Raw genomic sequence first — 60,948 nt, forward strand, 5'->3', positions numbered from 1 at the left:
TTTTCGTGTACTGTAATCTATGGATTATGGTTTGTTGGAGTTTTAAATGGACGTCTGTTAAGACCTTATTTATGGATGCAGTTGTCCCTGACAACGACAACGATCCATTTTCAAGGTTAAACGAGCTCCGAAAAAGGTAAACCACATATTTTATCGATTTTTGTGTGCTATAGTACATGTATTTTTTTTATCAGGAATTTTGACGTCATTTATGCCAAAAATTTTCATGGGCGTCTGTTAAGACCTTAGGTGGTAAACCAGATATTTTACCGATTTTCGTATACTATAGTTCACTATCTTTTTTGCTAATCCAAAATTTTGATGTTATTTTTGATGAAATATTTCATGGATGTTTGCTAAGACCTTAGATATGGACCAGTTTGCCGAGACGATCAAAATGACACATTTTCAAGGTCAAACGAACCTCGAAGAAAATAAAATCCTTATGTTTGTCGATTTTCGTGTGCTATAGTCCATGGATTTTTGGTGATCCATAATTTCGACGTCATTTTGTCAAAAATTTTCATGGACGTCCGTTAAAACCTTAGATATGGACCCAGTTGGCTCTGACGTTCAAAACAGCCCATTTTAAAGGTCAAACGAGCCATTGAGCAGGCAAAGTCTCTATTTTTTCTGATTTTCATGTGCTCTAATTTACGATTTTTTTAGTGATAAGAATTTCGATATCATTTTTGCCAAATTTTTTCAAGGGCGATATGGACCAAGTTGGCCCATACATCCAAAACGTCCCATTTTCAAGGTCAAACGAGCCCCAAAGCAAGTAAATCCTCATTTTTTCTGATTTCATGTACTATATTTCATAAATTTTTGGTGATTTAAAATTCTGATGTCATTTTCACTAAAATTTTACATGGACGTCCGTTAAGACCTTAGTTACGGAACCAATTGGCTTTAATGGCTCAAACGACCCATTTTCAAGGTCAAGCGATCCCCGAGCAGGTAAACCCCCCATTATGCCGATTTTGTGTATTATAGTTCATCGACATTTGGTGATGTGAAATTCCGACATTATTGTTGCAAAAAATTTTCATGGACGTCCGTAAAATCCTAACTATGGACAAGTTGGCCTTGACGGCCTAAACAACCTATTTTCAAAGTCAAACGAGTCTCAAAGCAGGTAAATCCCACATTTTACCGATTTTTGTATGCTATAGTTGCGATGTCATTTTTGCTGAAATATTTCATGGACATACATTAAGACCTTAGCTATGGACCCAGTTGGCCCTGACAGTCAAAACGATCCATTTTCAAGATCAAACGAGCCTCGGAGTAGAATAACCCCTCATTTTCTGATTTTTGTGTGCTATAGTTCACCATCTTTTTTGGTGATCTAATATTCCGATTTCATGGACGTCCTTTAAGAACTTAGCTATGAGCCCAGTTGATCAGACGACCAAAACAATCCACTTTCAAAGTCAAACGAGCCTTGGAGTAGGTAAACACCCCGCCATTTTGTCGATTTTCGTGTGCTATAGTCCATAAACTTTTAGTTATCTAAAATTCTGACGTCATTTTTTCTAAAATTTACATGGACATATTTGGAGACCTTAGATGTGGACCCAGTTGACCCTAACGCCGAAACGATCCATTTTAAAGCTCATCTGATTTGCGAAGCAAATGAACCTCCCATTTTATTGATTTTCATGTGTTATAGTTCATTATTTTTGGTGATCTAGAATTTCGACGTTATTTTTGCCAAAATTTTCACAGACTTCCGTTAAGAACTTAGCTATGGAACCAGTTGGCCCTAAGCTTTGACGATTTTTCGTATGCTATAGTCCATGGAATTTTTGTGATCCAGAATCCGACTTCATTTTTGCTGAAAGTTTTCATGGACGTCTATTAAGACCTTAACTATAAACCTAGTTGGCCCAGACTGTCGAAACGACCCATTTTCAAGGTCAAATGAGCCCCGGAGCAGGTAAACTCTCCATTTTTATTGATTTTCTTGCTATGGTCCATGGATTTTTGGTGATCCGGGACTGTGATGTCATTTTTGCCAAAATTTTTCATGGACGTTTGTTAAGACCTTAGGTATTGACTAAGTTTGTCCTAACGGTCCAATTTCAAGGTCAAACGAGCCCAGAGCAGGTAAACCCCACCGTCTTTTTTGGTGATCCAGAATTTCGACGATATTTTTGTCAAAAATTTTTATGGACATCCGTTGACCTTATCAAAGGACTTATTTGGCCCAGACGACTTAAACAACCCATTTTCAAGGTCAAACGAGCCCCGGAGCAGGTAAATCCCCCGTTTTTGCTAGTTCTTGATGCTATAGTTAATGAATTTTTGTTGATCCGGAATTCCGACGTCATTTTTGCTAAAATGAAGACATTTTTTAAAATACTTAAATATGTTACTCAAACGACCATGTATGACTACTACCTACTTTTTTGAGTCTTTAAAAATATAAATAGCAGTAATTTCATACGAAAAGAGATAAAGAAAAACACAATTAACATTAAAAACTCTACAACGTGACAGAGATTGATAAAATAAAATAAAATATACATTTATAAATCACCTATGGTTAGTTGGATCTTGACTCGGTAAAGAGAATACTTTTATAATAATACCTTTTTTTTAAAATACCAGAGAGCTTGATTTTCACATGAAGGGAATATGATTTTCAACTGTTATGAATATGTATGTTAAACAGTAATTACAGATTCAAAATTTAAATTTTATCATTAAATTTATTATATTTTAAAACTCATGAGTTAATTATAATTTTAGTAAACTTTACATACAAATTTATAGATACTCCATATTTAAAATATCGAATTTAAATGACCATCTCCGTGTATTATTTCCTCTATGTTTTAGGGAATCTACCTATTATAAATTTGAATCAATCAAATCGACAATATTAGAATAATAATAATAATAATAATATTTTTATCCTTCATCTACATTTGTGTTCATTATTAAAATAAAAAATAGTACTAGGAAGGTGGAATCGAACAGATTCCTAGGGAATATGCACCTTGAAGTTTGGTTAGCTTTGTCAAACAATTAAGCAAGACTTTTCATTAAATGCTTTTTTTTTAATTAATTAGGGATAGAGGAAATATTTTGCCTGACTAATAAGATAATAAGATTGGTTTAGTTTAACTTATGAAGAGAGATATGAGTAATTAATACTCTATTTTATATTAGTTGATAAAATACTTTTTTACATGAAATCAATAGTAGAAGGATAGATTTACCAACTCATTCGTAAAATCTTCCAATTCGGAACTTTACAAATGTGAACACGTTTAAAAAAAAAATTAAGCGAAAAGGGTCTGATATACCTCTCAACTTTGTCATTTAGAGCTGATATATTCCTTATTATGAAAGTGGTTCATATATATCCCTACTTGTAAACAAATGGCTCACATATATCTTTTTCCTCTAACGGAAATGAAAAAAAAATTAATCTAAATTTTTATTATTTTTTTTCTAAAAAATATAATCCCATATGAGTAAATTTAATCCTCGTCAAACATATTTTTTTTGACTTTTTTTTTGTTTCAATGACTAATTTATAATTATTATTTTGATAATCAAATTTATTTATGTTTCACTAATATTCTTGTAAAACTTATCGTTGAATGACCAAATTTTTTCTTCGAATACGAAATTAAACTACAATATACACAAAAAAAATAGTTTATTTTTTTCCCTTTAAACTAAAGAATGAAAGAAAAAAAGCAAAATAAGAACAAGAAATTCAAATAATTATAATAAAAGAAGTCAAAAAATAATTTATGTATGAAAAAAATTAAAATATACCTTGAACTTTGATAGAAGAATCATATATTCCCCTAAATAATTTTTAAAAAAAAATTTAGAAGTAAATATAAATTTAAAACTAATTTTTTAACTTCTGTCAAAATGAAGGGTATATGTGAGTTATTTTTTAACGGCAGGGGTATATGTGAGCTGTTTGTATAACGGTAAGGACATATATGAGTCACTTTAATAACAAGGGTATATCAGCTCCAAATGACAAAATTAAGGGGTATATCAGACCCTTTTCTTAAAAATTAATTGCAAGGATAACATGCAAAAAATCGATTAATATTTTTATTAGAAAACTACATAATATATATATAAATAGATATTCAAAATTCTATAGATTGCGTTTTATAAAATTAGAAATCATAAACTCAAACTGACTCTTTGATTAGATCTGTTTGGTAATTGTAAGATTACAAACGAAAATTAAGGACACATTTATGTCATAGCGTAGTATGAAAATGATATATTTGAATTGAAAAAGTATATTTGAATCATAACTTGTACTAATAAAGAGTATTTATTAGATTAAAATATGACTAAGAGATATAGTTTAAATTATTTTCAATAATACACGAATATATTTGACTTTTTTTTATAATCTAATTAAGTTAGGTGTAAATCGAAGGATATATATATATATATATATATATATATATATATATATATATATATATATATGATGTCAACGATCTACTTCCGATATGCAGACAATCGAAGCTAACATAAAATAGTTCTAATCATGAAGTCATGATGGTGCACCTTGTTGAATCGAAAATGCATATAATATAAAGTTTTCGTCGTATTTTACGGAATCGTACAAAAATAAGATAAAGAAAAAAAGATAAATACATCCTCAATTATCGTAAATAATATGGAGATATTTCAATTATATTTTTGGAATACTGGTATTTCTACTCTTTACCTTCAAAAACTAGAGTATATATGTCTTTCGTTCTAATATAATACTAAATACAAACACATATATGTCCTTTATTAAAAATGGTATATATATGCTCTAGTTTTTGGACAGCAAATGAAATAAGATTTATAGACACATTTTAGACGATGATTTTATTTATATATTTCACTCAACAACTCCACCATAACAGCAGAAAACCAGAGAGGTAAGTTCATACTCTCTATTTCTCATCCTTTATTCTTTTGTTCAAAGTTTAGATTTTAAAAAAAAAATTAGATTAGTGAACTTTATAAGATATTAGGGTTTTTTTTTTCTTTTTTCTCTGGTGTATTTTTGGTATATACTTTTTAAGTGAAAATGGTTTTGACATTTTGTGCTTTTTATCTTTTTTGGGTCCCTACATCTTTTGATTTAGCTTGAGTGGTCTACAATGGGTGTTTTTTCCTTTGTTACTCCAAAAAAAATGATCTTTAATGGAAAAGAAATGAACACCAATAGCTTAATTGCGATTAAATATGTATTTTTAGAGAAAATTAACACATTTTATAAATGTAAAGTGTATAGTAACATTGAATCTAATGACTGGTAAAGATAATAAGCTCTTCTCTATTAACTTATTGCTGCTAAAAGCAATTTTTGTTATAATATGTATGTATATATTTCAATTTTTGATATGTTGTATAGGGTATTTGGTTCAAGTATACAGTTGAATTTACTCTGTAGATCTGCCTCAGTTGAATCAGAATCTTTTCAAGAACCAATGCCTCACTATAATATTGGTGTTGGATGTGTGGCAAGTGAACATTTAAATATTTCTATATCTTTGAATCCTCTGCAGGGACAATGCTTGCTTTAAAGGGCTGTTTTCGTTCCCTGACGTCAAGACGTCCACCTGGTTTCGAGAACCATGACTTACTAGCTTCTGAGACTTCATGTGAGTTAAAGAATGCATCTTTTGCCTTGAACTTCTCGCGTATACTTCTATACTAGTAGTCGTAGCATTGCTTCTGTAGTTTCTTGTACTTCGATTATCATATTATTTTGTTGTTATTACTGTGTACGTACAAATGTTTTGTTGTCATGTTTTTCTGTAGTGTTTTTGCCATGCTTTTTCACTTTCGTTATGTTTTCTTGAGCTGAGAGTCTATCGAAAACAACCACTTGATTATGTTCAAGCATAGTAGTGTGTGTGTGTATGTGTCAATGACTTTTTTTCGTTTGTTAAGCTGTGTAATTAAGAATCTTAAGAGTGCTTTGGTCTTGTGTTGCAGTTTCTGTTAATGAAGTGGATGCATTGTATGTTCTGTATGAAAAACTTAGCAGCTCCATAATTGATGATGGTCTTATTCATAAGGTAAGAGTTCAATCATTAGCTAGACTTTTGCGTTAAATTCACAGGAGGTCACTGGTTCGAGCTGTGGAAACAGTAATGCAAGATAAGGTTGTGTTTACAGTAGACCGTTGTGAGATAGATTTGATTCTATTTTCTTCTATGCAGGAAGAGTTTCTCCTCGCACTCTTCAACTGTAGCCTTAAGCAGAATCTTTTCGCACAGAGAGTACGTGTTTCCATCCTCTTTGATATAACTTATTGAACATTTGTTTGCCAGTGATTGATGAAATTTGACTATCTGTACCACACAACTTGCAAACTCAATGCCGTTACTCCATCAGCAGTTCCAACAGTTGCTATATTGATCTTTCTCGTTCTCCAAACATGAATCTGTTCCTTCTGTTGCAGTTGTTTGATTTGTTTGATATTAAGCATAACGGAGTTATTGAGTTTGGAGAATTTGTTCGGTCATTAAGCATATTCCATCCAAGGACTCCTCAAGCAGACAAAATTGAATGTAAGAAATATGTTCGAGATTTCTTTTATAAGCCGTATATTCTTGTGCTTAAAAGTAGAGGAACATGTTAGACATTTAAGTATAGCTGATACTAACTTCAGGCATGATTTTGTTTCAGTTGCATTTAAATTGTACGACTTGAGGCACACTGGATTCATAGAACGCGATGAGGTGAGTAACCTCTATAGAAATATGTTAGTAGGTATTTGAGCGTTGTCTAGTTTCCCCCATTCTTCGATTATTCACCTGTTGTTTCCTTTATCTCAGTTACGCCTTGTTTGTTGTTGTTACTGTTACTTTTTTAACATGACTTCTTCGTTACTACATTTCTTTTCCATATCTACTCAAGTTTGATATGTTTTACTTGAGTCGAGAGTCTATCAGAAACAATCTCTCTACCTTTGACAAGGTAAGGGTGAGGCTGTGTACACACCACACGCACACACCCTGCCTAGACCCCACCTGTAGGATCACACTGGGTTTGTTTTTGTTGTTTTTAACTCAGAAATCCTCGAGGACTAGTGGTGCACGGTTAATAGTACAGAATGCTCTTGACACAAAGTGTTGATTACAGTCATTGTTATACTTCTGCATTACTATTAATACTGTTGAACTTGTAGTTGAAGGAAATGGTATTTGCTATACTGAAGGAATCAAAATTGATACTTCCAGATGATGCTATCGAGGCAATTGTTGATAAGGTGCAGAAGAGTGTGATCACTTTACTCTCTTGTTAGTCATGCATTCTGTATAGTTTTCGATATCTGATGTCGATGATATAATAAACAGACATTCGTAGAGGCTGATACGAAAGGAGATGGAAGGATCGATCTAGAAGAGTGGAAGGAATTGGTCATAAGATATCCTTCTATCATCAAGAACATGACTCTACCATTCCTAAAGTAAGTTGGAAATTCTGTTTATCTAAGATTGAAGAAATAATGGTCGAAAACACATCGTTTCTTCGCGAGTGTCACTCCTTTTTTTCTACCTAAACTATCACCATCTATGTATTAAAACACACCTCGAAGCTGATTAGACCAACTACTATCATTAATAGTTGGTCTAACTCTAATCAGCTTCGAGGTGTGTTTTAATACAGAGATCGTAATAGTTCTAGTACTAACGAGAACAACTGACAGTTGGGGTGTGAAACTCGCGAAAAGTTCATTGACAAGATTTTATAACTAGATGTTGTTGTTGACATTTCAGGGAAATAACTCAAATGTTTCCAAGCTTTGTGCTGACAACTGAAGCTCAAGATTCACAACTAGTGTTTGAGTAACTGATATACCATAAACTGTAGTTCGTATAAAAACATGTTTCTTTTTATGATTCTTTAATTTTAATTTTTGACGCGACATGTTTAAGAGCAGGGACGGAGCCAACAAACTGTTAGATGGTTCATCTAAACTTCCTTCGGCGAAAAATATTACTATTTATACATATTTAAAATTATATGTATATATTACAGATGTCGAATCTCATTCGGTTAGTTTGTGTGTTTACCTTATCAAAAATCATAACTCTGTCATTTTTTAAGAGTTAAAGACTACAATACATTTGAATATTAATATATCTTTAATTTAAGATCGAATTTTTTTCAAAAAATATTCTTTATTTTCTTAATTACGGTACGTGTACAGATCCTAAGTTGGAGACGTATTTTTTTTTGAGTCTCATATATACAAGGAATTGATGAAACATGAGCCAAGTAAAAGAAAAGATATTATTTTTGGAAAAATTATGTAATTAACATAATCTCTAAAAATTTCTATCATTCGAATTAATAACAAAAATCCCTTTTCCATTCTCCAACATTATAGGATGCATTACTACTTTATTTGTATACGATGAATCTAATACAAATGTTATTATTAATACATAACCCTATCTAATTTAATTATAATTTATAATTATGTATCTGATACATAACTCATCTATCATTCGCTATGTATTGGGCGAAGGAACAAGTCATTGACGGGTTTCTAAAAAATCCGAAATTATTATAATTTAGAAAACTTTCGAGATAGTGGACTAATAAATGGTGACAGATAATATACTACAGTTGCACATGGGGTTTATAAGATATTCTAATGAACAGTGAGTTGTAGACATGTTCTCATACACTTTCCAACTATATACTAAAAAGAAAGAAGACATAATAAGCCACCACATTGCTTCTTCTTAACAGGATTACAGTGAACCAAAATTAATCAATCAAAGCATAAATAATGTAATTAGAATCTTTAAACAATATGATTGTAGTGCTGCTAGTTACAAAAGAATAAAAGAACGAATAAAATGTCGCTATAGATTTCAGCTAAATGAGCTATTATTCATCAACTATCCCTTTTTCTTCGCGATGGAAAACATTCCACTCGCTTCAGAACTTCAAGTTAGAAAAATATAAATATTCCGAGCATTCTATGATCCTAGTAATATACGCGGAATCCTTACTCTGAAAGAAAAGACTGATGGTCTACACGTTGGTGATTAGCAGAGAAGATGAATCGAACCAACAGGTGGAATGATGGGACCATTAAAAAACATGCAGTTAAAAGGAGCATACTGAACTCTATCACTTTGATTCCTTCGATCCTTCATAGCCGTAGGGGTTTTTACTGGCCCAGTTCCACTGATCCCGGCACATATCTTCAATGCCATATTTAGCCCTGAAAAATAAGCCGGTAGATCAGTATATGTCATAGAGAAATGAGAGGCAGGAAAGTTCTTAAGTCGTTAGATTGGTTAGCAGCAATCAGACAATTGAAAAAGTGATACATTTGTAATTATCACTTACCTCCAATTCAATTCTCGTTCTGCTTTCTCTGTTGCTGCGTATACAATTTCAGCGTCCCCAGGTCTTCGACCAGACATCACCAGTGGAATTTTCTAGTAAAGCAGAACAAGAAGTAGTCAGTGCACCAGGAATACTAATTAGTGTTACAATTACAATTAGTCTGTTCCATTGTTAGCAAAGTCTTTTCGCAGAAAGTGACAGGTCAGAAATGTACAGTGAGGAGATTAAACAGAGCCGGAATTATGTGTGAACCAAAGGGAGCCTTTCAGATTATAAGAGACATATCAGATGAGAAGAACTGGAAAGCAACTCTAGAGGCTCTTTTCGTATGTGCAGGCATACATCTCTCAGATCAGAAAATCAAACAACAAGCATTCCACTAAAGAGGCTTAACTTAAAAAACTATTCAATATGCACCACGCCAATCTATTTCATTATAATTCAATCTCAGATAAGAATCAGGCTCACTGTTATTAAAATTAGCAATAAAAAAAATAATAGGTACTTCTATTTGGATAACAAGCAAAGGCTCTTGCTCAAATGTGTCATATGTCTCTCTTTCCATTTATAAAAGTCTTTTCCACAGAGACGCCCAAGGATGAATGTAAAAGTACACTACCTTTCCTGATGCCTTCTCAAATGCTGCCACCACTTCCAAGACTGATGATCCTTTCCCAGTTCCCAGGTTGTAAACTTCACAACCTGAAATGTTAAAGCAAACATAGGTAGAGTCAACATCAAGCAGAGAGAACTTTTACCCCTACACTTAGATAGGTCATGATCACTTTATCATCCAACAAGAATAGAAGTGTCTTTAAAGACATCCAAATGATATAGCTCCAGAAATGCAAAGACAAGCCACACTAGAACTAACATGATCTAGTTAAACAGAAACATCCTAGAAGAAGAATTTGATCACATCATGATCAAAACTTGATGCTTACAACAACAACATCATACCCCATGTAATACCAAAACTTGATATTTCTAACATAATAATATTTGTCTGGGGATATTAGTGACACTGTCATGTTTAACCACGTCTAGAGAACACAAGGACGAAAGGCGACATAGAAAAGTACAACTTTGTGCTTTCACCAATGTAAGAACAAGAATCCAACAGCAGAATTGAAAAATATACATCAGGGAAAACAGTCTTCAAGAACGAAAAGTTCGAGAGCTTTGTGGTAATGGATTCCGAAGCTGCTGGGAAAATTAGCACCAGATAACTTAAACAGAGAAGTAACAATCATAAGAAGTAACAAATACTCACCGGTCGAAGGATCGAACAGCTTCCGCAAGGCAGCAATATGGCCATCCGCTAAATCAACAACATGAATGTAATCACGTACCTGAAAATATCAGTAAATGATCACTCACATGTTCAGGCAAAAGACAACCACGTTTTCTTCCTATTAGTTTAACTACAGAACTCTTGGTGCACCTTGATTTGATGTTTTTTTCCGACAAGCTAACTAATGGTTGAGTAAGAAAGAAAGTTTACATCCTTTTTCTATTTTTGTTGCAAGGTACGTGGGTGAGAAAGAGCAGGAAAATTGTAAGATGACAATGAGTCCACATTCATTTGGATTCATAGTTTCATGTAGCTAGTCAAAGATTTCTAAATTTAAGTGAGCTAATTTTGTCGTAATCTAGAACACTGATAACAAACAACTCTGACAGTCAAAAAATACTTGTCTCATAATAGTCTTATCAAAAGTTAAAACATTAATAATTATCACCAAGTGTTGGCTAATGAAAGTTTGGCCATACCGCAGTGCCATCCTTTGTTGGATAATCAGTTCCATAAACTGTCAGTGCTGGTCTCCTGCCAACAGCAACTTGTTGAACAAAGGGCATGAGGTTGTTTGGAATTCCACGTGGATCATCACCAATACAGCCACTTGGATGTGCACCAATAGGATTGAAGTACCGCAACAATATGACTTTCCATTGAGAGTCAGAATGGTAGACATCTCGGCAAATATCTTCAGCAAAGAGCTGAAAATTGAATCTATTTAGCTTTTAAGAATAAACACACAGCATACATGTAACCAGAATTCTGGTTATTCAGGAAAGACAGAACACAAACACCCCCCACGCCCCACCCTCCGTTAAAAGAAAAAGACAAGGGAAGGTATAAGACTTGGCTGCTCAACAGCCTCAACATAGAGGGGGCAGTCAATGAGATACCCTTTTTAGATTTTAGAATCATAGATATCCGCTTCATTAAACCAGCCGAACACTGAAATGACCAGACGAGACAACTCAAAAAAGATACCTTTGTTCTTCCATAAGGATTTGCAGCACTTATGGGAGACTCCTCAGTACAAGGAACCTCTTTTGGCCAACCATAGACAGTAGACGATGAAGAGAACACAAGCTGAATAGTTGAAGACATAAAACCAGTAAATATAACAAGTTGCAACAAAGAAAAAAAAATGCATTATTAAGATAAGCAAAAGGGTATAGAAGAAATACATTTTTGCATCCACGCGTTGCCATGACTTCCAGCAGGGTTATTGTACCTGTAATATTGTTGTTATAGTACATCAAAGGTTTCTGGACACTTTCACCCACTGCTTTTAGTCCAGCAAAATGTATAACAGCATCAAACCTGCATTACATATGTAATAGATGCTGAACTAAAGAAAGAAAGCAAAGCAAGGAAGCCGATACCCAAATATAAACACACAACTATCATGTTGGAAAATGCCAGACAAGACCAAATTTTCCGATAAACAAGTACACAATTCATCATGATTATCAAGTTTTCAGCATACTGCACTGTGTACAAAAACAACACGAGCTAGAATAACAACACAACAGTAATCAATAAAGAAGAAGGTTGTACAGAACTTACTTGTTAGACTCGAAAAGCTTTTCAACTGCAGGCTTATCACGCAGATCAATCTGACGTTCAAAACAACAAAAACCATAGAAATCAGGAACAGAATGAAACAGCAATCAAAAGCTTGACACTACGAAACACTCTACAAACATATCACAGAGCAGAAAAGTACCAAATCCTACCACATATCTGAATTCAAAAGTTCACATCGAAAGAAAAAAAATCACGATAGACCCAAATCAACACCCATTATAAGAACACAGATGCAACAATTTCCAACCCAATCTTTACATCCAGACACACCAAATAAAATCATCGATTCAAAAGAGAAAAAGAACCCACATTGTAAAACAATAGGTTAGACCCAAATCGACCCGCAAGTTCCTGAACCCTTTTGATTGCAATTGCAGATGAATTATCCAAATTATCAACCACCACTGTCTTATAACCACCCAACAGCAACTGTAACACCGTGTGACTCCCAATATACCCAGCTCCACCCGTCACCAATATATTCTTCGACATTGATCCAAATCAGAACAAAAAAAACCCAAAAATTAAAGAAAAAAAAGGTTCGATTTGAGGTTAGAGAATGAAAATCTGATATTTTCGGACTTGTAACAGAGTCCAAAGTCTACTTTATATAATGATGATTTGTGTGAGAGAGAAAAAAAAAAAAGATTGTCAGCTCTTCTCTGTCATTGGGTGTAAAGAAACCAAATCAACGAATAGTTTTAAGGAAGAAAAAAATGGCCATGTGGGAAGGAAGTTTCATCACGTCGGCAGTCTGTCAAGAAAAAAAAGTTTTGCATCGGCGGCTGTTTATACTACAGTGACTCCTCTCCCATTATTACAGTAGGTAATGGAAATGAAAACACACACCATTACGGGTAGTTTCCGTTTCGATACGGGCTAGAGTTATGCACGTATTAGTTATAATTACGTGTGTTGCATATTTAATTACTATAAGTTTTTTATATAACTTTAAAAGAAAAAAAATTACTGTATTGCATGTTATTTAACATAAATATTTGTAAAAATAATTTAAATACAATTATAACATGTATATAGAGTTATTTATAAAATTAAGTAATCAAAAAAGAGGAGTGTAATATTAAATTAAAGTTTAACATCAAATGGATAATCCGACAATCATATCAAATAGTTTTAAGAGATTGTAAAATTTCAAATGAATTCTGAGCTGTGAAAGATTTCGCATAATGTTTGAACCATGAAAAATTAATAAAGTAGACCTAATATATAGTAATTCTTGAATGAGGTGCTTACATGTATTTTTTTTCCCTTCGCGTTGATTAGGGTTGCGTATTGATCGGTTTGATTCGGTTCTGAAGTTTATCGAGTTGGCTTATTGACTATTGATTTGTAGAGATGTTAAACTGTTATAGAACCATTAAGATATTGACTTATCGGTTATTGGTTTATCAGTTTTTTATCGTTATCGGTTTAACCGTTAAAATTTGACACAAAAGAAAAAACATTGAAAATCACTTAGAAAGAAGGTGACAAACCAAATAAACCATGCATTTGAGTTAACGAGTTATATCTTGCTCAAAAGCAAACACTTTTACATTGTAGAATAATCAAGTGTTTGAGACAACCAAAAATAAAAGTAGGAAATCAAACTCTAAGTCGAGGATTTTATATACAAAATGATATAAATATAATTATTTAATTTACTATCGGATTATCAGTTAACTCATTAAGAAAAAACTTTAAATCGTTAAAAAACGATAACTCGATAATAAAAAAATTAAAATCGTTATCAAAACCTAAACCAGTAACCCAATATTATAAACTAATAACTTTTTTATATGTCAAAACTCACCTTATTCCTCCAAGTTGGTAACAAATGGGAAAATAGAATACACAACGAAGATTTGAGGCTATCAATCCTCATCTAATAGCTTAAACTTATCCAGAGATAGCTAATTTGAATTCAAAGATAAGAGTTAGTAAATTATGCACCCATAGACTAATCATGTTGCGAGTTGAAATTCATCTATTTAAATTAAAATAGTAAGCGATCGTAAAAACATAAAAATATTTTTACAAAAAGTCTGTATTAAATTCTATAAAAAACAATTATCGGCAGTTGAAGAGACAAAAAATTACAAGCTACTAGTTTGAATTTACACTTAATAATACACAATTATCATTAAATTTTATTTTGATAACACAATTAAAATTTGGGAAAAGATCTATCTAAGCAAAGTGTAGTTAAAACTTACAAAATTCAAAACTCAATACTCATTCAACGATTCATTGCAATCTCAACACAGGTAGGTTAGGTCATCTTAAACAACACAAGTGTTCTTTCGATTTCATTGTATTATATCATGAAATCTCTTTTCCGTCTCAATTATGTAGTTCAACATAACAATCTAATAACTTAAATTAAACATTTTTTTAAGCAAGCCGTGTATTCAAAAATGAAAACCTAAATCTCTCTTTCAGGCAAACTCAAAATTCAAGACTAATATGTGATTATTAATCTAATTCTCCACTTCAAAAATTCTCTTTCGAGCAATCCATAAAGATCAAAATTTAGATCAGAGCGTGCAATCTCAAATCATAAATTCCAGGGAAAAGGGTTTGATATACCCCTCAATTTTGTCATTTAGAGCTGATATACCCCTTGTTATGAAAGTGACTCATATATACCCCTACTTGTAAACGAATGGCTCACATATACCCTTTTCCTCTAACGGAAATGAAAAAATAATAATTTTCAATCTAAATTTTTATTATTTTCTTCTAAAAAATATAATCTCATATGAGTAAATTTAAATTTAATCTTCGTCAAACATATTTTTTTTGATTTTTTTTTTGTTTCAATGACTAATTTATAATTATTATTTTGATAATCAAATTTATTTATGTTTCACTAATATTCTTGTAAAACTTATTGTAGATGACCAAATTTTTTTTCGAATACGAAATTAAATTACAATACACACAAAAAAATAGTTTGATTTTTTTTTCTTTAAACTAAGGAATGAAAGAAAAAAATAAAATAAGAATAAGAAACTCAAATAATTATAATAAAAGAAGTCAAAAAAATTTTATGTATGAAAAAAATTAAAATATACCTTGAACTTTTATAGAAGAATCATATATACCACTAAATAATTTTTTAAAAAATATTATAAGTAATAAATATAAATTTAAAACTAATTATTTAAAATTCCGTTAAATGAAGGATATATGTGAGCCATTTTGTAACGGCAGGGATATATGTGAGCCGTTTGTATAACGGTAAGGGTATATATGAGCCACTTTTATAACGAGGGGTGTATCAGCTCCAAATGACAAAGTTGAAGGGTATATCAGACCCTTTTCCCTAAATTCAAACATGAAAATTATACTAAATCCATTTATGAATATCGAGCATGGAATCAAATACAAAAGCAATAGAATGAGAAATCAAAGAAACAAAGGAATGTCTTGTTCAAGCTTAAAACTTCAATCTCAAATTAGCAATTGCACCCACAATTCGATTGGATAAGAAATTTTACTATTTAAAACACAACCTTCAAAGTCTCAACCCAAAAATGAACTCTATAAATTTTTTTCTCTAAGCTTAACTCTCAGATAATATTATATAATTCAATAATATTCAATAATGGATCCTTGGATAATATTTTTCCTCAACTCTTTATGAGAATTTGTGTTTGAAATCCGTAAAAATTTATTTATTTAATATATATATATATATATATATATATCATCATCATCATATGTAAGCTAATTGATCAAAACATATGATAATTATTTTGATATTTTATCTTTATCGTTTAATTTATCATTATCATAATTTAATTTTCACAAAACATCTTAATTATTTCATTTAATTTATCATTATCATAATTTAACTTTCACAAAACATCTTAATTATTTCGTTCGCAATGCAATGTTCTTAGTAATCGTTCATGTACCTCTAATATGGGGAGAAAGTTCTTTTCTTTTTATATTAATTTTAAAATAAGGTAAACATTGTGTTTAAAAGTTATCCAAAATCAAAATATAAGTAATTGTTATAAATTCATTGAATGAGTGGATAGTTCATAAGGTTGGTACATGAACAACCATTCATATTCACTAGGTTACATCAACCTTTTTGGATAAGAATGTATCTATTTATTATGATACTTAATATGGTGACCTTTGGAGTGATTTCTCACTCTATAAATAGGGTTGTTCATTCACTATAGTAATATAGATACATATGAGATTTGCATACACTTGAATAAGAAGAAAGTCTTATCTTCCATCTTACTCCTCTTGTCTTCATCTCTTTATATTTATATTGCCATGAGCTTGATTTTATAACAGTAATTTTCTTTTTGATTTGTTGTTTTTATTGGACTTAAATATATTTATTTAATATTTATCTAGGATAATAGATTTAAATGGCCAGCGAGGTTCTTCTCAAGTCGTGTGGAAAGCGCCGGTGGCATCGGAAGCGATGATTTAGCTAGTGTTCGACTATAAATTTTTTTAATTTTAAAATATTTTACCTCTTTTTATTTTTTGATGATAAATAATATAAATTTTAATTAGTATTTTAAAATGTTATCTTTTGAGCATAATGCATATTGATACAAAAAAAAAAAGTTAAGTAATACTTACTATTTCATACAATATGTTTATACATTTTGAATATCAAAATAATACTATTGAATTATATAATTAAATTTTATTTTAAAACATAATCAAATTATTTTGATATGAAATATATTTTGAAACAGTGAAGTGATAAAATAATACTTTATATATCAATATACCATAAAAGAATGTGATGAAGTGAATGAGGTTGCTCCTTCCTTAACTAGAATCGCCCATTCGAGCTATGAATATGAAAAATCATTAAAACTCTATACAACATAAATTCAGATACAATCAAAATTTAATACAAATATCAAACTACGAATAAATACCAAAAATAAAATACAATATATAATACTTCCTCTATGGCCATATCTTTACAATATAATCAAAGCATATGCTTAAAAAGGAACTTGTTTCTTTTAATTTAATAACAATTAGAAGATGGTGACAATGCCAAATTGGATTTATTCGTAAACAAAATTAAAGAAATAATTATTATACTTTCAACAAAGAATCAAATGTTGAAAGCTCTTGTTTTCTTGAGATCCCCAAAATATTTTCAATATAATATGGACTTTGGGTTAATGCACGTTACGTTTAGCATTCCTTTCATTTTAATTGATTATTTAATTAGTTATTTCTTCCATTTCTCTATAGTTTTTTTTAGAGTCAAACAATATGAATATTGATTAACATTTTAAGATATAATTTTTTAGCATATTAATATGGAAAAACTTGTTATTTATACTATTTTTCGTATAATTTTTTAATATCTAAAATTTTATTTTAAACTATCAAACTAATGTAATACGATTAATCTCTGAAAATTAGTCAAACTGACTCTCGAAAAGTGCGATATGACAATTAAAAAACAACGAACGAATTACTATTTGAACAATCAAATGAAAACTTTTTTATCACATATATTTTTTTTAAAAATATTTTGAATTACCAATTAATGTGACCTATAATATTTATTATGTAATTTTTTTATTAAAAAAAAAAGTCTATATTCAATATCATATTAAAATATTTTTTTATTCTTAGATCTCATAATAAGTATTAAATACTCTTTTATTTTTAATCAGAGATCTCGATGCGACAATGTTATTGTGTGGGCCCCAAGTGTTCATTTTAAGTTATTCCAACTTGTTGATTTTTTTCCCCAATAATTGGAGTGGTTGGGGTTAAGACACATTTGTTCACCAAGTGTCACCCTAGCTAGTAGTTATAATAAACACTAAAGCATCTCCTTTATTTATTACTTTATTCTAAAATTTGAATTAATAAAAAAAATGCAAGAGTCATCATTCTTTAGAAAGTTCCAAATTTTAAAATTATGCTACCAATTTGTCTTTGTTATAATAATTAACTGTCATATTGGCATCAAACATTTAATCATACATCTTGATTCCTCCTTTTTGCCTGTCACACAGAGAATTGACCACCTCAACTCCCTACCGACAGGGAAATAAAAGATCTCCGTCTATTTTTTATTTACTTCTTCAGTATTGACTTGACATATCTCGTGCAGAGTCGGAGCTATAGTCTAATAAGGATGATTAGTATTTTTTATCGAAAAATTATATCGAATATATATACAAATACAATCTAATATCTTGATATATTATAAATTGAACACTCTTCACATTATTAAGTCAGATAGTCTAGCGAATTGCTCAAAAAAATGTTGTGTATCCGCTCCGCTAAAAGAAAATTATTGACTCTTTAAAAATTTAAATACTCTTAGTGAAATTCTTTATTCCAATACTAATATCATAAATTATATTTCTTCAATATTGACTTGACATATTCCGTGAGTTGTATAACTCGGTCTTTACTTGAAAAATAATTTTTCACTTTTAATATAACAAAACAAAATTAGAGAAGACAATTATTATTTTTTCACATATTTTACCATTAGCATTAAGTTACTTATTCCTTAAATAATTTTTCATGATCGAACACCAATCATCAATTAATAGGAGTACTATGATAAAATAGCATGTCACTGTCAAATATTATTTTCTTAATGGATGTATTTAATTTAAATATGAAAAGTAAAAATAAACGACGGAAGATGTGATGTATAATAATCTCGAAATGAAATACATGATTAATTTGTTTTGTGTTTGGGTTTAATTAAAGATATTAGATAATTCTTGAATTATTTACCCATCATTTATATCGATAAGTTGTCCCATGTATATAATGAAGTATTTTATCCAAAATATTTAATTTCAAAATAACTTATTTCTGATCAAATGACCTTTAAATGATAAATTATATCTTAATTTTTTTTTAAAAAAAATTGAACGAATAAACATTGACGATATTTTTAGTTTAGTGGACGGTAGAGTTGATACAACTCAAGAAGTAGTGGCAATAACAACATTTTCTTCTTTTCCCACAGATTTTTTGACAAAAAGAAGGTGAAAGTTGAAAATATGAGTACAAGTCAAAAGTTCCATAACTTTATCATTCAAATCAAAATTATAAATTCACTCCTAAACTTATTTCGAAAAGGTTATTATAATAATTTAACCATGTAACTGATTTTTCGAAAAAAGTTTATTAATGAAGTTATGTCTTTTCCCTTCCAAATTAATGCCACCAAAGGGTTGAGCTAGTGAAAAGTACAGGTTCAGCAGAACCAAAGCCCAATAACTTTAGTCTAAACTCAAAACTCGTAAACTTTAAATCTTATACACACCTTGTAGCACAACTTCAAAATTTTGAACTTGAAAAAACTAATTTTGTAAATTTTGTTTGAAGTAACTCAAAATGTACCAACTTCAAAAGGTCATATGCAAGTGAAGTTCAGTACTTACATAAATAATGGCCAAAGAGTTGGTAGTTGGTAGTATCTTATCATTTCTTCACAGATCAATCAATAAAAGATGGACAAAAGAGAAGTGAATTTTGGGTCACTTCTGAGCCTCCCCTTGTGATGCAAGTTCTCTTTCTCCCTTTACAACCATTTTCTAGTAAATGAGTTCCAGATCTTTTGGCAGACTTCTCCTGAAACTTAGAGATTAGCCTCTGGTGACGATAACACGTATGAAAAACAGAAATGAACATCTGTTTGATCCATCAGACGTCGATAACAAATAGCCAAATACAGTGAAAATGGATCAGTAAGGTGGATATTTACTCTGGTAAAATGCACAGTTATCATCTTTCTGAAACATTTTCTGTTGTTAAGGGTTCAGAACTGAGAAGCCTTTCGGCTTCATCGTTTGCCTCTGCTTGGATTTTCCATTTCTGCAAATAATGAACGAATATAACATTATCAATGCCAAGACTACGTGGTGATTAAACGTAACGTACAGGATTAAAAAACAGTATTTGGAAGTAAACAACACATACTTCCTCAAGATTTTCAAGCTCCATTATTTGTTGTATTTGTTCAGCAATACTTTCCTGCATGGAGTAAAGAAGATGAAAAACAGCGCGCAGGATGCTACATTGCACCTTCACAGAGCAATGTAGCGTTGTATAACTACATTGCTGTAGTTCTCAAATAATATCAAAACTATAATAAAAATTATCCTTACTGCATTGCCTGCTGCTTCAGCAGCAAGAACATCTGAATCCATCTCTACTTCAATTTCTATAATGGACGATATCTGCAATACACAAGGCATATTTATTAATAAAATTGAAATGCTTGTTCATTGTTCAATGGTTTTTGAGCTTCAGTGATCCAACTGAGCATTTCTGGAAAGATAACATACTCTTGCATAGCTTTCAATCAGCTCGATCGTTCTCCCAAGGGAGTTTTCTAAGCTTTCACGCACCCTTTTCACTCTACTTCTCCGGGCCCTTGAATCAAAGAGAAAAGCCATGTTATGTGTGCGACAATGAAGCATACACATTTTTGTCTAAACAGAAGTTGATAATATAAACAAGAACAGGTATAGGAGTTTGAAGAGAGCTTTACCGATAAGCAGGTTCTCCAACAGCAAAGATTTTGTTTTCCAGTTGGCACATGCGTGCCAACATCCAAACCTACAAAATGAATAAATAAGATTTCATTTCAAAATACATGGTCAAGGCAATAAATCATACAAAGGATTGATGCCGGAATACTTCCAGATATTAAATAATGAAGCAAATCTATGCCATTAATATTGCCTTTCTACAGAAATCATGTTTTAACACTCAATAGTAGATAATAGCCAAGTCAAAAGATTTACTGTGTGAAACAAAATAAGATTCACGACATACAAACATTCCACAAGCATGAATTCCAGGTGCATGAGAATTATGACAGCAAAATGAGAGAACTTTATAAGGTACATATCAATGGTTTTTGCAGACTATAGATTGATAGACATAAAGACGATGAGAAATATCCAACAAGCGCTAAGAGCGATAAACAATTGAGTTTGCCTAGAAAAAGCATTAAGAAAGATCCCCTTCAAGGCAAGCAAACAATACAACTTGTTTACCTACGCTTGAACTATGACTCGAAAGAAAATGAAGTAAGAAAATCAAAAGGCTTCAAACAATTTTCCAAAGAGCACTGGAGCATCAGTAATAGAAATGCTTTCATCCCATGTTGAACTCAAACATATTAGGTGTAATTCATTTACAATCTTCATCTTGTCTCATATATGCCGACAGCCAGAGGCGGAAGATGTTACTCAGGAAAAAAATCCAAAAACCATAAAATATAGAATGTTGCTGGAATGATTTGAACTCACAAATTTTGTTTTGTGAATTGACACTGAGAGTCTTCTATACTGCACCAGCTATTCCTTTGTGACGGGGTGCATAGTAAAAATGCATATTTTTGTGGTTTTAGCCAAAATGTCTTTTCTAGCTTCTAGAAGATATAAACCTTAGTCCCTTGTACTAAGTAGAACGTTCTAGCCATCAACAGATCAAGGATGCAGAGAAAGCATGTAGCAGTCAGCCCAAGTATGCAAGCATGAAACAACGCGACTTAAGCAGACATATCTGAGTTCTTATTATTTTTCTTTGCGGCTGCCTTTCATCTTTTCAGGACCCAGGCAGGAATGAGACTGACAGCCTGTTGGACCTAAAACCTAAATGACACTAGAGCACGTGTCTTAACAAAGTTGCACTTGAGGAGTATACCTCATTCTCAGCAGATTCTTTCAACTCCTTTATCCGTGATTGGAGCACATCATACTGAGATAAGAGTTGCTGCCTGATGCCAATGGTATCAACTAATCTCTGAGGAAGCTATCACCAAAAAGAAGAGAAAAGTAAGACTTTGCCTTATTTCTGCGTACCTTGTAAAGGATATATAAGTCTACAAAGGATCATCATCCTAATGAAAAGGATAACCTGGGTATATAGAGGAATAAACTCCAGCAAATTGAATATAAACATTTTATAAAGAGAAACATAACCTATGATTTTACTTCTGTGACTTAATGCTCAATAAGGAAAAAGAAAGGCAATATAAAATGTGAATGGGTAGGGAGATAGTTTCTGTTTTCTCCTTTTTCCTTTGCAGGCACTCCAGATGACATTTGTTGAAATCTTTAAAAGCTTGTGAATACAACTTTTAGATATCATCCTTCATTAATGTAAGTGCTTGCAAGAAATATCACATTATGTTACCTTGCTGAATTGAGGAAAAACCAGGCTGTTTAACGTGGCCCCAAGAGCGATTGAGGAAACTGCAGCAACTGTTATTATCTGAGGCAAGTTGGGATCTATCATTCCAGACGCAGCATCTCCAGTGGCAAATACAGCAAGAAGCGGAACAAGGATGGAAGGATTTAACAACGATGGGTTTTTATCTTTTTTGGGTGCTCTTAGTAAGGGTGATTCACGGCCATCTTTGTGGTTAGTCAAGCACAAAGGCTCTCCTGGGTAGACGTTTGGAGCTTTTGGATTGAACTTTAATGGACCCACCTCTCGGTAAACATTTGGTGGTGCTGCTAGAGCAATGGTCACTCTCTCACCTTCTTGTGCAGGAAGATCAACTGTTTCAGTAGCAAATCTGTGTGTTCGTGCCATTCCAGATGGAGTCTCCACCTACAGAAAGTGCTAGGATTGATTTACAGAAGCCTCTTCTAACAAATATGAAAATATTGAAGAATTGTCTCAAAATAATAGGAGCAAGAACTCCACTACAGGAAAAAAAATATATAGTCCAAAGGATCCAGGTAAAGAAGGAGGGCACACTAGAAAATACTACTAATATGTATGGCTTTAAAAAGAAATGTACCACAATCGAATGAACAGCAGCTGGAATGTTTTGCTTTATCGGCAGGAATCTTAGTCCCCTTCTCCATGCAGGAATATCCATGCTGCGTTCGGCAGGAGGAGAACCTTAGAAAAAGTGAATGTCCCAGGATCAACACCATACATTAACACAATTCTCATGACAAACATCGGAACAAGGGTAAATTTTATTAATATGTTTGACCTCTGTAGTGAGAAAAACAGCATCTGAACAGCTGTCTCATGTCTGAGTGTTGCTTGTGTTTTTCTTTTAGTTTTTGTTTCTTTTTTGGTGAAATGATTGAAATAATTGGTACAGAATCGAGGATTTAACAAAGTAAAACCACTTCAATCAAAAGACTACTGGATCACACAGTAGTTAAAGAAAACCAACCTAAAATCTTCCGACTCTATACTAACAATATTGCCTGAAACGAGCTCATACTGGTAACGGCATTTTGAACAGGATACAACCTGCAGAAGTGGGTTTTCTTATGTCATGTAGCAGAAATAAAATACAAGAAGCACATTGAAGTTAAAAGTGGAGACCCTATCATAAAGTTGAGGTCGTTTAGTATTCCATAAGACTGATGGAATATTTTTGTTTATACATAACCCACACGGTAACATGATCAGCTATGTGTAGTAAAAGTTGTATGTGAGAGGAGAATCTGAAAAACTTATCATCACTACTTAAATTGCCTTTTCTTAAACCACCTCAAGCTATGTAGCTCGGACTCTTCAAAAATATCAATGGATGCGCGTTGGATTCTCCAAAAGTAGTGTATTTTGGAGAATTCGACAGCGTTGCGGAATCGAAAGTCAAGAGTCCACGCAACTTAGACCTCAAGACATCATCTCTTTATCTTGGCCAGTAAAAGGAAAATAAGTGTAGTCCTTTAACAAGAACACTTTATCTTGGCAAGATAAGTGTAGTCCTTTAACAGGAGCACTTTCTTTCAGCCATTGCGTGTTCACACTGTACAGAAAAGAAGATATAAAACAGAAATAAACAGGCCAACCAACAGCAAGCCATTTGTGCATACCTGGATACCATCTTGTGGCTGAGCAACAGTAACAGCAATCTCACAACTTGGACATCGGACAACTTTGCCAAAGAGAACCTGCCCAAACACCAAGCTGCATGTTACTTTATGTGCAATCGAACAACAATAAGAAAGCTAACTAAAGCATCCAGGTTCAGATTATTTCTAAAAAAGAATCTTCACGAGTCTTCTTATACCATCACACATTTCGGTATGTAAACTGATGATGACAAAGTTACCACTATTAGATATTGAGTATATCGGTGAGATTGCAGCAAGTTCCTTTTCCCTAACGGAAGAAGATGTGCAATTTGGGTATAGCCTATATTCGACTTAAGTGCTGAGATTTCTAGTGGACTTTGTTACTAAATGGGCTTGAATTTGCTCCGACTGCATTGATGTCATACCACAGACCTTAAAGGACAAAATCATTTACACCCCAAACCGAATATAGGATTGTCTAGTGCGGAAGACATTTGAATACATGACACTTCCATGTAAATTAAGAACTGAAATTGGAACATAATTTACCAGAACATTGAGATAAATAAAGAGAAACTGCGCATGTACTTTTCCTTCAGCCAGTCGGTCATACATGAGTTTGTATGTTACCACAAGTACAAATGAAGAAAAAGAATGTATTAATTCAAACTCATATCTTGATTAAGTAAACAAATTTAACACGATAGAATGATGATTCATATAGTACACTGTCTAGGGTAGAGTTGAAAGTTAAATGATCCATACTGTTCTTGTATATCATATTAATACCTATCAACAAACTTACAAATACATAGTCCATTAGTGGCAGTTTGCTTGTCCAAAATTCCAATAGTGTTTTACAAGTTCTGAAAGTAATTACACTACAGATTCTAAATAAACTACGTATACTCAGTAATAAATTTAATTCACTGCAGAAAATTCTTCATATTGGCATTGGTGCTCATATAGAGAGAAGTATACAACTCTAATACATAAGATACTTAGAGCAGACTAATACAAAAGCAAGTTGAGGTGAGTGAAGAAATACTGACCTCTTCATTAGGAGAAATGCTCACTCGACAAACATTGGCAATGATTTTAAGGGCATCCGAAACCCTCAGCAGTGTTGCAAGTCCTCGAACTAACAAGGTATATGTGTTAACATCTGGCCTTGACCACCTCCATCTATCATAGGATGGGCCTCTGTCTAAAACAGTCGTCCCTTAAATATGGGCAAGTCAAGTAGATCAAAATTGGGGGATATCAATGAAATCTCGTCACAATATACAAGAGAATAATAGTGAGAGCAGTACTGCATATCATAAAAACTCAGGATGACAGGTTCCACATCTTTTATTAATCTCAAATTCATCATATCTGAAAGCTTAAATATATTACCCAAGTAGGTTGCTCAAAGCAGTGAGGCCACTCCTATAGGGGGTGGGTGAGGTGATGGAGGGATACATAGTTTGAAGAGCTGGTTTGCTAAAGAAAAATTCACATTATAGTTTAAAATTTAAATTACTTAATCAGCTTTAAGTCTTGAAAGTTGAAAAGTTATAAGTATATGAACTGATCAACTGAATGGTGTCAAACAACTGGAGTACCTTTTAATGAGAGTAAAAAAGCTTTTATCAAATTCACATTTTAATCAAGCAACACACAAGTTGATTATTTCTTTTTCCTTTGATACCACCAAAAAGGCAATGATCAAACATGTATTGTGGATTCACTTCCTTAAGAATAATTGTTTTCCTTTTGATACGCTAGTGTAAACGGAAATTTAGTTATTTCGCATCACATACATCACTAAAATTCCAACTCCAGTTGGAAATAATGGACAAATTTTAACCCCACGGAAGCAAACTTCTTCAACTTATTTAGACATCATAAGCAACACACAAAAACAATTGCATCATTTCCATATATCCTCAACTCTTGAAAAAGAATTCACCTTTCTTACGAAAACACTATGACTCAAACCCCCTACCCCCAACAACCCACAAAAGAGGGAAAAACCCATATTCAAATACTCTCTCAGTTTCAATTTCAATTTGTTTCTCCTACTTTTCCCTTTCTAGTCCGCTTCAACAACTCTTTAATCCTAAACTTTTGCATGTAACATATTATAAACCACATTAAAAGGACATTTCGATATATTTCACATATTCAAAAACTATTCTTTATTTTCTTAAACTACTCAAAACGAGACAGACTATCAATTAACATTTCTTCATGACCATAATAAGTGAGCAATCTCAAAGCTAATAGTATCGCTAACGACATATGAGAAAGCAAATGTACCAGGATGAAAAGTGGAACGCATAGCATCAAATACAGATATCGCCAATTCAGCATTGCTCCGTTCAAGTGCGGCAGCGATAATCAAACAACAATCAGAACCGCTCACAACTCCACCACTCCTCCCGGTGTTTTGAGCTATCACATCCAACACCTCACCCGCATCTTTCACAGACGAAACCAAACTAATCAATCCATCATCTAACAACTTTTTCTCACCTTCCGCTTCACTCAACGAAGCTTTCACCTTGAAATTACTAGACGTTTTAGACGAACAATAGTAAGAAAAAGTGAGGTTTTTGGAGAAGTAGTAATTATCAGGGAAGCGATAATAAGGGAAAGAAAAAGGAGGAAATGGAGGAGAAAACAAGGAGAGAGTCATGTGTTTGATTGAAGCTTCGTGAGAAGAAGGAACAGTTTGGGTATATATATATTTTGAAGAAGATGAAGATAAGGAAGAAGAGGTTAGAAAAAAATGGAGTAAAAAAATGGAGGTGCGGGGAATCGAACCCCGTGCCTCTCGCATGCGAAGCGAGCGCTCTACCATATGAGCTACACCCCCTTGATAATAGATGATAATAATCAAAACAATTTATATCTATTACTACTTCTTTTTTTTTTGTTGATAAATTTAAAAGGTTGATTTGATTCATATGCAATATTGTGATACAAAAAGAAAATTTGTGTTTGTTATTTCAATATAAAGGTCACCATTTATCGAATATTATGATACGAAAATATAAATTTATCCTTTAAGAGAAAGTTTTTTTTTTATTTCAGCGTTAGGGATATTTCCGTCCAAGTGTCGAAGGGCGAAACTTAGAAGAGCATCATATTTGAGGTCAAAATTTTGAAGGGATATTTGTGAGATAGCACTGAATGGGTATTATAACCAGGAGCGGACCCATATGGTTTTCAGGGGGTTCACCTAAACCTTCTCGGCAAAAAATTACACATATACGAGGTAAATTTTTTATATAACTGTAGATATATATAATTTAAACTTCTTAATGATAATAAAAACTGATAGTGTAGTGGCAAGTCCCCGTGAAATTAAGCTTCACGTCACCAGTTTGAATCTTTGTGATAGGGTTTCTTTTTTTTAGTTTGTTCGTTTTATAGAAAAAAAAAGTGTGCTAAAAGTGTGGTTTTAAACCTAAAAGAATCCAAGGGTCCCATTTCTAAAGGCTTATTTACATGTTTATATTTTTATTTTTCGAACCCCTGAACGAAAATCTTGGGTCCGCCACGGCTTATAACCTTGCAGCAACAACATCCACCAACTTGCTTATCAACATTCATCTTAGAAGCCTACTATTTCTGATCAAATAACATCTCAAAAGAATGAAAAAAAATCAAGAAAAATTGTCATAAAAAGGTTACCTCATTCACAACATTATTTGCATTGTAATCATTCATTTTTCTCCACAGATTAAAAAGTACTAAACTCATATGCTTTGAGAATGCCTTGCCACATAGAGCCAGCAAGCTTTCCTTCACTATGTAGATACCAAGATTAAAGTTGTACATGACTAGATCAGCACAATCCTTAGCATCTGCTGAAACTAATTTATCGAATGTTAACCTCAACGCTGTACAATGACTGTATGCTAGACTATGTACAGAATGCACTGGCTAAACGCTAAAATGTTGCAGTGGAAGTTTTGGAAAAGTGATATATATGTTTCTGGTTCCGAATCTGACTTATTTAGAGGTTGTTGCTGCTACTAGCTGATAATGTTGATTCCTAGTCAACTCATTAATAGTTCTTCAGTCAGACCGCAGCTTGCAATCACTCTTTAATGCTTCCAACCATGAATCAACCTGGGACAAAAAAAGGATAGCAAGACAAATCATGAAATACTTTCAATACTACCCGAAAGGCACTAGGTGTGTTGAAAGTTGAAACAAAGTTAACATCCAAAGAGAGGTGCATATAAAGCATATGAACAAGCAGGGTTCATTTAGAAATGCTCAACTTCCACACTTGACCAATTCGGGAACTTAAACTTGCAACAAATTCAAGACAGAGATTCAGAATAGTTACTTGCAATAAAGTATACAGAAAAAAAGATATTACCTTTATCTTAGAAATACTAGAGCATTCATATTTCAGTCCATAACGAGTTGAGATATAAAAGCAATATCGTTTGTCCTCATTGTCTCGTATCAGGCAAGGTAAGGTTCCAACTTCAACTACATCAGATAGAAGGGTTGAATCTTGGGGGCTTAGATCTGGAAACATGTTATTCAAAATTAATCAAGAAATAGCATATCTGCTACATCAGGAAGCATCGGAATATCCAAATTTATCAAAATAGAATAGGAAAGAATCAGAAATACTTTAAAAAGATAAACGAAGAGGAGATACAATACGGACTGCAGCTAAACTGTGGAGAATGAAGTTAATGGAAAAAAAGCGAAGCCATTAAGTCAAGAGAAAATAATAGGAACACATAGCAGATCATCAAGAAACAGCAGATGCCAATATAAGGTGGGATAATTCAAGATTGAGCTATTCCGAATAGGTAAGGTAACTGCTACCCCAACCACAGATGTTTTCCCCTGCTCTCTATCTGCAGTAGCAGAGGTAAGGGCCGAGGAAAGGAAATTTAGGCCATGTTTGGCCCCAATAGGTTTTTCTTAAGAACCCTTTAGCTTTTTAAAACAAAGTTCTTTTTTTGGTGAAAACACATTTGTTCTCCATGAAACAGAAGAAAACTCTTCTAGAAAACCAAAGGACTTTGGTTTGAATCAAACTATACTTCCAACAACCAATAAACTTTTAATATACAATTACTTTGATCCCCCTTAATGGTGTAATTTCGTATTATTTCACCTGGCTTTTTCCCCCTATTCTTAGGCTATAGATTCTTTTTACCATTAGATAAAGGAATTTTATTATGACATATAGCAGTAAGACTATGACATGTACATCTAAAAGCCAAAGTATATTCCCTTCTAGTTGTATATGGAGTCTATAAAATCCACCAAAGTTTCAACATCAAGTAGATATACACCAAAATAAAAATCAAAACGATGCAATTCAACTTAATTTTCAAGGTGGAGTTCGTTGCCCTTGAAGCATCTCAGATTCCTTTTTCTCCAAAATATACACCACATTCAAACTGAGATTTTGTTTTCTTAGAATATCGCATATTGGTTGAAGGAATATAATGTTGTATCCTTATATCCTCATCTCACAAGTTTATACATCTCGTGTAGAGGAAATATGGGCATCTCGTAATAGAGAAACTTATATATCTCTTTATGTTACCAGTTTCAAAAAAAAAGATGAATGCCTCTCCTTTGGACATTCTGTTGTATCACTAAAAGAAGCAGGCTACTTTTTGTAGTGTTCTAGTTTTCCATATTTGTTCTCCAAGACCATGTATGGCTCTAGTTTTCACTTGCTATCAGTGATTTATAGAATGTAAATACCACTTGTCCCGCAATCTTTTCAAATCAAATTATCTGCTGCACTAGGAAGTCCTTGAAATGCCTCCAAGTTTTGGTGGTTTTCTTTCATCCTCTTCACATTCGAGTTGTTTTAGTTTCTCTTAAACATTATGCTCCAACCATTGCCAATTTTAAATCAGTGATCAGGATCAGACTGACTAAGGGTGTTTATATAAGTTTTTTTTTTTAAGTAAATTAAAAGTCAAAAGTCAAAGTAGGTCACTTTTTAAGCCTAAAGTGAAGTGCTTTTAAGCACTTTGTGTCTTTGCCAAACACCTCTAAAAACTTAAAAGTGCTTAAAATCCAAAATCACCTAAAAATATGTCAATCCTAACAACCTCTAAATATGGAGATCCCATCTTGTCAGAATCTTAGAAATGTCTGAGTGCTAGGATGAAATTAGTATCTGGTCGAAATATAAGATGTGGATATTTTATCACACCTAAAAGTAGGTGTCTCTTGTATTACAGGATAACCATATGTTCAATAGATATACTTCTCTCAACCATACTTGCATAACCATTTCCACAAGCAAGGTCTTATCAGCAACCTCACATATCTAAATCCTATTCGGTCCGTTCACTTTTGTTGTTGCAACAATGCTCCATGTTACCAAGTGATAAGCTTTCATTTCCTTGCTGTCCTACCATAGAAAATCTCTCCCAAGTTTATCCAAAACTTCCTCTCCTCCTCAACAGACATAGGAAATAGCGACATCACATTTGTTGGTATGGTACTGTTATAAGTGCGAGCCATTTGAATGGACCCCTCCAAAAGATAGGTTTGTCTAGTCTTCCATTCTTCTTTCATATCTTTTCACCATCTCCAGTCATATACTGCTTCTACCATTTTTATTGTTGTATCTGTTACTCTCCATTCAGTCTATTTAGCAAAATGTTTAGTTGAACTTGAAACATTGTTGACATAATATATGAGTATTTCACCACCTGGTAGAAAGGTGTGGGATTTAGTAAAACACTAAAAATCGTGATCTCTAGTTCCTATTATCTCAAACCAGCAAATCTTGACTCAAGAAAAACGTCTAGGAGATACCAAGTAATTCAAGGTGGTCTATTAGGTTGTAGTAAATGCCAACGAAATCAGCATAAACTTCTAAGATATCATTTAAGGAAATCTTCTTATAATGTAACATTCAAAGTTGTCTAATGGAAGGTCTCGGCAAAAAAAATACAGGGTGATAGTACGCCAAAAGGCTTGGAATATTTATACAGTAGTTGGAGAGTATCCTGAAAGGCATGCTAGTAGAATCTTTAACTGTTGAAAAGTCACCTGTGCATGACGAATACCAGAAGATACACGATCCCTGAAGGACAAAAAATCTAGGCAGCCAATCATCAACGTCAGTGTCATCAACTGGAAGAGGTTCTCCGGGTAAAGTTGCCCATCTCTATTAATTGAAAAAAACAGAATAAAATTGTGGAACAAATATGTAAATCCAGTGTAGTACTGTCTGAAATCCAAACAATGTCAAGATAACGAAAGCTGTTGGCCTATTAATACCATTCTCATGTCCAAATACCCCGAAAGTCGTGCAGCCCGTACTACTTCATCAATGTGTTCTAATCTGTGAAAAAGAAAAAAATGAAAATCAAAAGACAATACTCTTTTGACAGATCAATCACCTTTCAGGATTGAAAATGTTATTTTCGAAGTATTTGCAAGTATAAGCTAAGAATAGCTAGTAGAATTACTCTTAGTGAGGCTCTTGTCCTCTTTGTAACAATTTCGTTGTGATATTGTGTTGGACTAGTGGATGATCCTTGAACAGTACTTCACATTTGTGAAAGAAGATCTCTCTTTTTTTCTTCATATAGGGACTTGGCAACTGTTTATATAATGTTTTGTTCATTATTAGGTGATAATATCATAACAAAATTAAAAACACGAATATTTACTCAAGATTATTTTCCAATAAGGGATTTTGGAGACTGTTAGAGAAAGCATTACATAGATAAATCATGTCTTCTCATTTTTTGGGGACGCCAGTCATGCTATATGAACTTTTCTACTGGTGAAATTTGATATGGATTTCCCTATGCTTAGAAATGTAATAATTACAGAGTCATGTTTTCAATTACACCTAGTGTTTTCTAGTTTTAAAATCAGGGAACAGTCCCAGTGAGGAGGCCTTTATCCTAAAGTACATTCACATCTCTGGCTCCTTTTTCAATTTTTGTTTTTGAATTATTCATTCAATTATTCTAGCTAGATCGCAGCACCCAGATTTGATGCAGCAACCTAAAATTGATTCCTCTTGCCGAGGTATTTCATAATTGGACTCTCTGAACCCATTTAGGATTTGGAGATACATTAAGCTGTTTTTCTATCGGTTAATCATCATTTTCTACCTTTAAGAAATGCTTTGTTTGAAAGGAAAACGAAACTGCAGCAATATTCATTGTTTAAAAACACAATTCAACTTATGAAAAATAAACTAAATAAAAAATGGTGCAACTAATTTGGCCCTATTCTATTTTAATTTTCACGTCGTCCCACTAGCCTACTCCACTTAAATGCCAAACTTAATTCAGCAGCAGCGAACTCATGACCTGAACCAACAGCACATATCATGTCGTACTACCTTTGCCGTTGAACCAAAGCACGCTTTGGTCTCAAATCCTTGGGGTCACTTTTGTTAAAGTTGAAAAGATATGAATCAGTGAACATATTCATATTACACCGATGATACACTTAAACAAAGATGAGTACTTATGCATTTTAGTTCTCAAATTGATATTCACAGTGATCGCACATGATGACCTATGAAGATCATCACACACATTAGGGATTGAACATAGTGATGATAAACTAATGTAACCATATGAGCTAGAAATAACTATAACCGAACCAACCTACTAAATGCCTGGGAGACCCTAAGTCTCACAATAAGAAATTAAAAGCAGAATACTATCAAAGGGGAAGCAGCCTTATACACGGTAATATATAAGGAAAAACAGAATAGGTCACATAAGGCACAAGCAAACCCACAAAAGGGGGTATCAAATCTTACTGAGCTTTGCAATGAGCTTCTCTTTCTTCCAAATCACCGAGTTCTGATCGAAGAGATTCTACTTCTGCAGCAGTTAAGACTACCTGCAAGATGTGATAATATCTGTAATGAGTAATCTTTCCCTTCCCCAACCCAAAGACAATGATGACCTTCAGAACAATTAAGTAAGAAATAGCAAGCTAAACAGTTAGCGGGCAACTACAAATAACATGTACCTTTTCTTGACCATCTGTGCCAGACATCCAAGGTAGCTTGTTGAGGCTAAACATATTCAAAATTGAAGCAGCCCCTTTCAATTTTCTTCTAGTCCACGATCTACTAATGGATCTATTCTAATACGGGAGAAGCCAAATAAAACAAATTAAAAAAGTGAATTCCTTAAAATAAAAATGTGCAACTCCTCTTCACCTCAAATGTCCTTTAGAAGATATACCTTAAAGAATCATTACTTCCAATATATTTAGATAAATCTGGGCTATGCATGGGGTCTTCACCAGAAGTTGAAGCTTGAAAATGATCTTCAAACACCTCTATTCCTCGAGGACCATCACCCATGATGTTTATGTTTGCCAGCAACTTTAAAACTGGAAGTGAAACCAGAATTACAATGTATAATCAGCATTCCCAACTTCACAGATTTCAACCTCATAGTAAGAAAAAAAATACTTTTCTATGATTATTGCTAATTATCTTTAAAGATTCAGAAGAATGACAGTTGTTTATGGTTCAAAGATGACATGTCATCAGCAGTGTATTGAGATTTATTGCTCAAACCACTGCAGGGTTTGCCTGATATTTTCCTGTGTTGCTTCTTTCATCCCTTTTGCAAACCACTTCCATATGGTTTCAAGTTTATTATGTGTTACCATAGCGTCCTACATATTCAATCCCTCCCAAGTCCCACCAGGCTACCATGACGAGATTTGTGCAACATCAAGATTTTAAATGCCATTTCAAATAAATTATGTATGATAACCAACTTTGACATCAGATTCTGCATTAAAAGACTGCTATCCAGCTAGAAAAAGGTATTTGAATTTGATCATCTTGGAAACACTTATTAAAGTAAGATCACTAATTTTCCTTGTAAACAAAGCCACTTCTAGGATGAAATACATGAATGGATCACAACCTCTTTATTCAAAATAAAAACTCCCAAGAGTACCCTGTGGCACCTAAAATCCCACTATTAAAGTAACCAAAAGCACCCTGTCAATGACTAGAATCTCTTATGAATACAGAATGTTAGTATGTAAGCCTGATAACCACTTTATAATTGTAAGATTTCCATCATTTTAAGTCCACGGAACAGGAGAAAGGGACAGAAGTACCCAACACATTTATCCTCAACCTATCTGTCATTAGTGATTTCAATTCAATTGTTCTATCCACTAGCACACCGCACAATACAACAAGCAGCCCTTACTAGTAATAGAGGTAAAACACAATTCAGAATCCTAAACAACATAAACCCAAGGGTATAGCCTAGCAATAGCGGATCCAGAATTTTCAGTCACTCAAGGGTTTCGAAATGTAAATATGCAGTTCATGGAATTTGAACTTGTAACCCCAGATGAATTTTGAACCAGTAAACCACTAAGTCAACCTGTAGTCTCATGTTCAAATCACAACAGAAGCAAAAACACTAGGCTATTTATTCTCTTCTATCCCAGCCTTAATAGACAGAGTTACCAACTACTTATACCGATGGGAACTAGCAGATACCCATAAATCATTTTAAAAAATCCAATGCATACACATCCCAATAAATTCAAGAATCTTATTTCGAATTAAATAAAAAAAAAGCACAAACTTGAATGACCGTACAGAAGAAGCATAAACTCTAACACAAAGTACAGTAAACTTCCACCAAAGCTAAAAAGTTCAAGTCTTTACTAATATATTGTTAATTATCTATACAAAAACTGAAAACCCAAAAAAGCTTCAAAACTCAAAACTTTGATCTTGTTTTTAATCACAACAACAAGAAAAGAAAAACCCAAATTCACTTCAAGAAAATAGTATATAATCTGAAAATACCTGAACTTGTTGGGAATTGATATTTGATCAAACCAAGTTATCTTGCAGGGGAAGGAGAAGGAGAAAAGTGGCTTGACATAATAGAGACAGCCATACAGGAGAAGGCATATAATATGATTGAACAACTAGTTGTTGAGTATATTATGATATGGTCCCATAATTTAAAAAAAAAAGTATTGCCTCAGTTTATTTACGTGGCATAATTTGACTTGATACGATGATTAAATAAAAAATTAAATTTATGATGTAAAATAATAAGTAGATATTTATGTTATGATAAATTATTTTATTAATATTGGATATGAAATTTTAAACTTGAATTATTTGTATTATCATGTAAAGTGGGAAGAAGAGAGTAATAAATTACACTTTCTTTAGTTGGAAATTAGTTATTTTGGGATTCATTATTTTAAGATAAATAATTATTCTCCTTATATATAAGATAACTTATTTAATTACTGCGATAAAAATAATCGATATATAATATAAAGACTATCTAATAGCTTCAATTAAATATGGGATAAACTAATATTATATTTTATCTTAAAGTTATTATACAATATATTTCATATCAAATGACTCCTAAAAGAACAAAGAAATGTTAATGTAATTTGTATATAATATAGATCAAATGACTCCTAAAAGAGCATCAAAAGGAATGTTAATGTAATTTGTATATAAAATATAGCTTCCCAAGTGGTTCATTAAATCATCAAACACAAGTGGTGATAGGATGATTGTGGATTTTTCTATCATTAATTACTTGGACTCTGACTTTTAGATATTGAAAAAATATATTAATGATGTCGCTTCAGAAATGAATCCTATCTACTGAATCTAAATTAGTTTAGGTCTACTATGAATATGAACCCTATGTTATTTTAGAAATTAATATTTTTTATTATGAGAAACTGATAAAAATAATATTTTATTAAAAGACTACTTGACTAATAAACACATTATATATATATAACCGAAATTAACGAGGATCGTAATTAATAGATATATGAAGTATGAACAAATTAATATGGATTGGTGGGTGAAACAATTAACCATATGAGTTAAGGGACATTGACTAACAACAATTTGTCCAATCCATTATATTCAAATACGATTATACATACATTAAGTGATTAAAATCACATTTCTTATGGATTTTAATTTTTTTAATAAAGAAAATAATTTTATGAAAAAATTATTATTTGTTAAATGATTATCTTTAGAAACTATCTCGTACATTTAGAGACAATGTTTTTTATCAAAATCTTTATCAGACAAAAATCCAGATATCAAACTTTTTAGTCTTTTAGCACCTGGTCCAGGTCGTAATAAAGTTATATCTGTATACCCAAACCAACCACCAGGAACAAAACCATCAGGTTTACGCCCCAAAAGCTCAGAATCAATCTTGTCAAGCACCGATTCGTTCTTTCCAAATTTTCTAGCAAACGGTGCATTGCTATCGACCATTTCTCGATAATCATCCACTGTAAGATAGTGTGGGTGTTGCTTCGGAGGATTGTCCCACGCTATATAATGAAGGTCAGTGTTCACTGTAGTATTTATAAATTCTTGAACATTGCACACAACAGTTTGAAAATATCCTTCGGGTGAAGAGAGAAAATTAGTATAGTACATTAAGAGTGTCCGCGGGAGGTTGTCCCACCCGGACAATAAGTACTCCACAAAGGGCCTTGAAAGCATCATCCACGCTGATCCTGTACAGATGAAGCTAAAATTTTGAGTTTATAAGTTTTAAATCTAACGAAATAAAAAGAAATTTATGTTTGGTATGCGAAAAATTTAATTACTTTTTAGATTAACGAAACACCAAAATTATAAATTTGTCACCTGTGAATAATTTAAATGCTGTTGGCACACTCCTTTGTGGTTCAACAAAGAAGATATTTGATTTGTTCAAGCTGTATAACCCTGGATCAATTATTATAGGCTTGGCTCTATATTCCCTACATTAATAAAATAGACATTTGATTAAATCCAATAATTAGTACTAATTATTTAACTTAGAAGTATTGAAAACCTCTTGAATTTAATATACATTACTAGTTTTATTTTTGAATTATTGACAATTTTTAAAAATAGTACCTTCTATTTGACTGACTAATCTTAGATACATCTTCGATCTGCTACATAACATAACAAGTATGATCTCAAACTCTCGTAAGAGCATGAGACTCTTAATAAAAAACTGAGAGAAGCATTGAAAACACCTGTAAACTTAATTAGAATTTAGATGTGTATTTCACTCGGATTGCAAGATCAGAGGTTATTCATGTTGAAATTAGCTACTATCTACTGACAGTGGATAAGAAAATTACACCATCAGTTCATTTTTAAAAATACTTATTTAAGAGAAGTTAGTATTCCTAAAAATTAATTGAGTGTAATTTTCTTGTCCACTGTCAGTGGTTATTTATCTCATTTACGTTCAATTAGTTAAGTAAATGAGTTTTTTCAGACCGTCAATAATACACACCAAATTTAGTCTTTTTTTTTAATTAACAATATGTTTATTAAATGGCAAGTTAATTATTCACATACTCTTTCCAATCGAGATCACTTGTATGCTCAATAAAGTTAAGATATCTTGGAATATTCCTTAAGCTATGAAGCAAATCTGTCAATAAAAAATCAGATTAATTAGCAAAAAGTCTGCAGTGAATAAAGCAAATGCAAACCTATTTTTCATTTTTCTACTGAAGCACAATGAAAATTTCATTGAACATAATTATTTTTTTAAAAATAAAATAAAATCAATTGCCTACTATATTGTTTCGAACAAAATATGTTAAAATAGTTGTCCCAAACTTATTATTTTCGCCAATAAATTTATTTTAGAGAAAATTACAGTTTAGTATTTTTGCATCATTTGATTTATAACTTGGGTCATTTAACTCGTTTCATGTTTCATTTTATAATTATGACATTCAATTTTGAATGTGTATAAATAGACACTCAAATTTGTATGACATAATATACGTAAGACACAAATTGTCATGTAGGATATCACGTAGGATATATGTGTCTATTTATTCAACTTTATACAAGTTTAAGTGTTTACTTGTGCACACTCAAAGTTGGAGAGCATAAATGTGAAATGAGGCAAAGTTAAATGATATTGTTATGTATTATGACTTTATAAAATATGTACACAAACACATAGGTAATCTATAACTTCATATTAATATACATACATATATACTTACACTTATATATAAGTTTGGATACACACAGGCGGCGATCAACATGTCTGCTTCTGGGTTCCATACTTATGTATTTGTCTGCCACCTTTGTGATATTCACACTTATATATAAGTAGTGGGTGTGCTTATTATTTTTCTATTTTAATTTGTTTGTATTATTTTTAATTTTATTTATATAAAATTTGCTTACAAATATTATAAATCATGATAATTAATAATTATTAATATCTATGTTGCATAAAATGGGACAAAAGAAGTAATATGTATTATTTATTTTGAAAACTAAGTAAAAAAGAACTGCAAAATTTAAATAATTAACAACATATTGATTCTTGAAATTCTTTTTGTGCTATATATATTGGGACAAGAAAAGTAACATACACTTATTATTTAAAAATTATAATAATTAACAACTTAAAATATATAAAAAAAATCATATTAAAATTTAATTTACTCTCTAAAATTTTATCTATATCACACAAAATGAGACTAAAAAATAACAGATATTGAACCCGTATTAGCATGGACCTTATATCTAGTACATGTATAAATATCCATACATATATATACACAACATATACAATTGAATGTACGAATATAGTGTATATTTCGACCATATTCAGTAAATTAGATAGCTGAATGATATATATTGATAACTATCACTTACTAGTGTGTATTTTTTTATTTCTTCTTTAGTACTCCCTCCGTCCTATTTTATGTAGCATCATATTCAGTCTAAAAAAGATTGTCACATTTTCTTATATGATAAGTATTTTAAAATTTCACTTAATTTTTTAATACATTTATGAGGAGAAAAAAAAATGAATAACTTTTTTGATGGACAATTTGGTAAATATTTCAAAGTCTTTATTATTTCTTAAATTTCGTATCGAATCAAATATTGTCACATAAAATGAGACGGAGAGAGTAACTATTTATTCCGACACTCGAATTAAGAGATATTTTTCACCATAACCGTTATTCTTGTTTTTAAAATGATCTTTTTCATGTTAAAACAACGTCGTTATAAAGAAATTTGAAATCGAGAACTTACCATCTTGTGTTACTAATGGATAATCAGAAGCACTCAAATTGATAAACCAATCCCATTCCCCACCATCCTTCACTAAAATAGCAGCAGCATGAAGTGTATTGCTCACCATTGTTGGACCTCTGTAAGTAACCAAATTAGATCTCTCAATTACTCTCACATTCACAAACAGAGCGTCTCTCTTCACAAACTTCACAAGCTCATTTCTCTCTTCATCAGAGGTCTCGAGATCCAAATGCAACACGTACTGATTCAACGGATGATACAATGCCTTCAACGTCCTCTTTATACGTTCCCCATCGCCAATCGAACCAGATATCAAATACGCCAATCGAGGTATTGTTGTATTGGATCGAAGTGGTGATGTATGAAGTTTTGATTCTACGAATAGTATTGAAGGAGATTTAACTATCTGAAATAACGGATATTTATGAGAAATTATGATGAAAGAAGAGATTAACAGAGTAAAAATGAACAATTTGCTGTTAGCTGATTCCATTTTTGCTCTGTTAATTCCAAAATGTAGTTTCATTGTTATTTATATTAATTAATTGAGAATTATTACTAAAATATCTTTTAACGTAGATATGGAAAAAGGTTTATTTGAGTGGTTGTAGGGCATTGAAGGTCAATGAAGATTAATGCAAAGTATAATCTTTGATTAATGATAAAGCTATTGGAAATGATAAGTGGACTTTATTTTATTTTTTTGTGATAAAAATCAACGCGTTCAACTAGTCTCTAGACACGTGTATATCACCGATTAATATGGCTATGCTGTACCGAAGTTGAGTCGTGGAATTAATCATTTGGCTTATGCAGATGATACTATTGTATTTTGCTTTGTTAATTGGACTATTTTGAGTTTAATTGTGGGGTTTGGTTAATTAATAGTGAATGATATATTAATAAGAGTTGATTCAATGTTCATTAACAAAATGCAAATGCAAGTAACTGATAAAGTGCAGCTGAGATACTGGCTTTCAAAGAAAGAGTCCCTTTTTACTTATTTGGGTTATCCAATTTTTTGTGTTGAATTGGTTAAAAAAGTTGAGTACATGTTGACTTTCTTAGAAATGAAAGCATTTCACATGTGCTTCAATTTATGTCTGTTTATAAACGACATAATACATAAATGTATCTCTTAACTTGACCTCATTTTACATTTACGTCCTTCAACTTTGGGTATGCACAAGTAGACACTTAAACTTGTATAAACTTGAACAAGTAAACACATGAGTCCTACGTGGCACGACACACGTAGGACAAAAAATGATATGTAGGACATGTGTGTCTATTTGTTAATCTTATACAAGTTTAAGTATCTACTTGTGCACCCAAAGTTGAAGGACATAAATGTAAAATGAGATCAAGTTAAGAGACATTTATGTATTATGCCTTTATAAAAAGGTCAAACTCATGAACAGATTCCTAAATTTGTTTGATTTTCCTTTCGATTACCTGAAGTACACCATTTTCCTATTGAACCATCCATAATTTGTTCCTTTTAAACACGTTGACTGATTTTGATTGACTTTTCTATTAAAAATGTCTTCAATTGTGTTCGTATTGTAAGGTAATGATTTTGATTGAAGAAATAAAGACAAACTATGTGTTACTCTCATTTGTTTTCTAATGTGTTTAAATAACTTGAAGTAAAACACATTATTCTCGAAAAGTTTCACTATCAACTGGACTAATGAGTTTTGGAACAAAATATGTATCCTCTATCAATATCCCTTACAAAATCTGGTTACATGTCTGTCAACGGTGTTTAAAAGGAATAAATTATGGATAGTTCAATGATTCAATAGGAAAATACCATAGTTAAGGTACCTAGAAAAAAAACCCAATAAGTTTAGAGATTTGTTTATGTATTTTTGGCCTTATAAAAAATATGTTCTCAACCAACTTCATTGACCGTTTGCTCGTTTCTTTGAAACAATAATTTGTAGGTGCTAGCTCGATTTTGATGGTTTCGTTATGCAACAAGACAACATTTGAAAGGAGGTATGGGCTCTAAATCTCTTTTTTGATATATCGGATGTCTTTGATGGATAAAGCTTAAGCAATCCAAGAGGCGGATCCAGAATTTTAATTTGATCAACTCAAATTTTACGCTAACCTACCACTGTAATCGGTAATCCCACAAGTGAAGTCTGGAAACTAGAGAGGATAGAACTTCACAGACCTTACCCTACCTTGAAAGGTAGAGGGGTTATTACTGATAGACCCTCAGGTCAAGAAAAAACATATCAAAGCGGATCCTGTATTTGGAAAAAATGTATGTGCAAAAGCAAGTAATATTGTAGTAAAGCTAATGCCATGGGAATGTTTTGCACGGCATGAATCAGAGGAGAAAATATTATAAACACGAAAACGTTGAGGTTGCATAAGTTACAAAGGAAATGAAGACTTCCATATATGTACTCTCTGTGGAGAAGCAACTTTCTTTCAAATACATTACTATGGATCTTGTGACAAAATGAAGTGGAGAAGAAAGAGGATGAGCACTTGTTTTAATTCGTCTCTTCGCTCCTTTCTTCGTCCAAATATCCGCCTTACTTCATCAACTAAAACACTGATAAGTAATAACCAAACTACAAAGCAACTAGAAGTTGAAAAATTACAAACAAGCTGCACAAATCTTACATTTAAACCCCTCGAAAAGTGAATATTCTCTCGTTTTAGTCAAGAGTGTAGCTTGATACTGAGACCACTGCAGGAGAATTAGCAGTGTGAATGTAAACAAACTCGAGGCTTTTTCCAGTTGGTAACGAGTTGATCCAGGCTGGAAACACGTAGGAGTCACCGTACTTTGAAAGACCCCAGAGCGAACCATAAAGCTGGGATACTGAAAGCTTCAAGTTCTTCAATGTCTTAGAAGACTTGTTAGTTACTATTGCTGAGTATCTGTAGTAAGTTTTCCCCTCGCGTACCCATGAAGTTGTTTCCTTTTGCTCAATAGCAATATCAGTAGCTGCAGATATTATGTAAAAGAAAATTATAGCTACAATTTTATTTGTGCAACAGACACTCAAACTTGACCTCTGCTGGCAAGTAAGCACTCTAACTTTATGTCTCAACTGGCAACTAAGCATTCTAACTCGTTCCCACTGTGTCTCGTAACATTGATAAGTTGTCTAGATGATCATTTGGTAAGTTGGAAGTTTTTTCAACTGACACAGTGGAGATGAGTTGAAGTGTCTAGATGTGCATACTCAAAGTTGGAGTATTTACTCGTCCAAGTTTGAGTGTTGTGTCATTTATTTACCCAAGTAATTCTAAATGCCACAAGAAGAGATAGTTTAAGTACCTGGGGCTGGAGTTGTTTTTTGCTCTGGATCTGGTTTTGGCTGAGGAATAGCAACTGCAAGTAAACACGGAGAAGTACTCTTTGTTAGCAATAACATCGAATTAATTACTTAGAATGAGAGGTAGCAAATGGGAGGGTCGGATCAAAGTTGAGCACGTTATTGCTTGCGTTAGAATACCTGGAAGGAGCTGACTATATTCACTTTGACCACCATGAAGTCTAGCTAACACACCAATTAAGGGAGCATTGTTATAAGTAGCTGGTTCGGTTTGCTCATAGTTGTCTCTTTGATCAGCAAAGTTGTCATAGGCATCTGGTCCCCCAACAATGGCTCCGGTTAGAAGATTGGGATCATTCGCCTTTCTGTTAAACCAGGTAGCATAACCTCCACGGCAGCTAACAAAAGTAGGATCAATCTTTACAGATACGATCGAGGAACCTCTGTGGTGAACTTGTCTCGGGTAATTGTTACCGTATCCCACCATGTAACTTGTCGCTCTTGGATTATCTCCAAGTAGATAGTCAACCTAAAATGATAAAACATGCTTGAGAATGTCACTTATTGTATTTAGTGACTCTTTAACTCCAACATTCCACCTGACAAATTTCTAGTCTGTTTAAAAAAGAGTGTCACTTTCTATGTTTAGTAACTCGATCTTTAACTCCGCACCATATGATCCAAGGTGAATTCCTAACTTTTCCTAAATTTCGTGCCCAGTCAAACTAAGACACACAAAAATGAAACGGAGGGAGTATAAATTTACCTGTGACTTGGCAAAGTCCAGGAGCTCGGGTGATGATACAGGACCGGATGCACACTTGAGGGATTTTCCAGCAGATGCCAAATAGTCAGAGTAAACAGTTGCAAGGAATGAAGCACTTGTGACAAATTGCATGTTGTTCCATCTTTGCCTGAAAATGAGACCTCCTGGACTCTTGTGGATGTTTTGGTTACCCTTTCCGAGACATGCACACATAAAATTCTCAGCCTTTTCTTGGTACTTCTCAAACACAGCAGCATGGTTACCAGCATTTCCTTGCATCAGGAACTGCAATAATATCCACGAAATACGTTAATGATTTGCATAGTAATAGGGGCGGAGCTAGTGTGTACGTTAAGATTTGGACCAAAATACTCTATATAGCCTTTTGGTTACGCAGATGCTATATATTTTCATTTTCGTTTTATCATGGTGTACCTACAGAGTATTATTCAAGAATATTACGAAATGAAGTGTATGGTTTTAGGTGATTGACCTTAGCAGCAAGAGTCTGGACACCAGCATACTTGACGTCCCAACCAAATTCGGTCATGGACCAACCGGTTCCACCAAGTGCATCGCCGTTCTCCCCTAGGTAATTCAAGTAATATGGCTTGTTAGATGCCTTGTACAGCCAAGCAGCGGCCCACAGTAATTCGTCCTGTCAAAATCAAAAGTTTCTTGATTAAATGTTGTGAAAATGACAAGATGAATACAACATATGTGAGTCACACATAGTATTTCTTAATGAAACAATCACACATACCGCGTATCCACTAACAGATCGATAGTACTTCTGGGCCACAGTAATACTGCTATCATACTTGCCTCTGTATTTGTCCGCAAACTCGAATAACTGAAAACAACAGCAAAACCACAAGTTATGGAAATGAAGAGAAGAATAATGTAATGTACATAACTTATCTTTTAAGTGATCTGATAGTATGCAATTTGTTAAGTATTCTTGCATTCTTAGTTTATGTTACTCTTTCAAAGTCATGTAAAAATCGCGCTGACCTGATATGCATGAGTTAGAAGCTCCTCGGCATAGGCAGGGTTGTAGTTCTGAAAGACTATGGAGGCAGCAGCCATAGCGGCTGCTGTCTCCCCCGCTAGATCAGATCCAGGTCGACTTGGATCGATCCTGTAAGCAGCTCTTGAAGTGGTCATATCCTCTGGTCTTTGCCAACAGTAATGATCTGTGGTACCATCTCCAACCTATACATTATTTAACATATTATTACAACTTGATCGTGTGACCATCATCGTCAAATTATTTATACTGACGATATATATATATATATATCGAAATCAATTACCTCTCCATATAGGACATGTGGTTCAGGATGAGCTTTAAGTAGATAATCAGTACCCCACTTAACAGCATCAATAGCATTACTAAGCTCTCCACTTTCACTCATTTGCTTCCCATACTCAATTATGCTCCATGACATCATAGTAACTGTGAATGCCATTGGTAGACCAAATTTCACATTATCCCCTGCATCATAATACCCTCCAACAAGATCCACCTACAACATATATCATATATCAGAGACGAATTTAGAATTTTTAATAAACATAAACGTATTTAATTTTAAAAAAAAGTATCGAGTTAAAATTGATCACTAATCTTATAGGTAAACAATTTAAACATTCAACCAAGTATATTATACTTAGCCTTTTACTTTTACACTATATGATTCCTTTACAAGGTAATGGTTTAGGTCCACGTACGTGCTGTTCTTCTTTCCGTATTCTACTTAATGAGATATCACTAGATATGTTGTTTTAACATATTTTGACTCAATTTCACTTTTAATTAGTCTCAAAAATAACATATTTTTACATATAGTAACAATTTAACTTTAAAATATTTATTTTATCCTTCAAAAAATAATTTATAGTCGCACAAACATTTATAAACTTATTTTAAAGAGGAAAAGGATATATATACCCCCAAACTATCATCCATCATACTTTTGAGACATTTATGCCTCTGTTATCAAAAAACTAGAGCATAAATACCCTTTATACTAAGGCACATACACGTGTCATAATCTTATCCATCGATTTGACATTTATCGCCGGATAAGATTGCACCACGTGTATCTATCTAGTCTTCCGTTAGAGTGAAAGACATATATACTCTAGTTTATGGATGACAGGGACACCAATATTCCAAAAGTATGACGAAGTGTATCTGCATACCATTAACGATTTTATAAACTTCTTATTAAATCGAACTATATCATATAAATTAGAACGCGACTCATGAGTACAAAACATTATAGTAATACTGAAATATTGTTATAACGAATGACTATTACATAAAAGAACAACTTACACCACTAGCTTTTCCATCATTAAGACCAGAATTACCCCTCCATTGAACTCTTTGATCACGAGGAAGATAACCAGATCTCTGAGCCTCATAAAATAAAAAACTCTTACTTAGTGCTTCACCATAATTATGGCTACCAAATACCAAATTAGGAAACAACAAAAATAGACTACTCATGTAACATAGCATCAAAAAAACTTTCATCATGTATTTCAACTAATTATTTCTATAACTGTTTTGGAAAAAAATAGCCAATGTAGGTAAAATAAAGAAGAAAGAGTGAGGATTGGGGAGAAGGAAGAAAATGAACTAGTATATATGGTGGAGGGAAGAAGAGAAAATGCCAAAAAAAAATAAAATAGAAAATGGACAGTGTGGAACAAATAATGCAAATTTGGGTTATTTAAAAAAATAAATCAATGAAATATTAAACAAAAATAATTTTATTGATACTTTTTTTTAAAAAAAATTTGGAAGTGAGAGACAGTGGCATGTGCTTTTGTTTGTCGCTTTTGGTGAATAAGGTTCGGCGCTGAAATTTTTATTTCCTTACTAAGGAGATATAATTATTTTACTCGCTGTTAATTTTTATTTGTTTATATACGAATATTATTTTTAAAAATAGCTTTTCAATTTTAAATTTAATATTTATATATAATTAATAAATTTATTCTCTCACACACATATATATATATATATATATATATATAATCTATTCAATTCGATCGATTCACATTTGAGCTACTAGCTCCGTAGTCCACCCTGATTTATAATTTTACTATATTATTTATAATTTTATAAGTTATAAAAGTGAATACTAATACTTACTAATTAAGATTGAATAATAAATTATTTTTTAACTTTTTTAAAGAAATTGGACAAGATATCTAATAGTACTCCCTAATATCACTTTTACTGGTGTAATCAATCAGAGCTGTGGTAGAATGATAAATATTCTTTCATCCTAATCATAAGATCTCAAGTTTGAGTCCCTTTGGATATAAATTCGCCTTTGCTAGGAAGCAACTTATCCTCAATGTGGGACTTCTTAACGCGAATCTTTAAGTCGGGCTTCAATTTGAATATCGAACACCGGGTGGAAAACAAAAAAAAAGGTCTATTTATACTTCTGTTTTTAAAAAATTAAAAATGAGGGCAGGGTAGGAGGCGGAAGAAGAAACGGGGAAGAAATAGAATGCGAGAAATTGAACTTGATCTCACCAACTATGTGAAAGTTCAGATAGCCAATTGATTAAATTATTAAAAAAAATTCAGTCCATTTTATCCTTTTCGATACAATAAATTAGAAGATATATAACCCATCACTCAGTTTTTGATTTACCATTGTTGTTATGGTTAGTTCGCACTCATTATAATATATTTTTCAAATATTGAATTTGTTATATACAAATAGTGATTTAAAAGAATCATTATTCGATTATTATTCCTTAAAAATATATCGAATCAATAGTGAACAAGTAAAATACGACTAATAAAGGATTAGTTAAAGTTTGTTACTATAATTACTATAGGTGTAGACAGACAAGTGCAAAGTAAAATGTAGGAAAAAGAGTTTGTATGAGAATCCAGTCAAAAAGAGTTTGCAGAAAAGTGTCTGTTGTGTCACTATTCAATTTATTAACATTTTGGCCAACGAGGCCATGTGGCAAAGATGAGGTTAAATTTCAAATACGGCCAAAACTTTAAATAAAAGGCTAAAGCATCAATGTAATATATACGTGTAAATAAGTAATTGGCTGGCTACTTTCTAATACTAAAATATAGTAATTGTACACTTGTCAATTTTTACCTAGATTTTACTTTCGATTTGATTTTTGGTTATTAAAATAGTTTATAAAAACTTTCACCCACTAAAAGTAAGGTGGATCTAGAGAGTGTTCATATAATATATTTCAATTTAAAATTATATTGTGTATAAGATATATTTTTACTAATTATAGAATATATTAATTTTGAACAAGAATATAGCAACTTTCAAATGCACTCATATGTTCATTGTTTGAAACTCACCGATTATATTAAGGATTTCTTCGAAATAATAATTTGCTGGCTTATTCAGATGATATTTTATTTTTCGAAGTTTTTAAGTGAAAAACTTGAATTCGCCTTGAAACTTATCAACTATATTAGAGACTCTCTCGAAATTGTATTTTATTAGTTTATTTATGCAATTTGTCTTTTTATTATTCCAAATTCTTTAAGTGAAAATTTTAAATTTACGTTGAAAAATTTCAACTACATTAGTGATTCCCTTTAAATGATTTTTTTTTATTGACTTATTCACATATTTATACCTTTTTTTTAATTTTTTGAACCTTCCGATTGAAAAAACATGATTCCGATTAGTGTCGTAAAAACAATATTCACACACAATAACAATAATTTATCGTAATGATACTAATTTTGGGATGGAGGAATAATGATAATTAATAATTAAGAAGAAAAGGGAAGTAACATAACATGTGGATGATTAATAAAAGACAAATAAGCTTAAGCATAATTACAATATTAATGATTCACAAAATCAATATTCCGACAAACAACACTTCCCTTCCCCTCCATTTATGGCACTCTTATTTGTAAAAATTCAACACCGACAGAGCACAAATTAAGGAGTTTTGGATATTGAATAATTCATATTTTTCTTATTTTTAAATATTTTCGCCCGATGTCCGGTATTCATATTGAAATCTCAATATTTCATATTCGCATCTTGTAGACATCATATTTTCCTCATTGTCGTGACCAGTAGTGGAGTCAGGATTTTCAATAAAGGGGTTCAAAATCTGAAGAAATAACAGACAAAGTAGTCGAAGAAGGTTTGACATCTAATATATATACCTAAAAATTATTTTAATCATGTAAAAATAATATAATTTTCAGTCGAAAAGATCGGAATAAACCCCTAAGCTGGTAATTTCATTGCATGCTCATTTCACCTGATGATTAATATCCATATCAAAGTTTCACTATTTTAGATTTATGCCCCGTAGACCCTATATTTTCCTCAGTGTCATAACATTATATTGCACGTACATTTTACGCGATGTCCAACATCTAAATTGAGTTTGACTAAATTCGCGCCGCATAGACCTCATTGTCATAACATTGCATGTTCGACTATTCCAGATTGACACCACATAAACCTCATATTTTACTCATTGTCATAAGTCATAACATTGCATGTTCATTTCACCTGAATGCTCAACATCCATATTAATTTTTGATTATTCCAGATTTACACAACGTAGGCTCCATATTTCCTCACTATCGTAACATTGCATGTACATTTCACCTATCTACTGTCGAATATCTATATTGAAGTTTGACTAATTCAAATTTACGCACATTTCATATTTTTCTTATTATATCATGACATTATATATAAACAACGTATTATTTTTTTTGATATCTAATATTCATATTAAAATTCGATTATTTTAAATTATACGCTGCGGGGCCATATTTTCCTCATTGTGATAACATTGCATGTTCCTAATAAATGAAATTATATGAGACCACTTCAGGTCAAATAAAGGGGTCCAATACAGTTTATTTACATTTTTATAATGTTTTTTGTTCCACTCGTGCCAACCGCAATTAACGGCTTCTACAGAAAAATAAAATAATTATTACATTATAAAAAAATATAATAAGAGAGATTAATTTATTTATTTTCCTTGAACTTAGTTTTGCACATTTTAAAGCATGGACACGTCATCAGTAAGAGTCCAAAAGACAATACTCCGGGATCGCCGGATGACGCCGGTTTTGTGACGATCACGGCGTTTATGCTTCCCTAATAGTAAAAATTATTTTGATGTTTGAATAAGTTTTTGTACGTTTCGATTAATTTATAATATATTTTATTCATCAAGAATTAAATATATGAAAAGAATCACTTCGTAAAGTTTTTTTTTTTTTTATTTCTACTCCGTGAACCTAAAATATCAGGATTTTCAACGTGCTTCATTGGTTCTTGTACGTACACCTTTAGTGCGAATCACTTGTAGTTTTGCCTTCATCTTTTTCTCTCTTCATTTTTTTTTAGTTTTTGTTTGTAAAAGTATCACCTAGATAGTTCAAACTAAACATCGATCGACTTTCTATTCAAGATGGATTGTTACGGGGAGATAAATATTTTTTTTAATCTTTAATCAGAGATTTCATGTTCGAGTTTCTAGAGTACAAAATCGCCTTGCTAGCGGCCACGAGACTTCCCGGGCTCCAATACGAATAACTGACAAAATAAGAATAAAAAATCGACTTTTACAACTTTTATTTCTTTTTGAAAAATGGGGCTATAGGGAAAGGGAAAGAATTATTATAAGACGGAGAATCGAACATTCACCAATCAGATAAAATTTAGATAACCAACTAACGAAGTTACTAAGATTCTTCGACGTCAGTATTCTATGACATTAAACGATAGACGTGTGTATGTACAAACAAATAAGAGGATTTACCTCGATTCACATTTTCCCTTTTCATACATATCAATGTACTTATAAGACCATTTCTTCTTCTCTTTTTTTTTTCTTTTTCTTTTTTTAAATGTTTGTACCAACTTTTTGATAATTGAGCACTCACACTGAAGGTATATAATGCTTTCATATTTATTTTTTTAATTGTTTTTTTAATAGTGCTTTCATATTGGCTTTTGGAGGGATGACAAATTCTAAAACCAAAAGAAGAAACTAATGAAAGACCTAATTTAAAAAAAAAAAAATTCAACGAATCTTAGTGATATTGCCTTTAATTTGTTAAGTTATTTAACTATATGTGAGTCTTGTGTTTTTCCACTTGAAACACTTTTCAAAGTGTACATTACTTTAGTTGTGTTTGGCACGTTATGAATTTGTTTTTTTTTTAACAAGTAAATAAATAACTTTCTTAATTTTTTTTTTTTTTTTTGTGTTTGGTCTATTTGCGAAAATTAAATATTAATCTAAAAGTATTTGTAAATACAATGGGAGTGGAGGTAAGGATATAAGATGGTGAGGAGGTACGAGAGCACAAAATCAATATAAAATTCATGGAATTTATTTTTTCTATTTTTATTAAAAAAGTTTATTTTTTTTTAATTTTCCAAGGAATATATTTTCTTAAAGGAAATGTTTTTCAAATATTTGATCAATCGAATATGAAAAAGTTGAGCAGTATTATTTTCCGTAACCCTTAACTAATTAATGTTGTAGTTCACTTCATTTGGTCAATGTATTAACAGAGTCAGAATTTTTTCATTAAAAACGTTTTAAAATAGGCATAATATATATATGTCACGACCCAAATCGGGCAGCGACTGGCACCCACACTTATCCTATTATGTGAGCGAACCAACCAATCTAAACCCCAACATTTTAAACATAATGAACAAAATACAATGCGGAAGACTTAAACTCATTAATGAAAATCAATTCAATAAACTTCTAAAAACTCAAAAACTATTATTCCCCAAAATCTGGAAGTCATAATCACAAAAACATCTATCCTCAAATTACTAATCTAAGAGTATCTAAGAAGCTAAAATACATAAAAAACTAGTCCATGCCGGAACTTCAAGGCATCAAGACATGAAGAGGAAGATCCCGTCCAAGCTAGAAGCATTAGCTCACCCTGAAATCCGGAGTAATGAAGACTGGCTAGAGTTGCGGTTGAGTTGAAGACGACGGCACGTTTGCTGCACTCCACAAATAATCAAAAAGAAAACATACAAGTAGGGGTCAGTACAAAACACAGGTACTGAGTAGATATCATCGGCCAACTCAAAATAGAAAACAGCATATATCAGATAATATCATAAAATCAACTACAGTACTCAACATGCGGCATTTACATTTACCATAACCCTTGGTCGCAACACCAAGCTCATCAATGAGGACTCACGCCTCCCCATCATACTCATTTGGGAATTAGGTTCATTAAATTGAGTATATTAACATATTTCAAGATTCATTCTCTTTACTAATCCTGGTGTCGGAACGTGACACCCGATCCATATATACTATCCTGGTACCGGAACGTGGCACCTGATCCATATTCTATCCTGGTGTCGGAACGTGACACTCCGATCCTCATATACTATCCTGGTACCGGAATGTGGCACCCGATCCATATTCTATCCTGGTGTCGGAACGTGACACTCCGATCCTTATATACTATCCTGGTACCGGAACATGGCACCCGATCCATATTCTATCCTGGTGTCGGAACGTGACACTCCGATTCTCATATACTATCCTGGTACTGGAACGTGGCACCCGATCCACTAATCTCACTACTTTCGTTCATCAAGCCTTCTTTTATACTAAGGCATCATCATTAACAAAGTAGATTAGGGTTTCTTTTTCAAGATTTAGGATTCAATAGCTTCATCATGCTTATTTTATCACAATTATATAATCACAACATGCAAACACATAATTAAGCATATAGAAGGGTTTACAACACTACCCAATACATATCATTCGCTATTAAGAGTTTACTACGAATAGTGTAAAAACCATAACCTACCTCCACCGAAGAATTCGTGATCAAGCAATCTACTTTCCCAAACCTTTGCTTCCCTTGTGTTCTCCTCTTCTCTCGATCGTTTCTCTCTTTACTCTCTATTTTTTTTTTCTCTTTTTCTTATTCCAACCCTTTTGTCTTTTACCCTAATTAGCATATAATTAAGTATAAAAGATGATAAAATAACTCACTAATTAATTTAAGGTTATCTCCTTTAACCCTCAAGAATTTGGATTATTAATATTCAACCACCAACTTTACAATTATAAGCAGGAATAGTCCAAAACACCCCTTAAAACATTTAAAGAAATCTGACTCAGCCTGGGATTACGCAGTCTGTGACGGGCCGTCGTGCCTGTGATGGTCCGTCCTGCTGAGTCGTCACAGAGTTCAGAGACTGAAATTTACTGAAGGATCTGTGACGGCCCGTCACGCCTGTGACAGTCCGTCGTGCCATTTCGTCACGAAGTTCAGAGAGTCGATTTCAGTACCCAATTTCCAGAAATCTAAGTGTTTTGGAACGAGACCCCCTCGACGGTCCGTCGTGCCCATGACGGTCCGTCGTGGGATCCGTCGTCTCAACCAGTTTTTCCAGAAATAAAATCTGCTGCTCAAAACGACTAAACAGGTCGTTACAATAGATACCAATTTACCCATCGTTCGTCCCCGAACGATCACAAGAAGGAAAACAAGGGCGAAAATGAGTACCTGAATCTGTAAACAGGTATGGGTATCTTTCTCGCATATCAGCCTCCTTCTCCCAAGTGGACTTTTCAACTGGTCGATTCTTCCATTGAACTTTGATGGATGCAATCTCCCTTGATCTCAACTTTAGAACTTCTCTATCTAGAATGGCAACAGGTTCCTTCTCATAAGACAAATCTTCATCAAGCAAAACTGAATTCCAACGGATAATGTAGTTTCCATCTCCATGGTATCTTTTCAACATAGACACATGAAATACCGGATGCACTCCTGACAGTCTTGGGGGCAAGGCTAATTCATAGGCCACCTCCCCTACTCGCTTAAGTACTTCAAATGGTCTAATATACCTTGGGCTTAGCTTACCTCTTTTTCCAAACCGCATCACCCCTTTCATGGGCGAAACCTTCAGCAAGACTTGCTCACCCTCCATGAACTCCAAGTCTCTAACCTTTCGATCTGCATATTCCTTTTGCCTGCTTTGAGCCGCTAAGAGCTTTTCTTGAATAGATTTCACCTTCTCTAATGAATCCCTCAAAAGATCAGTACCCCAAGGTCTAACCTCAAATGCATCAAACCAACCAATGGGAGACCTACATCTCCTCCTATACAATGCTTCGAAAGGAGCCATATCAATACTTGAGTGATAGCTATTGTTGTATGAAAACTCTGCTAAGGGTAAGAAGTTATCCCAATGTCCTCCAAATTCTATCACACATGCACGAAGCATATCCTCCAACACTTGAATTGTTCGCTCAGACTGACCATCGGTCTGAGGGTGAAATGTAGTACTAAGGTCCAACCTAGTACCTAATTCAGCATGCAATGTTCTCCAAAACTTAGAAGTAAATTGCGTACCTCTATCTGATATGATGGAAAGTGGAACCCCATGCAATCGAACAATTTCTGAGATGTAAATTTTGGCTAACTTCTCTGCATTATAAGTCACCTTGACCGGAATGAAATGAGCAGACTTAGTTAATCTGTCCACAACTACCCAAATAGAGTCAAACTTCCCCAATGTCTTTGGAAGACCAACCACGAAGTCCATTGCAATTCTCTCCCACTTCCATTCAGGAATGGGCCTTCTCTGAAGTGTTCCTCCGGGTCTCTGGTGTTCATACTTTACTTGCTGACAATTCAGACATTTGGCAACAAAATCAACAATGTTGCGCTTTATTCTACTCCACCAAAAGTGTTGCTTTAGGTCATGGTACATCTTGGTTGCACCAGGATGTATAGAATATCCGGAACTATGAGCCTCTGTAAGAATAGTGTGAATCAAATCATCAACACGGGGCACACATACCCTTCCCTTAATCCTCAAAACACCTTCCTCATCCATTATTGCTTCTTTAGCCTCTCCTCGCAACACTATATCCCGAATTCGGCTTAGTTTCTCATCATCAAACTATTTCCCCTTAATCTTGTCAAGAAAAGAAGATCTCGCCTCCACACTGGCCAAACCCCCCCCCCCCCCCCCCTTCTCATTTACTTCTAACCTCATAAAGTCGTTAGCCAGAGTCTGAACCTCTCTAGCCAATGGGCGTCTAGAAACTTGTAAGTGAGCTAGACTTCCCATGCTCCCTGCCTTTCTACTTAAGGCGTCTGCCACAACATTAGCCTTTCCTGGGTGATACAAGATGGTAACATCATAATCCTTCAGTAGTTCCATCCATCTCCTCTGTCTCAAATTCAAATCCCTCTGAGTAAAGACATACTGTAGGCTACGATGATCCGTGTAGACTTCACACTTAACTCCATATAGATAGTGCCTCCATTGCTTTAATGCAAACACTACCGCAGCCAACTCCAAATCATGGGTCGGATAATTACGTTCGTGCACCTTTAATTGCCTTGAAGCATAAGCAATTACATTCTTCTCTTGCATTAACACCGCACCCAAGACAGAATAGGATGCATCACAATAAACAATGAAGTTCTTACCCTCTACTGGCAAGGTAAGGATAGGTGCAGTAGTCAGCAAAGTCTTAAGCTTCTGAAAGCTTTCTTCACACTCGTCCGACCATACAAATGGAACATTCTGTTTAGTCAAGTTCGTCAATTGGGAAGCAATGAAAGAGAATCCCTTGACAAATCGACGGTAATAGCTAGCTAGACCAACAAAGCTCCTTATTTCTGACACATTAGTTGGTCTTACCCAATTCTTCACTGTCTCAATCTTAGAAGGATCTACCATCACCCCATCCTTAGAAACCACATGCCCCAAGAAGGACACTGCATCTAGCCAAAACTCACACTTGGAGAATTTGGCATAAAGCTTTTTCTCCCTCAACATTTCCAATACAATTCTCAAATGCTCCTCATGTTCCTTCTTGCTCTTTGAGTATACCAATATATCATCAATAAATACGATCACAAAGAGATCCAGATATGGCTTAAAAATCCCATTCATCAAGCTCATGAAAGCAGCAGGGGCATTCGTAAGCCCAAAAGACATTACTAAGAAATCATAATGCCCATACCTGGTCCGAAAAGCAGTCTTGGGCACATCTGCTGCCCGTATTTTCAATTGATGATAACCAGATCTTAAGTCGATTTTTGAGAAGGTACAAGCACCTTGTAACTGATCGAACAAATCATCAATGCGAGGAAGAGGATACTTGTTCTTAACCGTTACCTTATTTAGTTGTCTGTAGTCTATACACATCCGAAAGCTTCCATCCTTCTTCTTCACAAACAAAACAGGAGCACCCCAAGGAGATGCATTTGGTCTAATGAAGCCTTTGCTAAACAACTCTTGAAGTTGGGCCTTTAACTCTCTTAACTCCGTGGGAGCCATTCTATAAGGAGGTATAGAAATGGGGCGAGTACCCGGTTCAAGATCAATGCAGAAGTCAATATCCCTATCTGGTGGCATGCTAGGAAGATCTGCAGGGAACACATCCAGAAACTCACGGACGACCGAAATTGACTCAATTGAAGGTACTTGGGTGGTGTCATCCCTGAGGTGTGCCAAGAAAGCTAAACACCCTTTACTAACCATTCTCTTAGCACGAAGAAAGGAGATGATACGAACCGGATTGGAAGTGTAGTCACCCTCCCACATTAACGGATCTGTCCCAGGCTTGGCTAACGTCACAGTTTTAGCATTACAATCCAAGATTGCAAAATTTGGGGAAAGCCAAGTCATACCCAAAATTACATCAAAGTCAACCATTTCTAAGATAACCAAGTCTACATAAGTATTGCTCTCCATAAAAGTCACAGGACAAGACCTATACACCTTCTCAACTATCACAGACTCACCCACCGGAGTAGAAACACGAATAGGCATGTCAAGCAATTCACAATTTAATTTAAGACCAGTAGCAAATGAGGAAGATACATATGAAAATGTGGATCCAGGGTCAAATAATACAAAAGCCATGCAATCACAGACCAAAAGATTACCTGTGATGACAGCATCAGATGTCTCCGCTTCAGATCTCCCAGGGAAAGCATAACAATGGGCCCTATCACCTGTCTGCCCGTTGCCTCTACCAGGTTGCGCTGCAGTAGTTCCCATTTGTCCATCACCCCGGCCGTTTTGGTGACCACCATTACCTCGGCCACCACGCCCTCCAGAATGACGGCCTCTTCCATGACCACCTCTACCTCTGACTATTTGAGGTCTGTAACTCTATTTTGGACAATACCTCTTAATGTGTCCAGTCTCCCCACATCCATAACATTCTCTGGATTCAAGCATAGGTCTCTCAGAGAAGTGTTGACCGGTCTGAGGCGGACCCCCAACTACAGTCTGTAGTGAAGACTGAATTGGTCGGACTGAGTAACCTCCTGAACCCTGTCCTCTAGAGTAAGAACCATTAAACTCACCTCCCTTTCGAAACCTTTTTGATGTCGATGCCATGGTGAAGTCATCTGGCTTCACTCCTTCCACCTCTATCACGAAGTCTACCACTTCTTGAAAGGATTTTGCCGTAGCCGCTACCTGTAAGGCCGAAATCCGCAATTCTGACCTTAACCCCTTCACAAAACGGCGAATCTGCTCTTGTGGACTGAAACAAAGCTGGGTAGCATACCTGGATAATGCACGAAACTTAGCCTCATATGCAGTAACCGACATCCTACCTTGCTCTAGGCTCAAAAACTCATCTCTTTTCCTATCCCTCAAGGTCCGGGGAATATACTTCTCCATAAACAAGCTAGAGAATAATGCCCAAGTCATAGGTGGTGCCTCTGTTGGTTGACACTCAACATGTGACCGCCACCAAATTTTGGCGTTCCCTTGAAACTGATAAGTGACAAACTCAACACCAAACCGTTCTACTATACCCATCTTATGTAGTAGCTCATGACAGTCAACCAGAAAATCATAGGCATCCTCAGATTCAGCACCTTTGAAGACTGGAGGTTTCAATTTCAAGAACTTACTGAAAAGTTCATGTTGATCATTTGTCATTATAGGCCCTGTAGTCAGACAAGGAAACGTGCCTATTTCCAATGGAACATCCATGCAGGGAGCCGCAGTAGTTGTCTGTTGTACTTCCGGAACCTGAGGTGCTGGTGCAGAAAACACTGGAGGTGTTTGACCTTGATCAGATAACCCACTAAGATAAGCAAGAACCTGATTTATCATCTCTGGGGTAGGTTGGGGTGGTAGTTCCTCGTTCTGCACTTACTCAATTTCCCCTTCCTCACCCTCTCTTACTACTTCTTCAGTTGGTGGAGGATTCACCGCCCTAGTACCAGATGGGACGGGCGCTTGTCCTCTTCCCCTAGAGGACGTCCTCCCACGACCTCTTCCACGGCCCCTTGCCCCTACTCCTCTTCGAGATACAACCCCAGTGGCTGGCTCAAACGCTTCTTGTCTTGCCGGTGTTGGTGTTGGCGCAGTCGTTGCTCTAGTTCTAACCATCTGCGAAATAGAGTGAAGATGGTCAGATACCAATTTATATCACCTAGATACCAATTGGACCCAAGTAATAGCACGAAAGAAAGAAAGAATGGAATTTTCCTAAAGTCTTATAGCCTCTCAAAGAAAAGTAAAGGCGTCCCCCTACCGTTCCTTAAGACTCTACTAGACTCGTTCTTGTGTGATGAGACCAACGAACCTAATACTCTGATACCAAGTTTGTCACGACCCAAATCGGGCCGCGACTGGCACCCACACTTATCCTATTATGTGAGCGAACCAACCAATCTAAACCCCAACATTTTAAACATAATGAACAAAATAAAATGCGGAAGACTTAAACTCATTAATGAAAATCAATTCAATAAACTTCTAAAAACTCAACAACTATTATTCCCCAAAATCTGGAAGTCATCATCACAAGAACATCTATCCTCAAATTACTAATCTAAGAGTATCTAAGAAGCTAAAATACATAAAAAACTAGTCCATGCCGAAACTTCAAGGCATCAAGACATGAAGAGGAAGATCCAGTCCAAGCTAGAAGCATTAGCTCACCCTGAAATCCGGAGTAATGAAGACTAACTAGAGTTGCGGTTGAATTGAAGACGACGGCACGTTTGCTGCACTCCACAAATAATCAAAAAGAAAATATACAAGTAGGGGTCAGTACAAAACACAGGTACTGAGTAGATATCATCGGCCAACTCAAAATAGAAAACAGCATATATCAGATAATATCATAAAATCAACTACAGTACTCAACATGCGGCATTTACATTTACCATAACCCTTGGTCGCAACACCAAGCTCATCAATGAGGACTCACGCCTCCCCATCATACTCATTTGGGAATTAGGTTCATTAAATTGAGTATATTAACATATTTCAAGATTCATTCTCTTTACTAATCCTGGTGTCGGAACGTGACACCCGATCCATATATACTATCCTGGTACCGGAACGTGGCACCCGATCCATATTCTATCCTGGTGTCGGAACGTGACACTCCGATCCTCATATACTATCTTGGTACCGGAACGTGGCACCCGATCCATATTCTATCCTGGTGTCGGAACGTGACACTCCGATCCTTATATACTATCATGGTATCAGAACGTGGCACCCGATCCATATTCTATCCTGGTGTCGGAACGTGACACTCCGATTCTCATATACTATCCTGGTACCGAAACGTGGCACCCGATCTACTAATCTCACTACTTTCGTTCATCAAGCCTTCTTTTATACTAAGGCATCATCATTAACAAAGTAGATTAGGGTTTCTTTTTCAAGATTTAGGATTCAATAGCTTCATCATGCTTATTTTATCACAATTATATAATCACAACATGCAAACACATAATTAAGCATATAGAAGGGTTTACAACACTACCCAATACATATCATTCGCTATTAAGAGTTTACTACGAATAGTGTAAAAACCATAACCTACCTCCACCGAAGAATTCGTGATCAAGCAATCTACTTTCCCAAACCTTTGCTTCCCTTGCGTTCTCCTCTTCTCTCGATCGTTTCTCTCTTTACTCTCTGTTTTTTTTTCTCTTTTTCTTATTCCAACCCTTTTGTCTTTTACCCTAATTAGCATATAATTAAGTATAAAAGATGATAAAATAACCCACTAATTAATTTAAGGTTATCTCCTTTAACCCTCAAAAATTTGGATTATTAATATTCAACCACCAACTTTATAATTATAAGTAGGAATAGTCCAAAACGCCCCTTAAAACATTTAAAGAAATCCGACTCAGCCTGGGATTACGCAGTCTGTGACGGGCCGTCGTGCCTGCGATGGTCCGTCCTGCTGAGTCGTCACAGAGTTCAGAGTCTGAAATTTACTGAAGGATCTGTGACGGCCCGTCACGCCTGTGACGGTCCGTCCTGCCATTCTGTCACGAAGTTCAGAGAGTCGATTTCAGTATCCAATTTTCAGAAATCTAAGTGTTTTGGAACGAGATCCCCTCGACGGTCCGTCGTGCCCATGACGGTCCGTCGTGGGATCCGTCGTCTCAGCCAGTTTTTCCAGAAATAAAATCTGCTGCTCAAAACAACTAAACAGGTCGTTACAATATATTAGACCTTAAACCTGGTTTCAAATTTTAATTCTGACCTCAAACTTTCATAGTGCACAAATAGGCATTTTAACTATCCTATCTTTCGATAAATGAACACGCGATTTTTGGAGCCAAAGTGCGTGAAATGCAAATGCTCCCACGTGTATTAGTGAGTCAATCAGTGGTTGCCAACTAACTAAACATTTTACATGCTTTTTTTTTCAAAAAAAATATCTTACATGTCATATTGAAACTAAAAAAAATTAAAATTAATTTTAATTAATATAAAAGAGATTCATTAAGGGTAGAATTGTCATTTCGACATTTTTTCTACCTTTGTGGGCCTCGAAAATTACCCCTCACTCACGTATAATGCATGCATTTCATGCGTTTTGCTAGGTAGGAATCGCGTGTTTATTTATTGAAAGATGAGATAATTAAAGTGTCTATTTGTGCACTCTAAAAGTTTGAGGTCTAAGTTAAAATTTAAAGCCAAGTTTAGGGTCTAATATATGTGTTATGCCTTAAAAACATAAGGAAACAAATACATGTAAAATTCAACGAGATTCAACATTAACTATACAATCTCTATATACATAAAAGAAAAAGGCATAAACATAAACTTAGCTTCAACATATAATTATGTCCTTCAATTTTGGGTATGCACAAATAGACAGTCAAATATGTATGAATTTAAACAAATAAATGCTTGTGTCTGAAGCTGCATCGTACATGGCAACTTGCATCCTATGTGGTGGCGTCCTACATGAATTATGTCATATAGTAAGTGTGTTTCTACTTATGCATTTATACATGTTTAAGTATAGTCTACTAATTATGCATACTCAAAATTGAAGAGTATAAATTTTAATTGAAGCCAAGTTTAATATGACACACATAAATAAAATCCTTAACTTTACTCCAAATTGTAACTTTGACCTTTTACTTTGATAGTGCACAAAGGGGCACTTTAACTATCCAAATTTAAATAAGAAAACACTCGAATGATTCAGGCAAACATGTGATATACAAATGCTCTGACGTGGATAAGTGAATCATTGAGTTACTGTCAACTAACTAAAATAAATACACCTACATTTTCAGAGCAACCCATAGATATGAGACGACATGAGAATCAATG

The 60,948-nt window shown here is 33.6% G+C and overlaps 6 protein-coding genes and 1 non-coding gene across 15 annotated transcripts; 1 reads left to right on the top strand and 6 right to left on the bottom strand.

Moving 5' to 3' along the window:
• The first annotated feature begins 4,794 nt into the window (after positions 1-4,794).
• Positions 4,795-8,070, top strand: LOC101262396 (calcineurin B-like protein 4). 6 transcript variants are annotated; one of them, XM_069291873.1, is made up of 9 exons: positions 4,795-4,931; positions 5,565-5,660; positions 5,998-6,080; positions 6,225-6,284; positions 6,467-6,575; positions 6,694-6,746; positions 7,196-7,276; positions 7,365-7,477; positions 7,767-8,070. In XM_069291873.1, exons 2-9 carry the CDS (start codon positions 5,570-5,572, stop codon positions 7,777-7,779), a joined length of 603 nt encoding a protein of 200 aa, XP_069147974.1. In that variant the 5' UTR covers positions 4,795-4,931; positions 5,565-5,569; the 3' UTR covers positions 7,780-8,070. The 6 variants fall into 6 exon arrangements, with proteins under 6 accessions (XP_069147974.1, XP_010314506.1, XP_004252654.1 ...); XM_010316204.3 differs by having other exon boundaries at positions 7,788-8,070; XM_004252606.5 differs by lacking the exon at positions 4,795-4,931 and adding an exon at positions 5,001-5,311 and having other exon boundaries at positions 7,788-8,070.
• A 717-nt stretch (positions 8,071-8,787) lies between these two features.
• LOC101248179 (UDP-glucose 4-epimerase GEPI48-like) lies at positions 8,788-13,179 on the bottom strand. The gene is made up of 9 exons (XM_004252565.5): positions 12,572-13,179; positions 12,242-12,291; positions 11,860-11,995; positions 11,660-11,761; positions 11,152-11,379; positions 10,652-10,730; positions 9,998-10,080; positions 9,379-9,470; positions 8,788-9,250 (listed from the first exon to the last, which is right to left on the bottom strand). The coding sequence occupies exons 1-9, from the start codon at positions 12,752-12,754 to the stop codon at positions 9,157-9,159; spliced, it is 1,047 nt and encodes a 348-aa protein (XP_004252613.1). The 5' UTR covers positions 12,755-13,179; the 3' UTR covers positions 8,788-9,156.
• Positions 13,180-19,526: 6,347 nt separating this feature from the next.
• On the bottom strand, positions 19,527-26,929 carry LOC101247896 (uncharacterized). Of its 3 annotated transcripts, XM_010316202.3 has the most exons (13): positions 26,398-26,929; positions 25,146-25,315; positions 24,112-24,189; positions 23,460-23,539; positions 23,070-23,151; positions 22,457-22,876; positions 21,965-22,072; positions 20,802-20,869; positions 20,596-20,683; positions 20,416-20,487; positions 20,228-20,281; positions 20,013-20,122; positions 19,527-19,879 (listed from the first exon to the last, which is right to left on the bottom strand). In XM_010316202.3, the coding sequence occupies exons 1-12, from the start codon at positions 26,918-26,920 to the stop codon at positions 20,033-20,035; spliced, it is 1,833 nt and encodes a 610-aa protein (XP_010314504.2). In that variant the 5' UTR covers positions 26,921-26,929; the 3' UTR covers positions 19,527-19,879; positions 20,013-20,032. The 3 variants fall into 3 exon arrangements, 2 of the variants coding, with proteins under 2 accessions (XP_010314504.2, XP_004252612.2); XR_011213540.1 differs by having other exon boundaries at positions 19,527-20,122; positions 21,568-22,072; XM_004252564.4 differs by having other exon boundaries at positions 19,527-20,122.
• Positions 26,884-26,956, bottom strand: TRNAA-CGC (transfer RNA alanine (anticodon CGC)). The gene has a single exon. It is a non-coding gene; the product is annotated as a tRNA-Ala (tRNA).
• Positions 26,957-27,759: 803 nt separating this feature from the next.
• LOC101247595 (uncharacterized) lies at positions 27,760-35,082 on the bottom strand. Of its 2 annotated transcripts, none has more exons than XM_004252563.5 (8): positions 34,925-35,082; positions 33,318-33,468; positions 33,100-33,211; positions 32,885-32,967; positions 31,375-31,438; positions 31,144-31,261; positions 28,475-28,629; positions 27,760-28,218 (listed from the first exon to the last, which is right to left on the bottom strand). In XM_004252563.5, exons 2-8 carry the CDS (start codon positions 33,437-33,439, stop codon positions 28,165-28,167), a joined length of 708 nt encoding a protein of 235 aa, XP_004252611.2. In that variant the 5' UTR covers positions 33,440-33,468; positions 34,925-35,082; the 3' UTR covers positions 27,760-28,164. The 2 variants fall into 2 exon arrangements, with proteins under 2 accessions (XP_004252611.2, XP_069148969.1); XM_069292868.1 differs by having other exon boundaries at positions 33,100-33,216; positions 34,925-35,043.
• Positions 35,083-36,000: 918 nt separating this feature from the next.
• LOC101262092 (beta-glucuronosyltransferase GlcAT14B-like) lies at positions 36,001-39,806 on the bottom strand. Its single transcript, XM_004252605.5, has 4 exons — positions 39,203-39,806; positions 37,487-37,562; positions 36,776-36,891; positions 36,001-36,642 (listed from the first exon to the last, which is right to left on the bottom strand). The coding sequence occupies exons 1-4, from the start codon at positions 39,729-39,731 to the stop codon at positions 36,164-36,166; spliced, it is 1,200 nt and encodes a 399-aa protein (XP_004252653.3). The 5' UTR covers positions 39,732-39,806; the 3' UTR covers positions 36,001-36,163.
• A 1,790-nt stretch (positions 39,807-41,596) lies between these two features.
• Positions 41,597-46,764, bottom strand: LOC101247302 (endoglucanase 1). Its single transcript, XM_010316201.4, has 9 exons — positions 45,624-46,764; positions 44,596-44,808; positions 44,294-44,494; positions 44,043-44,132; positions 43,773-43,937; positions 43,280-43,564; positions 42,694-43,042; positions 42,516-42,569; positions 41,597-42,179 (listed from the first exon to the last, which is right to left on the bottom strand). Exons 1-9 carry the CDS (start codon positions 45,825-45,827, stop codon positions 41,887-41,889), a joined length of 1,854 nt encoding a protein of 617 aa, XP_010314503.2. The 5' UTR covers positions 45,828-46,764; the 3' UTR covers positions 41,597-41,886.
• Positions 46,765-60,948: the final 14,184 nt, after the last annotated feature.

The sequence above is a fragment of the Solanum lycopersicum genome, chromosome 12 (assembly GCF_036512215.1).
Source record: "Solanum lycopersicum chromosome 12, SLM_r2.1".
Taxonomy (NCBI): Eukaryota; Viridiplantae; Streptophyta; class Magnoliopsida; order Solanales; family Solanaceae; genus Solanum; species Solanum lycopersicum.

Coding starts and splice junctions, on each gene's coding strand:
- LOC101247595 (XM_004252563.5), bottom strand. CDS start 33,439: ATGGGTGATGGTCCTCGAGGAATAGAGGTGTTTGAAGATCATTTTCAA. Junction 31,262..31,374: donor GGTATTTGGACATGAGAATG/GTATTAATAGGC, acceptor TTCAATTAATAG/AGATGGGCAACTTTACCCGG. Junction 28,630..31,143: donor CTGGTATTCGTCATGCACAG/GTGACTTTTCAA, acceptor ACATGTTTCCAG/ATCTAAGCCCCCAAGATTCA.
- LOC101262092 (XM_004252605.5), bottom strand. CDS start 39,731: ATGAAACTACATTTTGGAATTAACAGAGCAAAAATGGAATCAGCTAAC. Junction 37,563..39,202: donor TCCATTAGTAACACAAGATG/GTAAGTTCTCGA, acceptor TTTTATTGACAG/ATTTGCTTCATAGCTTAAGG. Junction 36,892..37,486: donor AGTGATCTCGATTGGAAAGA/GTATGTGAATAA, acceptor TTATTAATGTAG/GGAATATAGAGCCAAGCCTA.
- LOC101247896 (XM_010316202.3), bottom strand. CDS start 26,920: ATGCGAGAGGCACGGGGTTCGATTCCCCGCACCTCCATTTTTTTACTC. Junction 23,540..24,111: donor AGCCACAAGATGGTATCCAG/GTATGCACAAAT, acceptor CCACTTCTGCAG/GTTGTATCCTGTTCAAAATG. Junction 20,123..20,227: donor AGCTTGAAAATCTTGAGGAA/GTATGTGTTGTT, acceptor CATTATTTGCAG/AAATGGAAAATCCAAGCAGA.
- LOC101262396 (XM_010316203.3), top strand. CDS start 5,305: ATGACTGGTAAAGATAATAAGCTCTTCTCTATTAACTTATTGCTGCTA. Junction 5,375..5,564: donor AGCAATTTTTGTTATAATAT/GTATGTATATAT, acceptor AATCCTCTGCAG/GGACAATGCTTGCTTTAAAG. Junction 6,285..6,466: donor AGAATCTTTTCGCACAGAGA/GTACGTGTTTCC, acceptor CTTCTGTTGCAG/TTGTTTGATTTGTTTGATAT.
- LOC101248179 (XM_004252565.5), bottom strand. CDS start 12,754: ATGTCGAAGAATATATTGGTGACGGGTGGAGCTGGGTATATTGGGAGT. Junction 12,292..12,571: donor CTAACCTATTGTTTTACAAT/GTGGGTTCTTTT, acceptor TTTGAACGTCAG/ATTGATCTGCGTGATAAGCC. Junction 11,380..11,659: donor ATCCTTATGGAAGAACAAAG/GTATCTTTTTTG, acceptor TTCAATTTTCAG/CTCTTTGCTGAAGATATTTG.
- LOC101247302 (XM_010316201.4), bottom strand. CDS start 45,827: ATGATGAAAGTTTTTTTGATGCTATGTTACATGAGTAGTCTATTTTTG. Junction 44,133..44,293: donor TTCTAACTCATGCATATCAG/GTCAGCGCGATT, acceptor TGTTGTTTTCAG/TTATTCGAGTTTGCGGACAA. Junction 43,043..43,279: donor TGGACTTTGCCAAGTCACAG/GTAAATTTATAC, acceptor TTATCATTTTAG/GTTGACTATCTACTTGGAGA.